The following is a 71,635-nucleotide window of genomic DNA, read 5'->3' on the forward strand; positions in this document are numbered from 1 at the left end:
ATGGTTCTTGTTGTTGAAACAGGAGACAGAACATATGGTTCTTTTTAAAATGATCTCATCTATTTGGAACTAAGAGAAGAAGGGAGAAAGTGAGAGGCCCCCTTCCTATGGACCTTTAAATTGAGGGGCTTTAAATTGAGGGCCCCCCCTGGTTCAAACATTCCTATCCCCTGCACAAACAGAGCACACAGAGACTCCTAGATACTTGGAATTTCAGACATCAGCTTATACTCAATGTTAAGAGTGTTTTTACCTTCTTCTATCAAAAGGTTCCTTTTTAAATATACTTCATAAGAAAAGTAAACTGACAGGAAAAATACACGTAGAAATAAATAAATACATTTTCCTAAGTTGTGGCTACTGCAGGGGCCATTTCTGAACATTTGGGCACTAAGAAGCACCCATAAGTGATGTATGTCTCATTTCTACTTTCTTAATTATTATTTTTATTTTTTTAAATTTTTTTTGCCAGTAGAGTCATGTTATCATAATATATAATGAATAGCCACAATGACAACAACAATCTGCATACTTGCAGGGACACTTGTAACAGACTTTAAACTTTTAAGACAAAATCTTGGCGGCGTGGCAGTGTGGCTAAAAATCCAGCATCAACATACTGACTGAGGACAGTGTGCTGAGATACTCACTGCTGCATGAACAAAGGACTAGTGGATCTACATATTTATAGAAATTAGTGGAGTAATACAATAATGTTTGTGTGTTTGCTTAGTTTCCAGAACATATGTGGACCTACAGTGTATGAAATCTAGCAGAAAAGTATGCTGACTGGCCACTTCATTAAGTACACCTTCACACTCATTGTACATTTATCAGCTTCACTTACCATATAGGTGCACTTTGTAGTTCTACAATTACGGACTTTAGTCCATCTGTTTCTCTGCTTACTTTGTTAGCCCCCTTTACCCTGTTCTTCAATGGTCAGGGCCCCCTTAGGACCACCACAGAGCAGGTATTATTTGGGTGGCGGATCATTCTCAGCACTGTAGTGACACTGACGTGGTGGTGGTGTGTCAGTGTGTACTGTGCTGGTGCGAGTGGATCAATCACAGCAGTGCTGCTGAGTTTTAAAACACCGTAGTGTCACTGCTGGACTGAAAATAGTCCACCAACCAAAAATATCCGACAGTGTCCTGAGGGCAACATCCTGTGACCACTGGTGAAGGACTGTTGCTGCGTGAAGGGGGTCAGAACGCACACTATGTTGCTGTGCATGCTGGGGACTGTTGTGCATCTGAGGGTGAAATGGGCTAATGAGAATAGAAAATTCAAATAATGTCATAGGCCGAATAGGACTGTGTCACGGGCCTGAAGAATGAAGAATCCAAACCCCAACCCAAACCAGGGAATTAGCCATATGTCTGGAGAATTGAAGTTTATTCTTGCACACAGGTACCAGACACCTAGCCAGGCCGTGAATCAATGGACTGACACAGTTTTATAGCTGGACTGATGCCAAGATTAGACCCAGCTTATATATGACAAATGACAGGTAGGAGTGGCTAATAGAGTGGACGGTAAGTAAGAGCAGCACTGCTGTGTGTGATCCACTCGCACCAGCCCAAAACACAGTTAAATATCACTCATTCTTGGTACCTAAAAATATTTTTTTCTCTTTAATTCACTATTAAAACATTCAGAGTGGTTTAATGTGAAAAGTATGATTCTAGAGAAGCTTACCAAGTCAAAATTGTTCACAGAGGTGGTGGTAAGAACCTGAGTTCTCATTGATTCAAGCATTTTAATGCCTCTAAAAGCTACCTCACGGAAAGCTAATACATAAAGCAGTTGCGAATAAGCTGCCTGGTTTCTGAGACATTGTTTTATGAAAGCTTTCGGCCTCATTTTATTTTTTTCAAAATAGCAAAAAATACTCAAAAAACACTATTGTGTTGTTGACATCTTAACTTCTGGTTCCTATCACTACAATGAAACATTTCACAGCAAACCACTTTGCTTACATTGCAACAATTACACTAAAATTTTGAAAAATTGGTGGATTTCTCCTTCAAAATTCTGTCTGTAAACACTGTATTCAAGCAGACAACTTCTAATGGCCACCATAGCTTAGATGCCCTCTGAGTTCTGGTGTCTCTTTCCACCTCATGATTTAACGTGCTACTGTTAGGGGTTAGTGTTAGTTTACCCTTTATGCTGATCTGAGACCAGCATTTCAGCCTTTTATATCATAATATCAGGTTTGTGTAGGGAGGCTTGTCTCCACACCTGCATGAAATGACAACCTCCACTGTATAATCTAAGGTCAGAGATTACTTTATTGGCTCGCTGTCTAATTCTTGTTTTTTGTCTTTTTAACTCTGCAGTTTTATTTTCAGCACATTTATACTCTGCCTTTTTTCTAATTAGCTTAAGAAAACCAGGTGAAAGTTTGAAATGTTTTTGAAACTTTTTGCCCAGTGAGAAAAAGTTTAAACAAATTGCTGAGCAGGCATTAAACATGAGACTGCATTTCCTCATAAACACAGACACAAACCATGGCTAAATATATATTACACCACATGCTTCTGTGGTTTAAGGATGCATGCTCTGTAGAGGAACTGTTTACCTTATTCTTAAGCACAATAACATCCTTCCTTAGATCTCATGACCTGAACTTTTACCCCTAATCTAGTGACTCACTGTGGTCGCATAATACTTTTTAAGGTCTGAGGTCTTTCTGTTTAACTGTGTAAGATCAAGTCTTGTTGTCCTGTATAGACTGTGCATCTGTCAAGGCCTGAGAGCATAAAAGACCAGATGCTCCAAAGGAGAGCGTTTGGTGAAGGGCTACACATTACCTCCTGTAATCAAATTTGCATCTTTTTAATATGGAAAGTCATTCAGAGTCATCTGATGTGAAAATGCTCCATTCAATAGAAACTTACCAAGTCAGAATTGTTTACAGCGGTGCAAATAGCTTTATAGCTTCTAAAGGCTGCCTCAAAGAAGATTATTAAAAAGTTTTTTTTTTTTTTAAAGCTGTTCATAATGCAATGGCTGGTGCAGTGGGTAGCGCTGTCGCCTCATAGCAAGAAGGGCCTGGGTTTGATTCCTGGCCAGGCTGGACAAGCAGGGTCCTTTCTGTGTGGTGTTTGCACGTTCTCCCCATGTCTGCGTCGGTTTCCTCCAATTGTCCAAAGACATGCAGTCAGGCCAATTGGACACACTAACGTGCACCTAGGTGTCAATGTATATGTCTGTCTGCCCTGCGACGGACTGGCGACCTGTCCATGGTGTTTCCTGCCTTCCGCCCGATGACCGCTGGGATAGGCTCCAGCACCCCTTGTGACCTGAAAGGATAAGTGGCTTAGAAGTGTGTGTGTGTGTGTGTATTCATAATGCAGAGATACATGCAGGGTGTTGTTGGCAAAATGGTCCCAAGAAGAAAACACGTTTTTAAGATACATCACTATTTCACCATTCTCAACAACATTACATCCACTCAGAAGACCTATGTTCACTGGTTGTTTTGGATAGCAAATTAAATGGCTGTCTACTGTAAAGTCAGTATGTTTTGCTACAATTGACCATTTCACATCAAAACAATCAGAATGACATTGTATAAAGAATTATGCAGAAATTCAAATTTAAATTATGTTTAACTGATTATTCTGTACTGCGATGGACTGGCGACCTGTCCAGGGTGTATCCTGCCTTCCGCCCAATGACAGCTGGGATAGGCTCCAGCACCCCACCATGACCCAGAAGGATAAGCGGTTTAGATGATGGATGGATGGATGGATGATTATTCTGTATTATTCCTTTAGTAATGCTGGGTTGTTTTATGGAGTTAATAACTGGGAAGGGGGCCTCAAGGGCAAACGTTTGAATACATCTATGACAAGATATAAAACATGTCACTAAGTATGTCTTCATTGTAAGTGCATGAACTTCCCAAGTGAACCTTGCTCTGAAAATGTGCTAAAAGCTTTCTTTTTCTAAACATGGCTCTGTGTAAGAGCTTCCTGGATGCTGTGGGTACAGTATACTGTCCCTCAGGACACGCTCAGCTCAGGCATACAGAATGGCCCACTTCCTCTAGATACATGACACAACACGTTTACTCCTACACAGATTTCAAGAGCCATACCAACATCACAAGCAAAACTCAGATCCATGCTGCATTACATACAGCTTATTTTATACGCTAACCGTCAGTTGTGTGCCCGTCAAAGCATAAAATAAAAGAAATATCTTAAGAACACTCTTATTAGAGGCAATGATCAACTTGTGTTATTGAACTGAAACATCACATCATCCCCCCACACCAACATGATTAAGCCCTTACTCGCTAGGTTTATTACACTATCATCTAATGTTCTTAAACATTATTATGTATAGTTATTTTTTATATGAATTATTCATTTTTAAGCTAATATGAAAGTTATGGGGGGAGGGGTGAATGTCTAGAGAAACTCATGGGACCTTGGAGTTAAAAATGTTCAAATTTTATATTATGTAACATCTGTTAGCAACAGACTGGTCTTTTTTCAGCACAATTACACAATTAGAAATCAAAAATTAGTCTTCAACACAGAGTACTCTCATCAACACCAGCAGCCAAAGAACCAGCTAAAGTCTAGAGTAGATCCAAGAAAAAGCACTAGAGTGTAAAATGAAAGGATCAATAATATTGAATGTCCACCTCAGCCATAACAAAGGCCACATAAATTACAGCTCACAATGAAATACTGACATTTCAACTATGCTGAAGAGCTACATCCTGTTCAGAGTGGCCAAGCTACTGCCTGTGTATTACGATCACAGATTTAGCCACAGCAAACACAACATTGCTACATCTCTCCTGGTGGAGTTTACTGGAATCAACACCGCAGATGCTTGAACTTCCAAAGTCCACTTTGTGTCAAGCTGTTCTGTTCTCTGTATCCCTCTATTTCCTCATTCTGTGGTGTTTTTCGTCATTAATAATGTGGGATTATGTGTCATGTCTTCTTCCCCAGACTGAAGAGACTCTTCAACATCTGGACAGGAGCAAAAGCAGTGCACTGGGCTGTGACATCATCACATAACTTCTTCCCTACATCAGCAAGCATGGGTCACCTGAGGTCAACTGCAGTCTGTGTGGCTGTGCTCAATGTCATTAAAACTCTCTTATCATAGCACACATGCCATCTATGCAATACAGATTTATTGCAGGGTGACATAATGCGTGCTGAAGCAGATCTGTGTTGTCGTCCAGTCTGACAAGTTTGGTGTGGCTTCAGGAACTTACAGTTTACACTGAAATTCTAGTCTTATCCTTTAGGAGGCCTAGTACATCAAGACTCCCAGTACAATAAAGAATAAGAGCTAAAGACCTGTTGAATTCAGCTGTGAGTGCACGTTTGACACCCAAAGATGAGTTTTGTTTTTTTTTGTTTTTTTTTTGGCTGGTCAAAGACTATTTCACACAGCTTTCACAGTTCTCACGTTACACCACAGTTCTCACTGAATGCTGCCAAGAGAATAGCAAGAGAGGAAAAACATGGAATGTGACACGCTCCAAATCTGTGTTTGGTCAGTCAGGGTTAACTATTATGGTGTGGCTCTGTCTAATAATATTGCTCTTGTGCTCAAATGAAAACAAATACGCTTGATATCGACAGGCAATGAAAAATAACCACTGTTTGGAATGCAGAATGAAGGTGAGTCAGCGTAGGTGACCTTTGGCTGTTCTAACATTATCTTGTCACTTGGCTCTGCGCTCGGTCTTCGCGACTGCATTTCCCATCAGCATAAAGTAACAAAAACATGCTGATTCAATCATACTCCTGCCCAAAATTGAAGTGCAGCATGTTTTACCACCTTCCCCTGAAATTTGCAGTGTTCAAACACCTTTAGCAGAGTGAAAGATTTTTTTTTTTTTTTTTGGTAGGAGCCCAAGTGGTCAAGGTCCAGGACAACTGAGTTTATTTTGATTTATTGCTATTCTTTATCTGGCACAAATGGTTATACATAGTTTCTTGGGGCAGAACAAGAGCCAACATCTTCTGAATGTCTGGATGGATAAAGGTTAGATATAAAGCATGAATGTTGACTATTCCTTTGTTGTTTAGGCTCCGTTCCAAGGCATCTATGATATCATCATCGTTATCATCAATCATCATAATCATTATCTTGGGATCTTTATGGGACATCAACACTAGTTCTGAGGAACTCAGTCAAGCATCAGTGCTCATGGAAAAATGGGCCACCCAGGGGGTGGGGGTGGGGGGTTAGTTAAGGGTACTGATTGGAAAGACCCTCACAAAGACCGTTCAAATTCAGAAAGAAACCCTGTACAGTAAAACAAAAAAAAGTTTCAGAACTTACCACTGTGTAATTATCAGAGATAGTCTACTAATACAGGCTTATTTACTATCGACAGAAAAAAAAACATAAACCTAAAGCATTTTGTTGTTCACGGGGTTATTCCTTCCCCAGATGTTGGCCCGTTTTAGTACCCCAGGAGCTCATGGAGGAGGTGTTTTGGCGCTGCATGTGTTAGCCCTGTAAAAGCCTAAGCGCACACCTACCGTCTCGTGTCCGATAGTAACCCCGGCTCCGCTAGCGGATGCGCGCGGCTCTCCTATAAAGCCTTCGAGGAACCGAGCAGATGCTCTTTTTCAATGAGAGACGCTCACGTTGTCTGACCGGTCCGGGTCTAAGTGACTGAGAGAGAAAGTTTAAACCGAGTTTACACGGAATACACTGAATGCTCAAGACCAAATCATCAGGTGTATCACTGGAAAAAAGGTAACAGCGTGTCATGTCTTCTTTTTTCCCCATTTTTTGTCTTTCTCGTAAGGTGTCGCGAGTGACTGACTACGTGAAGCGGCTTTGAGTCTTTTTGTGTAACTTAGTTTCTCTAGAAAAGTCGAGCTTATGGACACTGAACTAAAGAACCCTGTGAGATTTTACACTGAATCGAAACAATACGCTGTAAAACGAGAAGTGTGGCGTTTCATCGCGTCGTTCGCCTTGTATTCGAGAAAAACAAGTCAGTTTTATGGAGTTAGCTAGCGTGTAGCATTACTGTCAGAGAAAGCTTCTGATGGAATATACATAAGCTTCATTTCGACTAGCAGCCCATCATTTGCCATTCACTTCTTGTAGAAGCTCTGGAAAAACGAGTGCACTTTGACTAGCTACCCTCAGAGCAAAAGCAGTCAGCTCTTAACACTTACAAGTGCTAAACTGTGCTATACAGTTTTAAAATGTGAAATATGTAACCTGGAGCTACCAGTATCTTATAAGTTAATAGCCTATATAGGCTACTGATAACGCTAATGAGAGGTATTCACAGTAGGTTGAGAAGCAGGTGGGTAGGTTTGGTCTGTGATGATCTTTGTACACTCTTTTAAAAAAGATGGTTCTTCAAGGGTTCTTTAGTAAAGAGAATGGTTCTGTTTGGAGCCATGAGTTCTATATAGAACCTCTCATGCTTCTTTGCATGGTGAGATGGTTCTTCTGATGAAGAATGTATTGTACCTTTTTGAAAATGGTTCCTCTATTATTACAATGTCAAGCTTGTAACAATAGATAAAGCCCTTTTGGTGTTACATAGAACTATTTTCATTCTCCATCATTTCACCATTAGAAGAACCATTTAAGCATGAAATTCTACATTGAACTCATGGTTCTAAACAGAACCACTGCCTAAATGGTACTCTTTTTACGTGTTTACACATATGTGGTATAGATTACAGAAAAGTGGGAAAGTTCTGGAAATTAGAGGCATATCAAAGATCAGTGGTGAACACCGGTATCTGATCACGCTGTACTGGAGCCTGGTTCTGTTTCCTTCATTCAGCTTCTTCAGAACACAGAAGTATATAACAGTGAGACAGTGTTTACCAGGGCCAAACATCTTCACACTCATATGTTCTTGTTAATATATAAGGAACCATCAGGTCATTGTCATATAGACAGTGAAATATAAAACCATGAATAGCCTTTCATTAAGGTAATGATGAAAGATTGTGAAATAATGAAAGAGACATTGCGGTACACAGAGCTCACTAACACTGTGGTTGATTGCAAATGAAGAGAATTGTTGCCGCAGTAATTGTAAACATTACTGTTAATTTGACTCTCATCAATATTTATTATGGTTGATTTAAGTTGGAAAATGTTTTTGTTTTCACAAGATGGTTTTAGTATTAGATATTAGAGAACATCTAGTAATATGGCTCTGCGTGTTAAGTAGGTGGACAGAAATATATCACGATGATACTTAAAGACACTTTCACGATACACAGCGTGGATCATAATATTTTGTTTTTCTGAGATTTTCTAAGTTAGAACAGAAAAAGAAAGAAATAGTAGTGCTACATTTAGAAAGTGCTATTGAAAACTATCAAGATAATGTTTTCAAAGCTTCACATGCTGAATCTGAATCTAATTTAAACGGATTAATTAATCTTTCTTTGTAATTAAAACATGCAGTCGCTCAGTGTTCTTTAAGTCCTGATGATATCTATATGATCAGAAAAACATGTCATAATTTTGCCCACCCCTAATATTAGGTCATATAGAGCATGCATGTTGTATGCCCTGAAATATAAAGCTATTCTTTATTCCAATTTTCAACTAAATACTTTTTAATTTAATTAGCAGTATAATAGATATATGTACAGTATATCTTTCTGCTCATTTAGAAGGAATACACTACCAAAGATCGGCTAAAACCTGGAATAAACAAAGAGAGTTTTTAAAGTGTCCCCTGTAACCTGATGGCTTAGACTAGCCGAATCTAGTCTATGTTTTTATTAGTCTTGGTCCTTCAGTTTCCTTCTAATATACATCATTGTTGCCAGGAATCTTGGGAAGGCATGGATTTCATTCACTCATTTGAGCAATGATGGATTTAGCTGAAGATCACACACACACTCTCAGCCCAGATGAATGGTTCCATTAGCATAGAACAGTAGAACAGATTTGCTTACAGACTCCCGGTGAAGCACTTTGATCAAAAGCAGCCATTGCTGAAGCAGCTACCTGGAGCTGTGAAATTCCTTACAGAACAATTCCCCAACAACACTGAAGTCCTTTGTTACTAGGAATTCTGGGAAGGCATGAGTGGGTGTACTTAAAATGGGATGGGGCAGGACAGGACAGGACAGGACAGGAGAGGAGGACAGGGAAAACGTGAGCAGAAGGGTTTCAGATAGGCTCCTGCACTTTGTCCTGGACTTTTGAGCTGTTCTGTTGGTTGCACTTGAAAGTCTTCTTTTACTCAGCCTGCTCTCTCACCGTGTCTCATTGCAGTCCAGACAGCTGCAGAGAGCAGCGTGAGGAGGACCTGAGTGAAGATGTCTATCTCCACTCAGCTGGGCCTGCTGCTGTGGAAGAATTTCACCTACAGAAGACGACAAACGGTAACTATACTAGAATTATTTCTCTTTTTTCCCAACTTTATTCACTCAATGTTACACATGAAGGGACACTAACGTCTATGTGTAACATTTCTCTAGCTAAGTGAAGATTAGACTGCAGGGTACAGAACAAATTGACTATGAACTAGACACTCAGGCACAACTTAACATTTATTCATTGTGGAGTATCTCTTTATATTAGTATAGACCACTCTTATGACTGCATTTTTATTGTGGTCTCTAGTGCCGTTGTCAATTACAGATTAAACTACTGTGAAAAGTTGTTTGGCCAGCTTGACTGGGGGCACTAAAAGTCCATCACATTTTATAAGACAACAGAATCTTGCTGACTCAGGAGTTATCAGTCATTAGTTATAAGGAGTTCAGCCAGCAAGGGTCACTCAACAGCAGGGCTCCAGGAATGGCCGCTGCAGGACATATAAGGGACAGATGTCCGTGACAATGCTCTGTCCTCCAGTAATCTGCAGGGTTACCCAGAGAGTACTTCAGTTCAAGAAGAAACAGATTCTGACACATAGCACATTTTTTTACAGTTTTGTTGTTGTTACTTGTTAGATACATTAGCCTTGTGTCTTCATTGCTTATTCAATGAAGCAAACTTTAGACACCTAGCGCATCTTGCCTAGGTGTGTACTGGTTATGAATTTTATGGTTGATTATAATTTCTTTACAGAAGAATCAGATGATGCATTGGATTAAATGTAAGAGGCTAAGAAAAACAATGAGTTATATATAATTATGCCACAACATTTTGGTATAAGCGTAGAAGCAACATTCACATACGACACGAGTGCATTTACACTACATTACACTATGATTGTGTGGAGCAAAAAAACTGCTGATTCTGATCTTATCCCTTGTCTTGGCTGATTAACTACATATGAGATAAGAAAAAAACTGTACACGTTTGATTTTCCACCAGACTGTTCTTTTATAATGTAAAAACAGTTTTCATTCCTTCATGCTGCCGAGTGGTTACATTGTGTACGGTAGCTCTAATGCATGCAGCTGCTGACTTGTGAAAATCTGAGATGCATGCATTTGTGTGAAAACAAAGTTCATGCCCAAAAGGCCAGACTGAGAGATGCGGTCAGGTGATCAATGACCAGCACTGAACATAAGCTGACCTTTCTAGACATCTATACTCAGCCGTCACTCTGCATATGCACTTTCTATATCTGGAAATGGAGTATTGATGTATGACTGATGAGCTTGTCATGTATTAATAATGAGCAGTATTAATAAAAGCCGGCCAATGAGAACCTGGCGGTGGAACATCATTAGAGTGCTGCAGATGCTTTGTTTGTGGGAGTGAAGAAGTGTGCAGGCTAAAGCCTAGGTCTTCTTGGAAGATCTATTAGCATGGGCCAAGCACTCATCTTTAAGGGGGGTGGATGGGGGTCTTCACTTAAATGGAAATGCTGATTTTTTTCTCCTCTCTTTTCTCTCCTCACATGTTTGCATTGCATAGTTCCAGCTGCTGATTGAGATAGTCTGGCCTCTTTTCATCTTCTTCATCCTGATTGCTGTGAGATTGAACTACCCCCCATATGAACAGCATGAATGTAAGTAAACACTTTGCTACAGAAATACAGTCAGATGTTAGGTAGGTTGTAGTATGTTTAAAAGTGAAAATATTAGACATTGTCCTCCAAACTTTTGGCTAGTACGCTAGATTATTTATCCAGAGTGGTCATCCATTTTCTGTTTTCTCCCTGAATTCCTGAGGTGACAGTGGAAAACAAAATGGCTTCCATATGTTGCAGGCAAAAAGACCTCTGTAAACACATCAACAAGCTGTGTTGTCTAATTAGTGCTTCGTCCTGCAGAACTGTTCTGCAGTTAAAAAGACGACAAATTACATAATAATGAAAGAAAAGGTTCTCTGCGAGAGAAAAGTGCACATTTGACAGGATTTCTTCGGCCACTACTGCATTTATGGTGTACACTTATTGAGCATATCAGGCATTATCAGTGATAACAAAGTGTATTTTCCTTAGTAGCACTTTCTCTCGATCAGAGATTAGGATAGGGCTGGTGTTATCAAGGACAAGCTGTACCCACTGGCATATGTACAGTATTGCACCCATTGGGTAAAATGACAGTTGCTCTGCCATATCATATTGCCTGCTGCAGGTGTGATTACAGGTGACAGATGAGTAAGAAATATTAGAAGGTAACCTTTAATAAAGACATTGCAATGTTTATGGCTGTTAATTCTAAAGTTTGACTGTTAGGATACATAATACATTCTACTCTATATGCATCTAAAAAGTTCAGATTCACCGCTGGCCTCTGTTTGATTTAGGAGAGAAATCCAAAAATTGTGTCAGAATTAAAGACTCATCAGCTTCTTGATATTAGAGCCAGTAAATGTATGAGGTGTTAACTGCAGTTGTAATGTCAGTGAAGAACGATTTATTGCAGCATGCTTTTTTATGGGACCTTATTGCTCTTCTAATCTCCTTGTCAAAGTTCCATATTCCATGAATGTTGTTCAGGACTACTCAGACACACTTGGCACGTTATCTGTGGCACAGGCATAATAAATAGACTTATGAGATAGCACATACTCAGTGACCTGAACTGTGGCATTTGCATTATTACTGTCTTTTGGATATAAATAAAAGTAATAATGGATGTTCTTGTAGCACAGGGTTATAGAAGATCATGCTGAATAGCTGTCAGCTGCTTCCTCGTGCCCCTGGAAGTGCCATTCACTTCAATTTTAAGCCTCAGAACACACCATGAAACACCTGCAATACAATGTATATCATTAATTCCCTATAATGTTGTTAATTTTCTGCAATAATGTATTTTACAAAAATGTAATTTGTAAAGCGTGTGACTTCCTAATTTGTACAGTTTAACCTTTTAAAGCAGATGCAAAAATGTGGATATTTCTGCCATTTAATCTGTTGTTTTCAATTAACCACATGAGGTCTTAATGCTGTTGCTTTATAAAAATATTTATTTGATACGTATGGACACAATCTAACAAAGCCTCAGACTTGTAAATAATAAGAGCACACCGATCCGATCTGTGCTCTGAACGCATCCAGCAATAATTTAAGCCTTGTGCATCTTTTATACAGTGATAGAAAGCATAATAAAAAACAGAAACCTCAGGTTCTGCATACTGATACATTTTTCTGTGGCCAATGTGGACATGCACACGCCATAACTCATCTGGCAGCAAGTTTAAGGGGCCATCACCATATAATTTCTCGAAATTACCATATGTATCCTGGATTGAAACATCATATCCCACACTCAACACTCAAAAACAAAAACAACACAGTGTATGGCCGTCTATTAGCAGGTTTTATTATCTTATAGTGAGTGATCATACTAGGATCGAGATTACAGAGGGAGCTCCAGGTTTAATGAATTACAGAAGATCATGTTTTATAATGACTTGTAAAAACTAGAGATATTGCAGGTTAAAATCACTAATCTCATCTATAATCACAAAAATGTCAGCATCTTCACAAGCAAATCTAATCCTGCACTAAAATGATAAAATATATATAAAATCTCAATCAGGCTCCTTGTAGCCATCACCTACTAACTAGGCAGCAAACATCTATGTGTGCCCTCAAATAATGATTCCACTGAGATCAGTTTCAGTTCTTTGGTGTCTTGTTGTGTCAGACACGCCAGAGTGAAGGATGTCATATTGAAGGAGGAAGCATTTTCTGTGTTGTATTTCAGTTCTCCATAAAGCCTGAGTCTGAGTGATGAGAGCAGAATAGTTTTCCTGTGAATCATGCAGCATGTGAGTCCTAGCATGTTGCAACTGCTCTGAGGAACGATTGGTTAGACAAATTTCCCTTTGCGGAGCGACCCGTTACGTAGCAGTAATCAAGTTGAGAACTATAATAAACAAACAATCTAAACTGTCCACAATTCTGATTAAAACGATTAACGTTTAAGTTAATGACATTGTAAAGAGGTTAGTTGATGATGTATTTTCGGTCATTTAAATTGATTGAGTGCATACACCGCATTCATGGTTAATCGGGTTGCTCTCTACCTCTTCAGGTATTATCTTATCTTATGCTGTGCTTAGCGCTGGGCCAGTTGGCAGTCTTAAGGTTGACTGATAGCAGACCTACTTTTTTGACTTGTCACACAAATGAGTGTTATTCTGGGGGGTCAGTCTTAGGCCAAAGGTCCAGCATTGTGCTTAGGCAATCACTCTCCCTTCGATAAAGTCACTCTACAGAGCTGGCTTCCTTTGCAAGAAGATTCAAAGGCGCTGATGTTTGCTAGCTTCTGTCCTGGCTCCTAGATAAGATGATCACAGGGTGCACGGATACTATCTGAACCAAGTGTACTAGCGTGGAAACAACAAAAATCTCACTGTTGCGTTTTTTACATCATGTCTGGAGCTTACACTGTAGATTTAAGCCTGATAAAATGGCATCATGATCCATCTGAATTCCCTCTCGGTTTACTTTTGTAGCTAAACAAGAGAAGAGACCTGTAGAAGTTGAGAGTTATATTATTACATAGTAGTGGGTGGTATGGCCAAAAATTTGTATGAAGGTATAAGTACGATTTCAGCCTATATCACTGTATGGTGTATTAATATGTATTTTTTCCCCAAATAAAACTAGTGTCAAATTATTCTGGGATGTCCTTTCATTCCTTTTCAACTATTTTTACTGTAGTAAATCTATAATATTTAAATTAAGCAAAATAGTAAAAACAGAAGTGAACAATATGTAGACAGATGTAAAAATTACTTTCTTTCTTAAGAAGATAAAGACAAGTGCATGTAAATATGTCTCTGAGCATGGCGAAAATAGTGCTAAATATTGTTTTATGTTGAAATTTCTTAAATCATTTGTCAAACCAGACTAACTTACCTCACACTGCAACTCATGATATGGGAGTTATCTGTGCTTGTTTGTGGCGCACTGATTTATAATGATACTGATTAAAACATTCTGTATCAGTAGATCCAAGTCTGAAGTTCTGACTTTTTTTAAGACAAGAAATAACAGAAATATGGTAAAAATGTAAAAGAAGGTTTTTCATTCCTTAAAGCAAAAGTGTACAGACAACACTTTTTCATCAAATACCTCCCCTTCTACTTATGAACACAAATAGATTGAAAGTGTAGAATCCGTACTTTCAACAGAATTTCTCTGCCTGTTTCAATAACCTATTAGAAAGAAATAATTCACATCAAATTACATTATGCTTTTGTTGTCGCTGCAATTTCTGCAACATCTAAGGGTTAATAATCAAGTGAAAGTTGTTTCAAATATTTGTTTAAAGACTGAAACTGAGGATCAGAGTGACTGGTCTTTCTCTCCCCTTCATTTCAATCACCCGATAAAGCTACTTTTCTTTCCTTGTTCCCACTCTCGTTTCTCTCTCTAGTATTGTGGGAACTCTCTTTTCTTCAGTGAAGCAGTTAATTATGTCAAGCCCCTCTCTTTCTTTCTCCCTCTGCCTGTCTCAGGTCACTTTCCCAACAAAGCCATGCCCTCAGCGGGCACTCTGCCATGGATCCAGGGCATTGTCTGCAACGCCAACAACCCCTGCTTCCGCCACCCCACCCCTGGAGAATCCCCCGGAGTCGTCGGCAACTTCAATGATTCTATGTAAGTTTGAAAACACGAGTCAGCACATGGCAGCAGCCCAACAGAAGATTACAATAATGTTGTAAACTGAATTACAATCAATTACACATTAAAATAACTAGTATTCATGAAAATAAAAGACATATGCTTGTGTTAATGTGCTGCTTTTACTTTTTCAGAATCTCACGACTTTTTTCTGATGCCAAGAAAATCTTACTGTACAGTCAGAATGATAAAAGTCTGGATGGGTTTAAAGAGCTAATCCATGCAGTGAAAGCTCTGCAGAACAACACTTCAGGTAAGCAGACAGTGGGTGTAACTTTCAAAAGCTTGGAAAAGTTCACATTGTAATGAAAGTTTAGGGATTAATCTCCACCGCTTAGTACTGGCAATCTATTCCATTTGAATACTGGATAGATGCCTAACATTTAACATGTGAATCCATGTGGAGCTGTAATGAGCTGAAACGTTCCTTTTGTATGTAGTGAAAATTTCCACTAGGAAAGGATGTGGGCGAATGGCTCTGTGTTCAGATCTTTTGGGCGAGCTGTGGCAAGTCAGTTTGTGTGGGTGAGGACAGGCGGAAGACACACACATATGTGCACACACCCTTTCCATTCAGTCCTCACGCGACACCTTGCTTCCCCTTACCGCTTACTGAGCAGTCTGAAACCTCTCTTCCCAGTAACACTTAAAGCTGCTCTCGCACACACCAGCGAGTGGTCTATAATTGTGTTACGTTGTATAATGGAGGCTGAGTGTCAGTGATGGGATCCGATACAGTGATTCAACTTGCTATTTTTATAGCATGTGTAGTTGAGCATTGATGTGGCTACATTTCAGTGGACATTGATGCTTTTGGGCTGTCGGTGAATGGCAGAAAAGGTGTTGGCTAATGTACTTTATTAGTGTAAGTTGAGATGGCATAGATGTCATCAAGTCATTAATGATTGTGGAGGACATACACTACTGTGCTAAAGTCAAAGACCACCCTTCATTTATTGAACTCTCAGTCAAAATGGCCATTAAATACAAGTTATTCATTTTTTAGCATCAGGAAGAAACAGAAACTGTATACTTAAAAGAAAATTACACAGAAGCCTCAACAACTAAATTTAACATAAAAAGTTTCAGCATTTAGTGTCCACACTTTGCCTTTATTACAGATTCTATCATTTTTGTGTGGCTTGCTGTCAGTTTCTCAAAGACATCTATAGGAATATATTTTGCACCAGAGTTCAGTTTTATAAGTTGGTTGCAATTTCTGCTTCTCATGATCCATGTAATCTCAAACACATTCAATGATGTGGAGGTTTGGACTTGGAGGTGGTCAGTACATTGCTCTGAGAACACCAGCAACTTTTGAACTTTTCGAGTTGGCAGTTTTCTTCTTTTATCTGATGGTGAGGGTGTTGGTGGTCTATCAGGACTTGCATAGTTGTTAAAGTCCCATTTTCTCTTTATCTTTCAATCTCTCTTTTTAACCCCTTTGACTTTCTCATTCCTTGCGAAAGTGAATTATTTTACATCTAATCTCTTCAGAAATGTCTTCTGAAAGACTAATAACTTGTATTTAATGGCAGTGTTGACTGGAAATAAATGAAAGTTGGTGTCTGGCTAAGTGTTTGATTACTGATGCTTGTATTGGGTGCACAGTTCATTATAATACCTATGCTTGCGCACTGGAGTTGCAGCTTTCAACTACTGATAAAGTACTGCTCTCACTGGGATGCTACCCGCATGATCTTAACAGTTTATCTGCATTATCTTGTCTTATTTTTCATGGCCTTACATTTCAGCCCTGCTCCAAGTCACGTTAGGGGGTTTCAAAAATGTGCACGTGTTGCCATTAGTAAAGCTGCCTCCTTGCTGAATTTGGAATGAGAGTAGGCAAAGTAGAGGCAATGTGATATGAAAAATGCATAGGAAAAGAGCCTAACCCCCCACCCCCAATCAAACCACAGCTTCAGAAAGTGTGTCTCCGCCTCTTTACATAACAAAATGTAAGCTTTGAACCAGCTATGCAAGTATTGTGGAGCCTCTCCATGTTTCCTCATGCTGCGATTACATTCTTTTATGTCTATATTGTTTTCTCATGCATACAAACAGATGGCAGGGCACTTGAAAGCAGTGTGGGTCACCAAGTTTGTCATTATTGGCTTTAGCTGCTTAGCCAGTTCCGTTTAAACTCATTCACACCAGGATCACAGCTGTGAGGACTGTGGAATCTTTTCCGATTTATAAACAATGTACTGCTCGCCCTATTCTTACAAAGGTTTTTGATTTTTCATGAATATTCTTGGTTAGTGTTATTATTGTGAAACATATACGTCAGTATATTTGTTTAGCTTGCTTGAAGATTAAGCCTCCGCAAGCATGTTGGTATCATGCATAATTCAGTATCTGTTGTCTGAGTGATATATGTAGCTACATGTCTTACTATTGATTTTTCTTATCTTCTGGGACTGTAAACTTGAGTCTACGTTCTCGTTGAGCAGTTAGATATCTTCCATAACACTGCCGTTCTGCCCTATCTGAAGTGCAGTGGCCTATTACTAAAAGTCTACTGACATGCTGTTGTAAGCACTTAGCCATGCCAGAAACTCAGTAATTCTTCTCTGCTGTTCTCTACACTTCTTGATTGTGAGTTATTGAGGCCATATATTTTAAATAGTTGCCCCTACTCATAGTCTGCATGTTAGCTTTTTAGCTTTTTCTACTCCATGGCATTTTGGACCATTGCTGTTGATTCATTTGTCATGAAATGTTCACACAACAGAGAAGCTGACATTTCACCCTTGGTCTTTCGCATTGACTCCACAGTTTATTTGACTCTTCACCAGCATTACACCTTATTCTAGTTCTAGTAGGGTGGATTCAGTGGGGAAAGGCTTTAACAATTCAAGAATCTGTCGTCTCCTGGAGCCTTTGCCCCCCTCCCTAAGAATGGAGAGTGGATACACTTCCAGCCTTTGTTTCCTCGAGGAGGCAGACAGGGGAATGGGGGCATTCAAGACAGCGAGGCTACTCTGAGTAGAGTTTTTAGCAGGCTTTTGTAGGGAAAGGTGTGAATGGGCACACTTTACAAAATTCCATGAAAGCTCAGGTGTGATTTCTGGAGTCCCAGGTACTTTACACAACAAATGCAATTTATTTTTCAGAACGCTTAGAGAGGAATTCCACCAATTTTCTCCATAATTCAATCATTAAGGTGTAAACAAAGTCATCCAGAGTAGTTTAATATGAAATATTAAATAATTACTCATATGAATTCTAGATAAACTTACCAAACATCTGAAGCATTTGAGGGCACAGGGCATTGTTAGACATAATAGTACCCAAAGAAGAGGTGTTTTTTTCAGATTTATCACTGTTTTAGCATTCTCAACGTTACGTATAAAACTCAGTGCACATATGTAGGTTCACAGATGATTTTGAATATTAAATAAAATGTCTATATTTGCATTGTAGACATTGTGACTTCTGGTTTACTACCACTGTAAAGAGCTAATAATTTTCTCTATTTTATATCAAACCACTCTGAATGACTTTCTTTATATTTTGACCAATTGGGGGAATTTCTCTTTAAGGTCTTTGCACATAATATACAGTTTCTTTGTGTAATTATTCATTATTGTTTGGGTGGTTAAAGCATTATATTTGCTACTGATCAATGTTGTCTTTGGTACTGGCAAGATGACAAACAATATAACAGATTGGTTATGACCCACCAATCACATTTTTAGACAGATATCAAAAAGCATTAGTTTGCCTTCTGCTTGGTCATGTGTGGGGACAGAGGTGTGGGGATAAATATGGCAGTGAAATTCTCTGTCCTTTCACTTTTTCAAGTTAAGAGTTTGTTGTGGCGTCTATTTTTAGACATTTTACCACAAAGTGTTCATGTGGTCTTTAAATGTTACATAGTTTTTGAACTTTGAAAACCATTGTTGTTACCATAATATTAACAAATAATTATTACCAATTATTATTACCAAATCATTCACTTTATTTAACAGTAACTCTCGACTGATAACCATAATAAAACATTTTAAATGCTTAAAGTATTACAAACACACAGAAAAACTGTAGAATCTTGGACATTTCTAGACCATTCTTGAATGCCTGTCCCCACCAGAGTGCATGGCTGATACAGTGAACCTATGGCTCAGCCCACGTCTGTGGCATACCTCAGGGATCTGCTTGCTCAGGCATGCACTTGAACTTTAAAAGATAAATGAAACCTAATCCAGAAAGCAGGAGTGCACACAATGGTCCTACACCAGAATGAGTATCTGAACATTCAGCAAGTGAGCACATGTCAAAGGATTAGGGACATGGTAGGTATGCACACGAAGAGAAAATTGTAGAAAATGGGATAGCATTTTCCTGAATAAATCTCAAAATGAGTAGGTGGATCTGTTGAAAAATAATATTTGGTCAAGTTGCAGGAAATTGAACTAAAGCTATTACAAGGTGTTTTTTTCAAGGCACATGTTAAAACTGTATTTGTACTCTTCAGGTTTCAGGCTTAAAGATTTCCTGAATGACAACGAGACCCTGTCCACATTCCTCATACAAAATGCTTCCTTCTCTGAGAATACTGTCCAGGACATTCTGAAGGCAAATGTGAACCTGGAAAAGGTGAGCAGTGAAATAACAGGTTGACGTCTTGATCCAGTTCCTTATCTTCAGTGTGTGCCATTACAGCACAATAAATTCTTTGACCGGTATAGTTAAAAAAGTTTAACTCAAATAATGTATCTGTCTTATCAAGTGTGATGTAGTTTCTGTGGTCCATATGGTATTTAGGACATGCTTACTGTTTTTCTTGATCATGTTATTATTAGACTAGACAGTCGGGCAGTAATTGTCTCCCTAAGATCAGCTGTGAATGGCTGCTGGCAGACAGATACCATTTACAGTTATAACTGTATCCTGAATACTCATTAAAGGTAGAATGGTGTTTGACCAGTGTAGGATGGCTTTTAGTTCAATAACTTTTGGTTCAATCAAAGAAGAATGGCTGGTGTCTGATACCATTGGCATTTTTACAGAATAATTTTATGCTACATATTCAGACATTATGGGCCTTTGAGCAACTGCATGTTTCATTACAAAGAGAGCATAATTAGACTTTTTAAGTAGATTTAGAGCAGTGTAATGTGGAAGAGTAGAATAAAAATCACTGTGCCTCATTCATCAACATCTAAGTTTTGTCTTAAATTTGTTCTTGAGAAAGATCCTATGAAAAAGTCCACATCAGATTCATGATGTGTTTTTAAACTGCAGAACCTTTGTGCTCTTGAGTGTGTGTAGATTCTGTTCTGACATAAGAACAAATTCTATATTAAGAAAACACTGGTAAATGTCAGAATCTTTGTGAAAACTGCATAAGTGGATTTAAAGAAGAAATTTCTTATAAAGAACGGTTGGTGAATGAGGCCCATTGTGTTCATAGTTTTTGAGTACTTTTTAAAAGTGACACTACCAATGTAAGCTTCATAAAAATGAAAAATTGTGGTGCATATCATGTATCATGAAAATATCTAGAAATATTTTGAGGTTATAATTTTGCTAGACCCCTCACCACTATGTTCAGTTGAGAAGTAGCCTCATTGTTATCACAAAGACAGCTTATGTACCCTGTTCATCCTTTCACTCCATCAGAATCAGATATGCAGATTATCACCCTTGACTTTTTTTCCTCCTGTTTCTCTGGCCCGGCATGTCTCAGGTGCTAATGAAAGGCTTTGGGGTACATCTGAAGGACATGTGCAACACCTCCAGCTTGGAGGACTTTGTAAACATCACAGACAGGAAGGTGGCCAAGCTGACCCAGGACATCATCTGCAGCTCCTCACAAAACTGGCTGAACCAGGCCGAAAAACTCTTCATGACCAACCTAGACTTCTTCAAGCCTATAAGGGTAAGAGAGGAAAATCAGAAAAAAGATTGTACATAAAACATATTTTTGGTTCTGACAAAGCCCTTCTGAAGTGACAATATATACTATACATATTTTAAAGTTACAGTCTACTGTTATGTTTTAGTCTGTTTTAGTAGCTTTTAATATTTGTAAGAAAGTAATGTGAAAAAAACCCACATTGAAAGACAATAGGCCACGTTTCTATAATAGAATTAGTGCTTCTTGGTATTTGCTATTTTTTAAACTAATTATTTGAAAGACTATTTAATCAGATTATTACATACACCATTATCTCAACAACACCTTTGACATGGTGTTACATATGGTGTTGCACACTGTTCGGCAAAATACTTTGAAAAGTGGTGATAGCTGAATACTGAATACACTGTCCTAAATGTATTCAGTAATACATTTCTTTACAATACACAAAAAGTAACATATTCAGAATACATTTAGAATGCATTTACAATACATCTTGGAAAGGCAGATGAGATTTTTTTTAACTTAGTAAACACATTCTCGCTGTTACTGGTTGGCAGTTTTATTCATGTAATTATTCTGGCAGTACCTTTCATGAAAAAACTCCTTATCTTTTAAAAATCAGAACTTTTTTTCTCTCTCTCACCACCTGCTTCAGTCCACTGCTGCTCCCACAGTTCCCCGAGCAGAGATCCAGTACAACACTGATGCTAAACTTATCACTTGCAAACATGTCCACTACTGAGAAGATGATTAGTTTTATCATTCCTTGAAAATAACTCAGTAATACTGAGATTAATAACAGATAACCACATCGATTTATCCATCTACACATACTGCATTTACAAAATGTAACTTGGACCGAATACAGGTGATTATAATCGTTTTTGTATTCTGAATACATATTCCCATTGCTAGTAATCCATTACATCCCAACCCTGGTGTTACAGTACAGAGACCACTCTTCTTTAATTTTTCCAGTTAAAACAGCCATGAAGTTCAAATTGTTTGTTTGTCAAGAGACATTGCTGAGGACATCAGATATAAGATAATACACTTGCAAAGTCAAAGGAAAATAAGTGAAAAAAGCAGGAATTTCAGTGTGAAGTCATTGTTCATTTAAAATTTCTGAAAGCCCCTTGTTTTTGATGGGGCTTTCATTATAGGTAGACTCATAGTCAGTAACGAGGAACCTAGACAGGTGACATAAATTAACCAGATGCTTGAAGAAGTCAGTGACTTGTTGAAAGAAATTACTTTAAATGACATAGCAGGAAAGGATTTGTTGGATTTCTTTCCATTTGTGTGTCTGTGTGTTTATTTGTAAGGGGAAGAGCATTAAAACCATGACCACCCTGCTGTCCCTTCAGGGCTAGTGAATATAGCAGGGTGAAGAGGCCATCATCTTGTCTTATCAGGGAACTTTATACTCACACCTCTCTGACCACTGTTGTTTTTCTTCTCTGAGACATATACCAGGTGACTGACTCATTGATTTGCACTTTGCAGAGAAGCAAACAAACTCTAGGTTGAAAAGAAAGAGAGAGAGGCTAAAAGAGAGAGAGAGGGAGAGATGGAAGGCCTGTCTTGGCTTGTTCACGTACACTCCCATGTTAACATGTAGCCTGGAGATACGCTTGGGAATTACAGCACGTCACGGAAGCTTCTTAGTCTTCTTCTTTGTCTTCGTCTTGTGTTGGTTTATCAAAAACCCACGAACATCACGTTGTGTCGTACGGTGTGCTCATCAGCAAAATCTGACAATGTGTCAGTGCAGGGGTTATGGAATAATGGCTCACTCCCAGGAAAAGCAGATACATTAATAGAGAGTGACTTACAGATGGCCTACAGATAGTTGAATCACTGGCATGTGTTTCATATTTTACAGTAGGTTGTGTGATACAACATTTATGGTTTTATTTTTATTGTTTACTCCCATTCAGTGAATGAATGCGGTCATTTAGATATTAATCTAAGATCTGACTTCACAGCCTTGTAATTTAGATAATAAAAAATAAAATCATTCTGAAAACAGTCAGGGCACAATGACATTTTATGTAGCAGTGAAGAAACGAAAAATGAAACCTACAAAAAGACACAGAAGGCATATGACAATAATAACACTTTCCTATTCAACATGCTTCAGAGTTTAGCGCAGGGTTTGTGTTCAAATACTTTTCATTATTATTTCATTCTTTAAGGCACATTATTTAATGTAGCACATGCTGTACCAAAATCTTTGAGATTCAAGATTCTTTTATTTGTTTTGTACACGTTCACTACATAGGAAATCTTACTCATCAGTTACAGAGATAAATACAGGATTACTCACAGACAGTTCACATCAGTTACAATAACAATAGTGTGTAGGACCAGACAAGACAGTGCAGGACAGATTTAAGGCCTCTACAAGACAATTTTGTGCAAAAGAATCATAACACAAGGGACAAGGGACATAACACAGACACACTACAAGTATGAGCATATCTCAGCACAAAAATAAGCATTCAGTCCAGTCATTTAAAGGCATTGCAGGCAGTGAAACAGTGATAAAGTAAGAAACGGTAGTGCACGGGGTGGGGGGGGGTCGGGTGCAGTCACCTATGGAGAAGGTAGCCTGCTATAATTCTCAAAAAAGAAGCCCAGTAAAATGAGTTGTGCATTAAGTGTGCATTAAGTGTGCATTAAGTGTGCATAGAAAGGGTGTCAAGAATCGTTAAAGTAGATTTTTTCACATTTTCAATATCTAATGTTTGAGATGTGAGCAAAGTCATTAAGAGTGGTGGTGATAGGAACCAGGAACAGAAATATTAAATTTCGTTTATTATCCAAAACCTCCAGTGAACACACGTCTTCTCAGTTTATATATGTAATGTTGATCATTGTAAAATAGCAGTAAATTTGAAAAATAAGTTTTCTGCGGATGCTGTTTTGCCTTACAAGACCTGTTTTAGCGAAATACGTTTTGGGCCAAAATGTTACGTTATATAATATCTTTTTGTGATGTAGAGGCATTAAACACATTGGATAGTTCCTTTCACCACCCCTGTGAACAATCGTGGCTTTGTACGTTTCTCTAGAGTGAAGCATTTCAAACCAAACCACTCTGAATGACATCTTAATGAATTCATTATGCAGAGATTTTGAAAAAACAGTGAAATTCTGCTTTAAGCTGGCAAACTGCAGATGGATAGAAGTTGTTCCTGAACCTGGTCGTGTAGGCCCAGTACCTGTGGCCAGATCTCAGTTTAGACAAGAGGCTGTGACCAGTATGAGTTGGGTCATGCAGAATGGTGCAGTGGAGTCCTATTCCTACTGTTGTCAAAGTAAATGGTCTCTATTGCTTTTAGAAAGGTACCAGTGATGCATTATACAGTTAAACTCATACAGTTAAACTCTTTGCTCTTTCCTTGCAGTCGGACGTAAGTTCAGGAACCAGTGATGCCCGTCAGGTCGCCAAGGCCACAGAAAACCTTCTGGAAAGCCTGGGTTCTCTTGCTGTGGAGGTACGCCTAACATGATCTAATACCACTCTTAAAGCTCATGTTAAATTAGAAATCACTGGAAATCACTGTGGGGTTACTGCTACAAGTTGAGACACTTAGAAACATGCAGTATGTGCATTAGCTGTGCTGTTGGCTTGGAAACTCCACTTTAAAGTTCACTTTCAGACCCCATGCAAACAGCACCTTTGAATATGCAACTGTTCAAACTGTGGATCTAAGACTAAAAACACATTTACACTGATGACTAAGAGCAGTTTTGGGATATGAAGAGCCTAATGATCTAAATGATGAAGAATCCAAGTGTGTGAATATGTGTGTGAAGGTGTATGTGTCTCTGCCACACCCACTGTTGGGATCTGGTGAACAGTCTGAACTTGACAAAGGTTCACTTTCCTCAACCTGACTGAAAACAATAAGTTGTTTTGGTCTCAGGCTTAAAGCAAGACAGTGTCCAATGTATGGTTTTCCTGCCTTTGCTAGTGGCCCCACCAAGATTTTTTCCATAGAAGCATCCAGAATGCACTCTTTTCATTCTCATCTTCTTCCCTTTGATGTTGCATAGTCAGCTGTACCTCTATGAACCTATAAAAAGCCCCAACCTGACATTGTTTAAACCTTCAGATCTGCTTAACTAACATCTACATGCCTACAGTTTTGTAGCTTGATTTTACCCCTAAATTTCCCCTTGTGACAAATTTTCTCAGTCGGAAGTAAAGTTCCTGGTCAGGAAACAAATCAGTCTTTAGCTGGATCTGGATCTGAGCTTGAAGGGACTGAAAAAAGTGCACGCTGATATGTATACATGGCAATAGAGGAGCTGCTTGTTGAATACTGGCAAATGTGTGAGTGCCTCTATAATTTCAGTGCCTTTATAACCAGAACTTCAAGGCACTCACTTTGCAATTTTAGGTCAGCTTTCCAACCCCATATTTATCCACATTTTGCATTTTCTTGTCTTCTTGTCTATGCAGTTTTTGCCATGGATAATGGTGAGATTTGGGATTTTGAGTGCTTATTCATAGATAAATCTTGTTATGTGTGCAGTACCCTTTTTGCCTAATGTGTTTTGCCTACACTTCTTTTAGGATTTTATAAGTCATGCCCTGCATCGGGTCTTTTTACTGGATTTTTTTATTGATCAGTTAGAGCATTTGAAAGTGCGAGTTACTCCAGTGACGACAGCAACTGCTGGGCTGCTGGAAGCAGCAGTAAAAGTGTCACATTTTGCCTGGATGAGGCTGTAACTCATGCTGTGGTTTTTGTGTGAAGGGGGTGGGGGGTGGTAGAGGGGAAAGTTGTTTCAACTCTCAGCTGGACAGAGCTACGACCAGGCACAGCTGAACAAGCACAAAAAGGGACACTGAGTGAGTGAACAAGGTTGTTCTCTGAGACAAGGTTGCAAATGGTCAGCATTTGCAGAGCGTACATGCTTCAGACATTCGATTCACACAGTTTAGTTGTAAGTCTGTGATCTCTATGCTCGGACAAAAGCTTCTCTGTCTTCTCCCCGTCCTGGAGCAGTAGGGAAATCCTCAAACCACAAAATACAAGCACTTCCTTCTGGGTCAAAATGGATCCATTGGACTTACCCATGAACTCTAATAACCTTTTTAACGTGTCTTTGTGCTGCCTGGCTTGGTGCAGATATTTACCAGAACTCTGTATTCGAGACCTTTTGGAAGAATTCAAAACAATCCTGTGAGCTTGACCTTTCTGCTAAAGGAATAATTCAGCTGAATCTGTGAGTAGGGTGGCCTGGTTTTGGAATGGACAGTCCTGTACTCCAAGGTCCAGTTGGTACCAGAATCGACTGGACATTTCAGTGTCCAGTTGAGTCTAATTCTTAATGCATTCCATTTGTGGAGGTAGGTAAAGAGCCATTCTAGCCCTGCAGATTGAGACATATGCCAAATTAGGCTATATGGTATTAAAAAGATAATCCGACCAGGTTTTTCTCAATTACAGCTATTTTAAAAAGTAATTGAATATGAATCTTAATTGTTTAATGCAGAGAAGATAGTGAATAACACATCCCATGGTTTTACAAATATAACATTTATTTATACGTTTATTTATACAACACAGAGTTTAACCTCCAATGTCCATTATAGAAAATATGATGAAAAATGTTAAAAACAACCAAATAAATCAAAGAAAATAACCAAACTGTTTCAAAACACATGATACAAACTTGTGGTCTACTTGTTAGCTACATTAGCTTTGTAGCTCCCATGCAAAACTGAAGAAGCAAACATCAGACACCAAACATGCTTTGGCTGATGTTTAAATTTAAGATAAGGACGTGTCCATTTGATTTTTCACCAAATTACTCCTCTAAGTCCAGCACTTGCTCAGTACACTTGACAGATAACTGCCTAAGGACACATCTCACTTTATGCTATTTTCTCTACATCTGTATTTGTTTGTGTTCGGTGTTATCTGTGTTGTCCTGGGACAGTGCAACAGCTGTTTCTCCAAAACGCCCTCCCTCTCCTCTCTCTCTCTCTGCTTGCATGCCCTCTTCTGTTGGTGCACTGTTAGACGAAATTGGAAGCATGTGACAATTTGGCTTGCTGATGTGGCTGAGTGAGTCAGATGGGAGCTAACAATTTTCCTCAAGCATATCAGCAGTGCTAAAGCTGCCTGTGTCATGTCCCACACCTCTGTGCCCTCAGCTTTAAAGGGAATGACCGACAGTAACTTTTCACTCCTCTCCTGTTTGTCCCTGCTCACAACTCATGTTCTCGTTGACTCAGGACTTTGCAGGGAAAACACAGGAACAGGAAACGAAGGAGTGTTCGCAGCTAGGTCAAAGTGTGTCTGCTTCTCTTTCCTCTCAGTCGGTCATTTGCATCTTTTTTTAGTCATAATTCTTTTGATTGTCTTTTGTTTCATATAAGAGCACATCCTGCTTATGTTTGCAAAAATATCATATAGAAGAACAAGCTTATCAAGGTGCTGTGTTTACTTGACTGGAGAGTGTTCAGTTTGGCAGGCCCTTAGGGCTGTCACTCCCTCTTTCAAATCATGGTGAATAGAACATAAAACATGAGTCAAACAACAGCACGAGAACAGTGGAGACCTGAACAAATACATTGCTCACTGGTGTACACAAGCTTAACAATCCATCTCACCTGGCCACCTGCTAAAAAGGACTTTCATTTTGATGTAGACACACAGATACTATAGGTCAAAAGTTTAATTTTCTAACCTTGTAAAATAAACATAAAATTTTCATTTTTTCAAGAGATAACAGCCAATAATATATATATATACATATATATATATATATATATATATATATATATATATATGTGTGTGTGTGTGTGTGTGTGTGTGTGTGTGTGTAAGGGATCTATTTTGGTTCGTTTTATGAGCCAAAATTTTTAAAGCATCAGCCAACAAATACAATAACATCTATGTGCTCTTTACCCAAAGCTTGCACTTTGCAAATAACTGAAAAAAAAATAGCCAAATTAGACTGTGTTTCCACCTGCTCTGTACAAGACAATACAACTCACTATGATCTACATGATCTTTTATTTGAAGACTGAGACCAATTTATTAAACAAGAAGAGTCAGATGTGCTCTGGCTTGTTTAAAATGAAAACTTTCAGCCACAACAGGCCCTTTTGAGGATAAGACTGAACACCCTGGTCGAAAATCACTACTGTTTACTTCTTTGATAAGATAAGGCCACATTTTCATTTCTTCAGTAGTCCACTGGTACCTGCTACCTTCTACCTAGCAATGGCCAGGCAAGAACAGGTTCACCTGATCAGTCACATGGCTTTATTTTATTCTCATTTACATTATTTATTCAGCAAGCGTGCCTCTTTCGTAATTTATTGCTTTTCTTTTTCTATCAGCAAAATGTGTCTGTACAAAGTGAGTGTGCAAACGTCTGTGTGAATTTTGGCATTTCCCATCCAATTAACTTTTATTTGATATATCAGAGTATATGTGTGAACATAAGTGGATGGAAACCCAGCTACTAGTGGATAGGCCTTACACATGCAAAGATGTGGGCTCACAGTAGGCAGATGCAGTTATCTTCATTATTATACATTTACATTAGTTCACATCATAAAATCATAACACAGATCAGCCAAATTAAGAGTAAATCAAGCAAATCTCGGCCTGATTCTCACATTCAGATGCTCCTGAAGGATTAAACTATGTTAGTAAACATTTTTTTGTTGTGTTGTGGTAATTGTTGGCAGATTGATTCAATTATATTCCTTATTACATTCCAAATATTCCTTACTTGCTTCCATACTTTTAGCATGTAGTACAAAGAACGTCTCTGGGCCAGTGAAGACCAATATTCTGATCACAGTATCTGGCACGCTGTGATCTGTGAAAGTTCTCGCAAAGTGATTAATTTCTCTGTGCTACAGAGTTACAGAGCTACAGTGCTTTTGGTCTGATACGTTTCTTCTCAGGCCTCTAACCTCTGTAATGTTCCTACAGCTGGCCAGCATGCGGAGCTGGAGTGACCTGCGAAATGAGATCCTCTTCCTCACCCAGAATGCTACCGGTTCACCCAGTCAGATGTACCAAGCTGTATCCCGAATAGTGTGTGGACACCCCGAAGGTGGCGGGCTCAAAATCAAGTCACTTAACTGGTATGAGGACAGCAACTACAAAGCCCTGTTTGGAAACTATAACAGCAGTGATGAGGAGCCGGTCTCAGTCTATGACAACACAACCAGTAAGCACTCTCCAGTGTCCTGTTAGTTTATCCCTAAAACTGAAGTTATTAATCTTACTTCAGTACCTATTCAGGAATCACTCTAAATTATGCAGCATCATCTATGTTCTCTTTCTTTTTCTATTTTAAGTCTGTTTAAAAGAATTTGTAGCTGGAAGCCATGCTGAAAGGGGCCATGCTGTTCAAAGGCTCTGAATATGTTAAGATTATGAATATTTTATACTTTATGTTTTCTGAGACTGTCAGAAATACCTGTTCCATTATGTGATTGCAGCTCCCTACTGTAACAACCTAATGAAGCACATGGAGACCAGCCCCATCTCTCGCATGATCTGGAGGGCTCTGAAGCCACTCCTAATGGGAAAGATCTTGTACACCCCTCATACACCTGCCACACAGAAGATTATCCATGAAGTAAGCAGCCTTAGCTTACCGAGCCCCCAGCCTACTGTTAATGCTTGCAGAAGAATTATTTATTGTGATTAGTATTAATAACAAAAGAGTTTTTTATGTCAGTAAACTGAAATCATGTATGTCATCTCATGGCTAATTATTTTAATCATTGTTATCATTAATATTAGGAGAACAAAGTGATTTTACTTCTTTAGCAAGTAAAGCATTTCTCTTCTTCTAGGTGAACATGACATTTCAGGAGTTGGGTGTCCTCAGAGATCTGGGCGGAATGTGGGAGGAGACCAGGCCCAAGGTCTGGAACTTCATGGAGAACAGCAAGGAGATGAACCTAGTGCGGGTAAGTTCTGCATTTTACTCATCACTGCCCCCCTGTGGCAGGCACAACATCAGTGCATCTCTGAGCTGAGCTGACAGACACAATTGCTGGTGTTTAATCTACGTAATGAGCTTTAACCTTGCTTTTTTGTACACAGACATTACTGCAGAACAATGCCACAGCCACTTTCTTCAGCACTCAGCTGACTGGAACTCAGTGGAGTGTCCAGGATGTTATCAGTTTCCTGTCCAAACAGTCGGAGGACACACGCTCACATGGGACAGCGTTCACATGGAGAGACGTCTTCAACGAGACTGACCAGGCCATTATGAGCATATCCCGCTTCATGGAGGTCAGTTTTTGTCCCTTTTCTTCACTTTTCCTGCTTAACCTACCGTCATAAATCCCTCCATGTCACAACAAGCAGTCTTTGTGTCTGTCAATTTTAAATGCAAAAAGAATGTTGTTTATTTGATCTAAATATACTTACAGTTTTACTACATTCTTCTAACTACTTTCCTGCAAGTGGTTGACTTTGATATAAACCAGTTACATGAACTCATGACACAGAAGAAAAGAAGAAGTGAAAGCAAAGTAGCAAGCAGAAATCTTTTATGCAGACCAAACAGCAAAATTGACATCATTCCATTTGGAAACTAATGGTTTAAATCTGTCAAACCAAACTACATGAAGATCATTTTTAATGATTGTGTTGACTCTCATTACAAAGTAATTAAGTCAATGAGTGAGAACCACTACAACAAAAGGAATATACTGAATGAGTGTCATAGTGAGAACCCCTAACTAAATAAATGTCTCAAATGTGATAATGTGTGTAAATATATTGTTTAAAAAAATAAGCTAAAGGAGTGTCTGGCACTGGTATATAATGTTAACATTAGCACACATATAAACCTTTTCAATCTGTGTGGCTATTTCTAAGCCCTCTAAGTTCTCAACACAAACTCTTAAATAAATAATGTTTAGTAAATATATTGAAATAGCAGCTAGTAAATAGGAAACCACTGTGTGTTTGTTCCTACAGTGTGTAAATCTAGATAAACTGGAGCCTGTGAGTACGGAGGAGAAGTTAGTCAACGAGTCTCTGGGTCTCCTGGACAACAGGAAGTTTTGGGCTGGAATTGTGTTCCCCGACATCGACTCAAACAGCTCAGAGCTCCCACCCCATGTAAACTACAAGATCCGCATGGACATCGATAATGTGGAGCGCACCAACAAAATCAAGGATGCGTAAGTCAATACCTCCCTGTTTACTTTATCCTTTAAAAGTCAAGCTATATTATTATCATTTTGTATTAATGAAGTACTGTAATATTATAGTAATTTCAAATCCTTGTCATTCATGTCCTCTTCTACAATAAATATGGTGTCAATTAAAAGGCTAGAATTCACATTTTTAACAGAATTTCTCCACTTCTTTTGATGATCTATGAGTGAGATATTATTAATATCGAATTACACCATGCTGTTATTATTGATCATGAAAACCGTGACCTCAATGGCCTAATGTTATTAAACCAGGTTAGCGGTGTAGCATTAATTTAATGTTAATTGTAATTTCTTTCCACTACTTCAGGTACTGGGACCCTGGCCCCAGAGCTGACCCATTTGAGGACCTGCGATATGTCTGGGGTGGATTCTCTTACCTGCAAGATGTTATAGAGCAAAGTATTATCAGAGCAGTAACAGGGACCAAAGAGAAGACTGGAGTCTACATCCAGCAGATGCCTTACCCATGCTATGTTGATGATATGTAAGTTTCTCTTAGTTTCCTGTTTTTCTAGATAGTCCTTGATCATTGGCTTTGTCTTTGTTTGCTTGTATTGTAGAAGTGGCTAAAATATTTGTAGACTGAATCTTTAAGGCATCATTTTTGTCTCCTTTCTATCTGTAGTTTCTTGCGTGTGATGAGTCGTTCCATGCCACTCTTCATGACCCTCGCCTGGATGTACTCTGTGGCCATCATTATAAAGAGCGTGGTGTATGAGAAAGAGGCCCGCCTCAAGGAAACCATGAGGATTATGGGATTGGACAACGGGATCCTGTGGTTCAGCTGGTTCATCAGCAGCCTAATTCCTCTGCTCATGAGCGCTGGACTACTAGTGCTTCTGCTCAAGGTAGCATTACTGCATGGATTTCACCACTCATCAGTTTCTTCCATGTAATTAGACCAATATAGTGTCCATGATTAAAAGAAGAAGATACGTGTGAAAGTTTAGTTCATACAGTCCTTATCAACAACTTAGCTAGTTTGCATTGTAGGCCATGTAATTACTGAATAATAAGACCCAGTATGTCATAAGCCTGGGATTTTAAAGGGGTTAAAGAAAAACCAATAGCCAACATGTGTCACTGTGCTATCTTGCTGTTTCTTAAACTCTTTAATTCATAACCCCTATGCTTATTGCTTTCGAAGGACTATTATTCGATAATTAAATGGAAATCAATGCAGACGGGTAAAATTATTCTTAAGTTATAGGAATGATAAATAGAATCATGGGTCTGTCAGCAGCTCCTGACTATTTATGGAGTTAATCCACTTCTGAGTCATATCCAGTCGAGCTCTTCTGCTGATTTTTTCTAGTGTATGTTAAATACAGTTGTGGTTTGTAGTGAATCCAGCTTAATTCCGCTGAATACAAGAATAATTGCATAGAAGACTTTTCTCAGTAACAATGACAGCATACTACAGAAGTTAAAATCCTACTACTTGCTTGAGGTTTCATAAAATTGCTTATAGAAATATAGATCAATGGTAAATACTTGAGTAATATGATCCCTATAATTGTTTGTAATTATAATTGTGGTAATGGATATTTACCTCTTTTTACAAAATATAGTAGTATTATAAACGTACTGTGTTGGATATTATTACTCTGCAGCTGTAGACAGACAGACAGATGACTGAAGGGTGTTGATTATTTATTAGTTCCAATTCTCTTTGCAGCACTTTCCAGATGAGGTACACTTTTGTTAGGGAACTGAGCAGAGAGTAAATCTGAATGACTGCAGCCAACCTAAATTCTGAATCCAAAATCTTGTTTTTTGATTCAGAGGATGATTAACTTGCATTTGAAACACATTTAAGTTAATCATCCTACAAGGACTTGCCCCATTTTCTAAATGATAAATAGATAATTATTGAACTTATTAGTCATGACTGTGTTTTTCTTTTCTTTCTGCAGATGGGGAACCTGCTCCCTTACAGTGACCCTGGTGTGGTCTTCCTCTTCCTGGGCTCCTTTGCTGTGGTCACCATCATGCAGTGTTTCCTCATCAGCACAGTATTTGCTAGGGCCAACCTGGCTGCTGCCTGTGGAGGAATCATCTACTTCACCCTCTACCTGCCCTACGTGCTGTGTGTGGCCTGGCAAGATTACATCGGCCTTCCCGCCAAAGTCATCGCTGTGAGTTTACAATCACCACTGCATGAGCCAGCAGTACTCCTGTAGCAAAGTGCAGTTGTGTATATGACCTCATAAGATTTCCAAGAGTGACTGTGCTGGTTTATCTAAGATTACACAAGCATACTGCCCCAAACTGCTCTGTTTATCTACAAGAGATGTCACTGCTCTTGTACCTGTGCAGTAAATGATAGAGGGTGCCAAGTCTAATTCTAGAGTAAAGAGACATTTTTGTATCATTATAACATTATTACTACATGTTTACTAATTCTATGTGACCAGCTTCTTATCATGTAACAGGGAATGAAAGGGGTTGGTGCCTTATTAGTCTTAAGTAAATTGCTCTTCTAATGGTAATTCCTCTGCTCTAGCTTTTCAACATTAACATTTAAGGACATCAGCATCATTGAGTGCAGTTTTCCTTTTAAAGAAGAGATTGAACTATATTCAAATATATGACAATAACAGAAATTTAACAGTACAACGTGTCATATTGTATTGTGTTGTATCACTATATCGTGGCTAGCATGCTAGCTTGTTGCTGGAGCATTAGTTCAGTACACTGTGAAGCACATCTTTCGTTTTTCATATATTCTACATTTATAATGTTGAATGCTCTAATAAACTAAAAATTAACGTATTAAAATATTAAAGTAAGGCACACTTTCAGCCATGCCTTATTTTGGCTGTATCAAATAATGTATTGAGACACCACTGTATCATATTGAATCAAGCTATGAATTACATCCCTACATATTAACTAAAATTAATATTAAATAAAATAGGAAGAATTGAAAATAATTATAAAAAGGGCTTATAAGGATGACTGTGTGAATATGTGACACTGTGTAACACTCAGTCCTGTAGCTCCAGCACTGACTGTCTTTGTCTTTGTTGTCTGCAGAGCCTGCTGTCTCCGGTGGCATTTGGTTTTGGCTGTGAATACTTTGCTCTGTTTGAGGAGCAGGGAGTGGGCATCCAGTGGAACAACCTCATCTCCAGCCCAATGGAGGAAGATGACTACAGCCTCACCACCTCCATTATCTTAATGTACTTTGACTCATTTCTCTACGGTGTCATGACATGGTATATAGAGGCTGTGTTCCCTGGTCAGTATGGCATCCCCAGACCATGGTATTTCCCTTTTACCAAGTCTTACTGGTTTGGAGAAGGAGACCAAAAACTGACACCCACTATACAGGGGAAGAAAGCAAATGCAGGAGGTAAGAACATTACGCCTGCTTGTGTGTTTTATGACATATGGTGTTGCAGGACTGTAAACATAGTAGGAATAAAATAATCCTTATGTAGCTGTAAATTTAGTGCTCCTCCCAACAGTATCCATGACTTAGTCTTTATGTTTATTTCTAGCTGTGTGCACTGAGGAAGAGCCTACTCACCTGGACATGGGAGTGTACATTGAGAACTTGGTGAAGGTCTATCACCACGGCAAGAAGTTGGCAGTGGATGGCCTGACGCTGGGCTTCTATGAAGGACAGATTACCTCCTTCCTGGGTCATAACGGAGCAGGAAAAACCACCACCATGTAAGTAGCTGACAAATAAGTGTTAAACCGTTGCATTTTAGAAAAACCTCATATAGTTAGCTAGTTAGCCATGGCCTTAATTGATTGGGCATACTTCAAGCACCAAACGTTAACCAAGACCTGATAAAAGAGCCTGACAGATGATGTTCATTCAATGTTTTAGGTCTATTCTGACTGGTCTGTTTCCACCAACCTCTGGCACGGCATACATCATGGGCAAAGACATCCGATCAGAGCTGAGTGCCATCCGGCAAAGTTTGGGTGTGTGCCCTCAGCACAACGTCCTTTTCAGCATGTAAGAGCTCTTCATATTTCAGATTTTTCTTTTGCATTAGCTGCACTCGATCATACCAGGCTGCATTTTAACAGATAAAGTGCTTATCAAAGTTCTTTCTTTTATTGCTGTCCAGTGCATTCTTAGAAAAAGAAAGGTCTTTGAAGACCTCCTCAGTTTCTGTCATTGAAACTGTTCTTCAACCTAAAGTTTGGTGTCAGTGTGGTTCTGTTTAGACTGAATCACTGGTCTCATAGATGTATGCTGTCTGTACAGGCTGACAGTAGAGGAGCATGTTTGGTTCTATGCGCGCCTCAAAGGCCTGCCTGAAGATGCAGTGAGAGCCGAGATAGATCAGATCCTGTATGACACTGGACTGCCACACAAACGCAAGTCCAGGACAAGTGAGCTCTCTGGTGAGTGGAATGGATCATACAGTGGATAAAACTGACAGGTTTGATGTCAGCCTAAATGTTGAGTGCTAATGATTGTTTTGTTAAAGGTGGCATGCAGAGGAAGCTTTCAGTGGCCCTTGCTTTTGTTGGAGGGTCAAAGGTCGTCATTCTGGATGAACCGACTGCTGGTGTGGACCCTTATGCACGTAGGGGCATCTGGGACCTCCTGCTGAAGTATCGTGCAGGTATGAGCTTCAACTCTTACTGTTATTAACCCTTAAAACTACAGTCTTATTATTCAGTTATTAATCTTGAAACTTACAAAGTGCTATAAAAGTTTTCAGTAACTACTGTAAAGCTATGGAGTTATGAGAGTGAGGAACTGAAACAACTCTATGGGTCAAACTATAAAACTATAGATTTTACACAGATTCCCAAAGGGTTTGTCTATATTGAATTAATGTTGTAACAAATAGTAACAAGTAGTAACAAATCTTTTATGAATTAGCTAGTCAAAACACATTACTCAGTGCAGTGCTGTATGTCTTCCTGCAGGCCGCACGATCATCCTCTCCACTCATCACATGGATGAAGCAGACATCTTGGGTGACCGTATTGCCATCATCTCCCACGGAAAACTGTGCTGTGTGGGTTCCTCTCTCTTCCTGAAGACCCATCTGGGAACTGGATACTACCTCACTTTAGTAAAGAAAGAACCAGAAGCTTCTCTCAGCTCCTGCAGAAACTCAAGCAGCACTGTCTCTTATGTCAAGAAGGTGAGATGTGCCTCCTGATATTGGAAACCTGGTTTGTTTTTACATATTATTCTTGTGTTCTTGAAGGATATGTGTAAAGATTTAAATTGTAACATTGAATGACATGTCTCTCTCAGGATGATGAAGCCTCAGAGAGCAGCTCAGATGCTGGTTTAGGTAGTGATCATGAGAGTGATGCTGTCACAGCTATTGGTAAGCTTTCAATCTGTGCTTCTAAGTTTTTCTGCTTTTTCAATTTTCAATATAAAAAAATCACAAAAACATGGGAAAAGTGTATTTATTTCATTGAGTTCAAATCATTATAAAACATCTCCTGTTCCACACACACATATAAATGTGGCTTTAAAAGTTTAAAATCTGCATTTTGAACAATGAGCTAAGAAAGAGAATAAATGAGACTAACATCTAACATTTGCACATTTAATTCTGTTATTAATCTCACTACTAACCCAATGTGTGCCTGGTTCTGAATGTACCTGCAGGCTCTTCATGGACTGACTCACCTATTGTTCCCGCAGACATCTCTCTCATCTCAGGTCTGATCATTAAGCACGTCCCCAACGCACGCATGGTGGAGGATTTGGGACATGAGATCACTTATATCATGCCCTATGAATCCGCCAAAGACGGTGCCTTCGTTGAACTCTTCCATGACTTGGATGATCACCTCGCTGATCTGGGCATCTCTAGCTATGGTGTTTCTGACACCACCCTTGAAGAGGTACAACACTGGTTTAACTGTGTCAATTGTGTTAAATTGCAGCAGAAGTCAAGATTTCCAAGGTAATTGTCCTTTCTCTTTACATGACTGTCTTGGTTTTTATGTTGTTTTTTTAGATTTTCCTGAAAGTGGCAGAGGACAGCGGAGTTGATACTGAAATGTTGTCAGGTAGGACTCTCATCCGTAAATTCACCGCAATAATTCAAGAGCAAAGACGAATGCAGTGAGGAACACACTGTGGAGGGGAGAATAGCTTGACTAATGCATGTGTTTCTATCTGCACAGATGGTACCCTTCCCGTACGTCGACGCAGGCGACATGCTTTCGGAGCTGACCACCAGAGCTGCCTTAAACCGTTGACTGAGGACGACAGATTTGATGGCAATGAATCAGAAGCTGACCCCGGTAAATCTTTTACCAATAAACCAGTTCACTATTAGATCAGTGCAAGAAATATTCAAGTTATTAAGTCTTTACAGCAAACATGTTCATGTCCAGTTAATTGTTATAAATTGTGTTTAACAGATCTTTTCCCAATTCTTCTGTACATTTTTGTTTCCTAGATTCCAGAGAGACTGATTATTTGAGTGGTTCAGATGGTAAGGGCTCGTACCAAATCCAGGGCTGGAGCCTGAAGAGACAGCAGTTTGTGGCTTTGCTATGGAAGAGATTTCTGTATGCTCGTCGTTCCAGGAAAGGCTTCTTTGCACAGGTGTGAAGTGAATAAAGTGTTCTCTCAGCAAAGAGTTTTAACACGCCACTGACCTCAGGCGTGATTCTCTGACAGAATTATGCTGAACACTTTGTACATATATATGTATATATATATGTATATATATATTATATATATATATATATATATATATATATATATATATCATGTATATACATCTCTGAATGCATATACAATCAATAATGTAACAGTTTATAGGCATACTCACTGAGATGTTTTAGAGGCATACTCACTGATTTATTTTTGTTCTGTTTTACAGATTGTTCTGCCTGCTGTGTTTGTGTGCATTGCTTTGGTCTTCAGTCTTATTGTTCCCCCATTTGGAAAATACCCCAGTCTTGCCCTGCACCCTTGGATGTATGAGGATCAAGTCATTTTCATCAGGTACCTATTTACCAACTTTGTATACACCTAGTCCAAGTGTAATCTTGAAGTAGTGTTAAATTAGCAAACACTTTTATGCATTATAATTTACAAACTAAGTACATTTTTCCTCACTTTTTCTAACAGTGACGATGCTCCTGAGGATGCCAGCACACAAAAATTACTTGGTGCTCTAATGGAAGGCCCTGGCTTTGGAACACGCTGCATGGAAGGAGAACCAGTACCGTGAGTAAATCATGATGTCAAGTTAATGAAACCCAGTTATCCACACTTACCCAGGAATAGTATGCTAACCTTGCCCTCTGACACCATGCTTGCAGAGATGCTACTTGCACTATGGGTGATGAGGACTGGTCTGTACCGGAGGTTCCAGAGAGTGTGCTAGAGGTGTTCAGGATGCAAAACTGGACCATGGAGAATCCCTCCCCAGCTTGTGAGTGCAGCTGTGATGGCAAGAAGAAGATGCTGCCAGAATGCCCTGTCAGCGCTGGAGGACTGCCACCTCCACAGATGAAGATCAGTGAGAGGGATACCCTCCAAAACCTAACTGGAAGAAACATCTCAGATTACCTTGTGAAGACTTATGCTCAGATCATTGGCAAAAGGTAATATTTAATTTGAACTGAATAAAACTAACTGGAGTGACTCATTGACTCCATAAATGTCTAATCTGTAATTATTTTTATACAAAGCATTAATGTAGCTGCACTACATTTTTCTTTTGCACAGTTTGAAGAACAAAGTCTGGGTGAATGAGTTCAGATATGGAGGTTTCTCATTGGGTGCTAGAAGCACTCAGTTACTTCCACCTGCTGAGGAGATAGATGATGCCATTTCTCGAGTGAGGGAAATATTTAACTTGGAAAAAGTAAGTTTATTTTTATTACTTGACATAATTATTATTATTCTCTCAACAATTAGTAACGTTGTGAATTACCATTTTTTTCCCTTGTATCTCCAGAACTCAGGGACAGCAGCTGACCGCTTCTTAAAGAGTCTCTCTGCCTTCATTAATGGCCTGGACACCAAAAATAATGTGAAGGTGGGCTTATGCAGCATTAAAACATTTTGACTATTTTTTCCTATTTATTGTGTCCTACACTAAAGTAGTAGGTGAATAATTAATTTAATCAATTAATTAAAGTTAATAAAGTTATTAATTCACACTAACGTTTTTTTCCAGATCTGGTTCAATAACAAGGGTTGGCATAGTATTGGAGCTTTCCTCAACGTGATGAACAACGGTATTCTACGTGCCAATCTGCCCCCAGAGAAGGACCCGAGTAAATATGGCATAACAGCCTTCAACCACCCTCTAAACCTGACCAAAGAGCAGCTCTCCCAAGTGGCACTGTAAGTGCAATATAACACTGATTGCTTTATATGACTATCAAATACAATTGCTCTAATCAGATGTTTAAGTTTCCACCTAATCATTAACAACTGGAATGTTATGTTTTATTTATCTTTAATAATTTGCTCCTATATTTTAAACTTTAATTATTTCAGGGTGACAACCTCAGTGGATGTGCTGGTGTCCATCTGTGTGATCTTCGCCATGTCCTTCGTCCCTGCCAGCTTTGTAGTCTTCCTCATCCAAGAACGTGTGAACAAAGCCAAACATATGCAGTTCATCAGTGGTGTACAGCCATACCTGTACTGGCTGGCCAACTTCATCTGGGATATGGTATATGTCTGACTTTTTAGGTCACAATTTGAAAAATTCTTTGACATGTCATTTGTGTGTCCCTGTTTGATCTTTTTTAATATGTACGGAATACATGCTTCCCTTCTGTGTTACAGTGCAACTATGTTGTACCAGCAACCCTGGTCATCATCATCTTTGTGTGCTTCCAACAAAAAGCCTATGTCTCCTCTACCAACCTGCCTGTGCTGGCCCTGTTGTTGCTTCTGTATGGGTAAGTGGGTCCAACTCAAGCTCTCCTGCAATGGCTACCGGTTGTTTTGTACAAAGCAGCACAGTTGAAGTAAACAGGCATGTAATGATAATCTCTCTTTCCCTCCCTCTCTGTCTCTTTGTCCCTGTCTCTTTAGGTGGTCCATCACACCTCTGATGTATCCAGCCTCCTTCTTATTTAAAATACCCAGTACGGCTTATGTCGTCCTCACTAGCGTCAACATCCTTATTGGCATCAACGGCAGTGTGTCAACTTTTGTATTGGAGTTGTTTGGCAACAATGTAAGTTTTTTCACCATTGTTTTCAACATTGTCACATCAGTGAAGTCTGAAAGACAAAGTAGTTTTACTCAAAAAGTGTAGTGTAGTCTGGTAGTACGCTGGAAAGTCTCAGATCACAACAATGATCGAATAACAGATATGCTTGTGTGCCCGCAGTCAAATTACATGTTTTGTTGACTTTCTAAGTAAAAATAAGTTAAAACATCCTCCACAGGTAACACATTTTAGTGCACAATTTCAGTGTATTTTCTGACTTTAACATAAAATATAAAATATGCCATAACCTTTACACAAGCCACTTGGATGTTTTATTTTATCCAGTATGTTAAATTCAGCATATAAACAGTAATTGTGCATCAAAATGTGCAGAAGCAAGTTCTCTATAGAGAATGTGTTAACTTCTTTTCACTGCAAAATCAGCAAAACATGTCATTTGTGTAATGATGTTGGGTTAAACATGTTCTGCAAGTTATGTGATTCAATCAAAGAAAGTAACAAACATACTGTCACATCTGAGTCAACAGATTATCTATTGTCTGATAATCTTAAATAAGAAATGACCTTATGCATGTCTTACTCACCTCTTCTTGTTCCCCCTCTTCAGGAGGTTGGTGGCATCAATGACATTCTGAAGAACGTACTTTTGATCTTCCCTCACTTCTGTCTGGGGCGAGGTCTGATCGATATGGTGAAAAACCAGGCCATGGCTGATGCTCTGGAGCGCTTTGGTAAGAATAGCTGCTTAATTTCTGAGGATGTAAATCTCTGAGGATGTGAGAATGTGTGTTTTACTTATAACACAGTGCCAGTATTTTCAGGATTAATCATAAGAACTTGAGAGTTCAGAAAAAGAATGTAAGAGAGCTTACATTAATATGTTGAATTTACTTTATGTGTATATGACGTTCACATTAATAAAATATCAACATAACACAGTTTTGTCTCTCAGTTTACTTCTGGCAATAATTGTGAGGCTGTAATATATTTTATTCATGTGGATATGATGTGCACATTTGAATAAAGTCTATTAACTGAGCGTGTGCACATGTTAAAGGGGCTTCTTTTTGCTTTACATATCTCTAACAGTTTGGTCCTTTTGATTGAATACAGGTGAGAACCGTTTCCGTTCTCCTCTGGCGTGGGACATGGTGGGTAAGAATCTCTTTGCCATGGCAGTGGAGGGAGTGATCTTCTTCATCATCACTGTCCTCATCCAGTACCGCTTCTTCTTCAAACCTACGTAAGCAGCTTCATCCACAAACACACTCAAATATTAGCATCTTGGTAAGGAAAAGTTCATTGATCATTGGATTTTTTGATTGACTTTGTGGATGGTGGTGGCTGTGCAGGTCTCTGAGTGCTAAAGCTGAGTCCAATTGGAGAGGAGGATGAAGATGTTGCCCGGGAGAGGCAGAGGATTGTTAGTGGAGCAGGACAAGGAGACATCCTGGAACTCCGAGAGCTCACCAAGGTCTGAACAATTTCTTTTCAAGTTTCTCTCCGTAGCCCTTAGAGGATGTTATTGTCACTTTGTCAATGCAATAATTCTGTATGCTGTAGCATTATGTCTGCACTTCTGACCATTCCATTGTTTTCATGTCCAAAATAACAAAAAGTACACTTTTTTAAATATATTTTTTAGATATTAAGATTTTCTGCAAAAAAATCTGTACACACAATAGCGACTTCTTATCAAATCTAATTTCTAACAAAACATCACTTCTAGTACTTTGTAGTGTGGTTTTGATTGAAAGTTTAGAATTTTGACAGAATTTATTCTGCTTTGTACAGTGAACTATGAATGAGAAATGAATTCAAATTATGAATTCACACTTTTATTATTTCCAGATATAACTACGACTTTAAGAGGTAACTTTACTGCTTACTTGAAGGGAGCTCTAATCATAGTGTTTTGTTGTGCCACAGGTGTATAAGAGGAAACAGAAGCCTGCTGTGGATCGACTTTGTGTGGGCATTCCTCCAGGCGAGGTGAGACATTGCTCACATACACACACTGCTCACTTCAAACATGTCCAAACAAAACAGACTAGAGGTTTGACCTTTGTCTCTTCCTTACCCCAGTGCTTTGGTCTACTTGGTGTGAATGGAGCTGGAAAGACAAGCACATTCAAGATGCTGACAGGAGATTCTGTAGTCACCAGTGGCGAAGCCTTCTTAGCTAGGAAAAGGTAAGGCAACATAAGCAGAACCCTTCAACAGTTTAATTACATTTACATTTACATATAAGGTGTACGATTTTTGGTTGATACATTACAGGTCAATACATTGTTGTCTTATGACTGTCATAAAATCAAGCTATAATCAAACTAATCACAAATCAATCTTTTTGGATCTGTTGTTCTTAGTATACTCAGGGAAATAGACCAGGTACATCAGAACATGGGCTACTGCCCTCAGTTTGATGCCATCAATGACCTGCTGACGGGCAGAGAGCATCTGGAGTTTTACGCCATCCTGCGCGGAGTCCCTGAGAGGGAAGTGTGTGAGGTGAGTACACTTTCTTCAGGGAACAAGGACATACAGTGTCATTGATGCAAAGCACCACTCTTACATAGCATTTGTTTTTCTTCTATGGTCATCTCCACTGTCTAGCTGAAATATTGTTACTCTGAGTGAATGGTTCCCATATCAGTAATCATACTGCAATCATAGCAACTTCAAATGAGTGTTTGCATTTATGTAGGAAGTCTTTTACTTTGTACACACACAATATGTGGCAGTAAACATACTAACATTAGTTATTAATAAATGAGTGAATGAGTTAAAAGATAGGTCCATGAGAGGATTTGTATCTAAAAACACCTTGAAAAGAAAACAGATGAGGTTAATGAAACATTGTGATTTAGTTATAATCCTGCATGGATTTAATGTGTGTCTCTGGCAGGTGGCTGAGTGGGGCATCCGCAAACTGGGCCTGGTAAGGTATGCTGACAAAGCCGCCGGAAGCTACAGTGGGGGCAATATGCGCAAACTCTCCACCGCTATGGCGCTTATAGGAGGCCCACCCGTGGTGTTTCTGGTATGCACACACACACACATTTCCCTCATTGCTTACACAATCAGCTCATGCTATTTTCTCACTCTGGGAGATCATGTGCTCTGTGCAGCACCTGACAACAAAAACACAGTGGGCCCGATTCCTGTGACTGTTGTTTTATTTGTTCTCCCAACAGGGATCGCAGTGCTGTTGTATAAGAGAAGTTAAATTAAAACACTCAGCCAACCACAGCCTCAATTCTCTGACAGAATTAGGCTGAATGCTTTGTACAGTTGCACATTTGTTTCTAGTTCTTTTAATACATGGACTAGTTTGGAAACTGTTTTCAAAGTGCAATAAGTACATTTAATCCACAACCCTAATCTAAACCTCACTTACTCTAACCCTAACCTAAACCTCAGTATAACACCTAGTTACATAACACGGTGTTTCTGAGTTTAACCAGATAGTTTGCTAACAATTTCAGATGTTACAGATATAGTGGCACAAAAATCAAAATAAATTGTGACCAGGACTTTAGTGCACGCCATGGTAAAGAATTGGTAGATTTGCCACTAATCCTGGCAAAAACATACCGATTTGTGACTTTTCGGTTAAATCTGTTGACTGACCTGCGGATGGTTATGCTGTTTGTCACAGGATGAGCCCACTACTGGTATGGACCCCAAGGCCCGCCGTGCTCTGTGGAACTGCATCCACAGTGTCATCAAAGAGGGTCGCTCTATCGTGCTCACCTCACACAGGTATGATCTACTGCACTCATTCAGTCTAAGCTGTATTCATTATATGCATAACTCTTATTGCTTTTCTTATTATATGCTATGCTATTATATGCTATGTTGACCATGTTGAGGAGGATGGGTTCCCTGTGAAAAATGTATATATATTCCAAATGTATTTATCAAATATATTTTTGCAATGTCTGAAAATGACCAAAAAATGTTTTTGTTAAATGTGTATATTTTAAAATTTAAAATTTATTATGCACTCATTCAGTCTAAGCTGTATTTATTATGTGCGTAACTCTTATTGCTTTTCTTATTATATGCTATCTGGTGTTGACCGCCCCCCCCCCCATGAAAAAAATCTGTGTGTAATATTTTTCCATACATTTTAAAATAAATGTATTTTAAAATGTATTTGGTTAATATGACAATATATTCTAAAATGTGCTTTTGTGTTTGTTATGTATTTCGGCATAGATGACAATGCATTTGAAATGTATTTTAAATATATAAAAATATATGTCAATATATTTTTTCTGTATGGGCCTTTTGAGCCTTAGTTCTTCTCAGATATCTGTAAAGCTACTTTGCAAAAATGATAGTATTATAAAGCACTATACAAATCAATTTGGATTGAATTTATTTGAAAAAATAATGCTGAGTGAGGAAAGGTGAAAGTTAAGACCACCACTGGCTCTTTGTTTAGCCCCCATGAAGAAATAATGCCTTTGTTGCCTGCTAGGTAATTTTTAACATAAAGATTTTGTGAAATTCATCTGAAATATCCCTGCTATGACCCTCAGCAGTTTACCAGTAAAAACATGTAGCTGTTACGCCAAAAGAATGGGCTACATACAGTATATTCATTGTTGAAGATCATGCCCACATGCTTATATTCCATTTTACCACTAGAGAGCAGAAATTCCCCATGTCTCTCATGTGAATCTCTGTATTTTGCTCCTTTTGGCTTGTGTGCTAACCTTTGCTCTGTTGTTCCACAGCATGGAGGAGTGTGAGGCCCTGTGCACCAGGATGGCCATCATGGTAAATGGCAGATTCCGCTGTCTGGGCAGCGTCCAGCACCTGAAAAACAGGTGAGATAACTTTACAGCTCTCAAACTGCACTCAAATCACATTCAGTTTTGCACTAAATCAAGTACGTTCATATCATGGCAAGGATTTTTAGTGCTTTCTCAGGATTTGTAGAGATTATAGAGTTGTAGAGAATATAATCTGGTTTTCTGTACTTTTTTTGTTGATCTAACCTTTTTCCTTCACTGGTATCTCACTCTTTCTTGGTATGTGTTCCTCATTGTGTAGGTTTGGTGATGGGTACACCATCATCCTGAGGGTAGCAGGCCCCTGAACCAGACCTGCAGCCTGTGATGAAGTTCATCGAGAGCGAGCTGCCTGGTAGCACGCTGAAAGAGAAGCACAGGAACATGCTGCAGTATCAGCTCCCCTCATCCCTCTGCTCCCTTGCTCATATCTTCAGCATTCTTGCCAAGCACAAAGACATCCTCAGAATAGAGGACTACTCTGTTTCCCAAACTACACTGGACCAGGTGAGAACAATTAGCATCAACCTAATTTAACACAATGGCTAAAGGTGTGACATGCAGTATTTGTATAGTTTAGCACTGCGTTAAAAAATATATATATTCAAATGGCCCATATCCTACATTTCTCTGATATTAGAGGTTTTATGTAGCAAAAACTGTCTAAATTCATTTTTACATGACCATTTTTCCAACCTCTCTTCATCCCTCTGAACTAAACAGACTGTTTTTATTCCTGTACCTTTAAGACTGATATATGTAAGTGGTCTCTGTTTCGATTGTTAGCCTTGTATTGTACCTCATACAAGAAGCAGTTATTTTCAAACTTGGACTATATGGACTGGAGACTTTTGAAACTTAAGCAGTGTTTACATACTTCATCAACTCCTTTACCTAAAAATATCAGGATGATGTGGAGAATGGGAGGTAGTCTAGCACAATCTGGAATTTAGGCTGCCATTTGCTAATATAGCTTGGTTTGAACATGCCTGAACTTGACAGGTATGATTCTGGCAAGTGTGTTGAAGTTCAGTATGAGCTTATTTGCATAGTGGTCTGACTGTTATGTATTGGAAACTAATGCTTTATGCTCTAGTCTTCACCCATACAGACCATCATATCTGTGTTGTCTCTGAAACACGTTTGACAAAATCATCACTCTGAATATGTGCTGACTGATTCTCCCTGTCTTCTAGGTGTTTGTTAACTTTGCCAAGGACCAAAGTGACGATCACTCTGACCACTCGATACGGCGTAAAGAGCATAAAGAGGCAGTGGTGGACATTCCTCTGCTCAGCTTGCCAGTTCCTTTAACGAGAAAGGAGAAACCCAAGGAGAGCTTTGTTTGACCAAAAGACTTTTACTACACTAGGAGTAAAACTGGAGCCAGTGAAATTCACTTATTTCACATTGTCGTTCTTGGTTTTCGGCTGCAGTCTGCTAATTCATTCGCTCAGTCAGCCATATCAGGGCTGCAGGAATATGCAGGTGCAGACACAGTAGCTGAGAAACTCAATGCAAGTCAATGCAAAAAGATAAAGTGTCCACTCGGGATGTGCTGTGGAGTCCGGATCACCATGCTAATCCCAGATGAGAGTGTGGAAGTGAAACTTGAATAACTGCCATAATTTCGTTCTCATGCGGACTGTTCAGACAATTTGAGTCTTTGTGCAGTTTTTGTATTTGTAGTTGACAGATCTTTTAAGTATGTTGTGTAATTTTGGATTGGTAACTGCGATTGACGGGAAAATTCAGGGTCAGTTTCTTTTTGTTTGTACTAGAAATGACATGATGAAGAATCACAATCTTTTTTTTTTTTTGAGCCGCCAAGGGCTAAAACTGCAGTACAAATGCTGTTAAATTGATTATGTGCCTTTATTTATGAACAAACAATTGTTTTACAATTTTTTGAAAAGTCCAGTGGGGACATTATTTCGTACAATATTTTTTCAAGCAGTGCCTGACTTTTAATATTGCAATCTAAGAGAAGCAGGAGAAGTGTTCACTGTTGGAACGTGAGCTAGAAACGTACTGTACAGAGAAAAATGCTGATTATTTTTAAGAGATTTATTTAGGAGGAGTTGCCTCCCAGTCACAAAATGTAACATATACCTCAGTAGATACAGGAGCCCTGACATTTCAGCATTTTGAAGGACATTTGAGTAGTAGATTGGAAGAAGAATCTTCTTACGTAGGAGACTGACTTTAGGTGAAAGGGTGTCCTTGGGGGGGTGTTATGAATCAGTGTACTGTGCTCGTTCAGCAAAGCACAGCCACTTCCTTCTAGACTACATAACGCCATGATCCGTCAGTATTCTGGAACAGAGCTTTTCACTGGTCTCAGAGAAAGGATGGCCATGGGGTCTGTCCTTTCAGTCCTAGCACTTTATTGGCTGTGTTAATTGGAAATGTATTAATTGAAAATCTGTTTACCCGTTTGCACTGGATTTTCCACAGAAAGAAATCATTCCACATTTATTTTTTGTTGTACCTCCTCGTTTTCCAACATGAAATGAAAATTCTTGCCTTAGTGATGTTTCTTATTTAATACCTGTTTACATTTCAGATGAAAGGCTGTGGAACATCTGTTACTCACCTTGTACAATACTTACACAATAAAACATGACAAACGTACAACACAAATTGTATGTTTTTCATTATGTTGTCACCCAAATAATACTTTGTTTGCAATCATTTTGCATATTTTTATCAGTATCTTTACACAGAATCAAATGCTATGAATGTTCTTTAAAGTCAACCTGAAATCAAAATGACATTGAAATGAAAAAAATTGGTATTGTTTATGACTTGTTAATTTGCGTCCATATCATATTAAGCATGATTCGTTTTCCCCTCATCTTCTACCGAAATGTAATGACTGTTACCCATCTCTAAAATGCCTTCTGGTTTATTTATTATTACATTACTGTGCACCAGTGGGCAGGAAAACAATATTAACTAGTAATATCATGTTTCACCTCACTGTCCCATCAACCCCACCTATCACAAGAGAAAATGCTCAGCTAGCTCAGAGGCCCTTCCTAATACTGCATTTTACTCTCATACTCATACATTAAGGTATGGAAGGAAAATGTGTTATGATCTCCAGTTCATGTTGCTGTAGTTCAATTCCAGATTTTGCACTGGTAGGAAGAACAAGCTGGTAATTATTGTTCTGTTTCCTGTTATTAAATATGAGTATCTTTTCCTGTGTGTAATTAGTACTTGAACAGAACAGTTTCAGTGTTCAGGGACATTCTTTACTCTCACATCTTAAGACTGACAATTTTTTAAAAAATAAATCAGTCGATTTATTTTTATATAATTACATTTTTATTTTTTAATCAATACACCTTTAAACCTGACAAATGCATTAGAGCATTGTTACATGAAAGAAATGGCTACAGCTATTTGTAAACATGCCTGCTAAAGTAAGGCTTGAGGTAAGTGTTGAAGGAGTAACACAAATACCAATATTACTGCCCAAGTGCAATTAGTGAATAGAACAGGTGCATAGCTGGTTAAAGGTAGCACAGTGACAGTACTCAGGACCTATAATGCTATTAAATGCCACAAAGATTTTTTAAAGAAATCTGCAAAGAACATATTGGTAAAAAGTGTAACATATTGGTACAAGATATTAGACGCCAAATACATCCTTCACCACTAAAGACAAGCTTCACTCAGACATAAGCAAACTAGTCATTGAAGTAAAATATGTCTTAGTCCAGGCCACACCTCAGAGTAAGCTGTCCAGCATACACATTCATTTTAAAATGAAAGAGCTTTTTGTTGATCAGCATACGCCCGGATTAAGTTTGTCCAATGTTCTACATACAATTCTACCCATTTACTGTAGGGGTGAGAAGGAGCAAGGAAACATGAGCTTGTTTTTCTGAGATTCCAGGTACGCAACGCTCTGCCGCACTGTAGAGATAACACAAGAACACGGTTATGAGAACAAATAACAACATCTTATTCAGAATCTTTATCTATGCAGTCATATGCAAAAGTTTGGGCGCTTGGGCATTTTGTTGTTGAAGTGAAAATAAGTTAACATATCCTCTATGGAGAGCAAACATCTGCACATTTTAATGACCAACTACTGTTTGCTGAATTTAACATATTGTGGGTTCTAGAAAAGTTGTTTTATTTTTTCTGATATGTTGAACTTGGCAAATAAATAGAAATTGCGCACTCAAGTTTGTGGAAAATGCCACATTTAAGTTTGTTCCCAGTAGAGGAACTTAATCAATCTTCAATCCTGTTCAGTCTTTTTCAAACGACTGCGTAACATTTAACTTTAGTTAGACATTTTCAAAACACTCTAGACTGGAAGATAATCGAAACATTGAAAAGATAAAACTCTAAGGTTTAAATGAAATAACAGCACAATAAAATAACAGAAAAGGAAGAGAAAAGGTTCTCTTTGAAATCCACTTTTATGCTTTTTGGTAATTGATGTTTTTACGTTTATTAGGTTTATTTAGGTTTACAAGTTTTTCTTTCCTTTTTAACTAAAAATGTGTCAGCTAAGAGCAATATGTTATGTGAGTTTTTAGTCATTTAGCAGTAATTTCATTTATGGCATTTATGCATTGGGCAGATGGTCTTATCCACAGGGAACATAACTCTCCCAAGGTTATAGCATTGTGTGTTTGTCTGGGCAGGAACTCAAACCCTGGTCTGCCACATGAAGGGTAGCAGTGTTTTCCAATATGGTAGAACAGATGTGATGAAGAGAGGTTTTACCTGCAGCCACTACCCTGGCATCAGTATGAGCTCTGTGTCTTATAGCTGCGCGAAGGTCTGCACTCTCATACCACCACAGAACATGCACTGCAGCACACAAAAGATATATTTTTTGTTTACTGTATTTACTGTACATTCTTGTACAGATAATAAATAGAATGAAGTAAATAAAAATAGTCCCACCCCAAAAAATGACATTTGCAAATTTATCACTATTTTACTATTATCAACGTTACACACATAAATTCACGTGTAGGTTCTGTGGCAGTTTCAGATAGTAATAAAATGGCTATATTTGTGCTGACATCACATACCAATTCTACTGCAATATACTGCAGTTTCTCAACCCTATGTGACACCTACCTCTATTGAGTTGTCCGAACTCAGAGTGGAAGACACCCACTGGGTAGGCGTACCCTGGTGCTGCATGGGTGTTGACTGAAGCGTGAAAGGCCTCGCCCCACACGGCTGGACCACCAGGCTTCATCTGGAACGACACCAGCTCATAGACACCTGGGGAAATCCATACAGTGCTTTAGTTAGTGGAGACTGAACCAGTTTCAGATTCTGAATAGGTCAGTTGAGTTTTTGATGAAAAAGTATTTCCCACATATTTCTGCCCTCTCAGTCAGAGACAGTGACAATCTGCTGGATCTGATAGTCTAGCGTTTATTTCTGTCAGTATGACACGGCATGAAACTCTCTATGCAGCACACTATAGCGCCCAGCTCGAACACTGCTGACCCCATTCCAGTGTGGGGTCACAGTACACACAAACACCACCAATGCAGACAAGCAGACTGTTTACGAGACTAACCCTAATCCCACCCATTCATACTCTCCATGAAAAGCTCTGATTCACTGACCAGACACCCAAACATTCTCTTTCTCATTTTATCCTCTCCATATATATATATATATATATTAGGGGTGCAGGAGAGAGAGAGAGAGAGAGAGAGAAGAAAACCTTGTATCTCCATTTCTGTTGTTTTTCAGTTTTTGAGATAATTTAAAAATGCCCTTTGCCCTTTACATTGTGTGTACATTTCATGATGAATGGACCAAAAGAAATGACCCAAAATGACTTGTCTGGTTACACTGACTTACATTAAAAAAGTAAAGTATGTTTTTTTGTTACCATTTTGGAGATTTGGAGTTCAGAACGGCAGTGTTTGTGGCTTTTTCATATATAGACTGTATGGACTGGGGAATGAATGTTTACACATTGTTACTTCAAAAGACATCAATGTTGAAATAATATGTAAAACTATCAATAAAGTAAGGAAAATTTGCTATTCCATGATATGGGCTCTTTAAGTCTTAAGATTCATAACTGAATAATAAGACTGTGGTCTAAGGAGTTAAAGAATGCTCACCTATTACTTGTCTTATTACAAAGAGAGCATAATTAGTCCTGTTTAACTGGATTTAGGGCAGTGCAGAATGTAAAACTTCTAAAAATCACTGCATTCAGAATTTTAGACAGTATTGTTTAAAACGAAGCACTACTGGTTCTTGTTTTATCTGTTCAAACTTATTAAACTTCAGAAAAACTAAATATCATGATGCACTTTATATATAGCACACAATTGAAATGCGATGATGTCATTTTTGTCATATGGCACACCTCTATTAACAACTAAAGATGGGAGATGTGACAAAGCATACTTAAATACCTTTTCACAACACATATCAAAATGTCACATTTTTAGAGGTTTGTGAAGCTGAAACTGACAAATTTCAGCAGCAAAACCAAAAAGTGCCACTTTTTAAAAAAATATAAAAAAAAACCTATAACTAGAATTTTTTATTCTATGTTTGCAAAAATAATCTATTTAAGCAACATGAGAAACAAATCAACTAATTGGAACAAATAAACAAATACATAATGATACTGGCATAATGGACTGCTACCAGATCAGCAACTTGTTACTATACAGTTTATGTAGTTACTGTACACCGATTCTTCTTGTTGTTGTTTACAGGCTCTCTATAAATGGAGATGGTATGGCCCTGAATGGTAGAGATACCACTTTTTCTTTGCTGATACCGAGACGTGTACTGATACCCAGACTGATATTAAGACCTGAAAGTATCGGCCAATATAAATCCATATTTCTTCACTGGAAAAATACTTTAAACTTTGAAAGGCTTTAAAGTGCTTTAAAATAAAAATCTTTTTTTGTTGGAGTGTTTCAATTAAAATGAGCATTTAAAAGTAGGCTATCATGCTCAAACTACTCAATCACTTTACTACCCCACAGGAAGAACTACACAGCTAACAACATCACATCACACAGTGTGAATGTGTACTATTTCATCATTGTCCAAAAAAGACAAGCATCTCCAAAATGGTGACTTACAGGAGAGAAAGCGCGCAAAAATGTTCTGTGTGTTTACAAACATTAATGTAACAAATAATTTTGGAGCATTTCTACTTCATTATTCAAAAAATGTTACATATATATATATATATATATATATATATATATATATATATATATATATATATATGTGTTACATATATAAAAAACTGCTGCTGTGTTCAAATTATGTAGAAAAATAAAGTTAACTTACACAACTGCACTGAATTCATCCTTTTTTAGAATCAGTAGAACATGGTCTCTGGTAAATCTAAAAAAGGACTAAATTTCTCAGGACTAAATCTGTCTTTAAAGGTCAGATGCAGTTGTTCAGAGTTCTTGAAGGAAAGAACATGATGGCATAATTTAGCACAACAACAGTAACGTATCATCATATCTCACCTCCCTCTTTAGGTGGTTTTTTGACTGTGCTCCACGGCACCAGGTATGTGACCTCATTGTCCTGAGAGCTCAGCATTGGCATGGCTTTAGAGATGTACTGCTCCATCCAGTCGGGGTCCTCAGCCAGGGCTGCTCGCACTGCTGCCCGCTGATCATAGCTGTCTAAAAAAGCAAGAAGAATAATTGACAAAGACTGACTTTGATTCTCTCCACATTAAAATTAAAAGAATAATTATTGGAAATTGCCATAATGAAATAATTGAAAATATGAATGCCACAGACATTGTAACGCAATGCATTTAAGCAAAACTAATGTTATTCAAAGTATTATATAACTATATTATATACTTATTATATACATTATAAAAGGCATAAACTATACAGTGCTGCTTCACTGTTCGTGAACCTTCCAGCATTATGTAAATTTCTATGTAAATATGACCCAAAATATAATTAGGTCTTCATTTAACTCAGAACAATAAATAAAGAGAACCCAGAAACACAAATAATGCAAACAACTATTCAGTTTTTCATTAATTTACTAAACAAAGTGAATCAACAATAAATGTTTTTGTTGCAAAAGTATGTGAACCTCTGCTTTCAGTAATCAGTGTGCCCCTATGAGCAGCACTGACTTTAACCAAATAGTTCCTGTAACAGCCCGGCACACTGACTTGGAGGAATCATTTCCTTCAGAATTGCTTTAACTCTTATGTTAGTGGGCTTTCTTGCATGAAAGGTCCTGCCACAACATTTCTATTGGATTGAGGTCTGGACTTTCTTTTTCAACCATTCTTTGCAGACTAACTGGTGTTTTTAGAGCCGTTTTCTTTGTGCAGGACCCACCTTTTGTTGAGGTACAGTTCAATGATGGATGCCTTTACATTCTCCTGAACAATTTCTTAATACAATCCAGAATTTATAGCTTCATCATATGATGGCAAGCTGTCCTGGTTCAATAGCAGAAAAACAGCTCCAAACCATGATACTGCCACCACTGTGTTTCAAAGCTGGGAGGAGGTTCTTATGCTGGAATGCAGTATTGTTTTTTTTTAAACAAAACATTTCTGATTTAAAATTTAATATTTAAAATTTAATTTAAAAAAATCTAATTAAAATTTTTCTTATCACCTCATCCAGGCAGTCTTTTGGAAACTAAACAGGCAGCAATGTTCTTTCTGGAGAGTAGTGGATTTCTCCATGTTATTATTGATAGATACTATTCTCGGTCAGCGTTTGCCTGAGTGTGGACTCATGAACACTGACATTAGCCAGCGTGGGAGAGGCCTGCAGATCCTAAGATGTTACCCTGGGGTTCTTTGTGATCTCCCAGAATATTATATGCCTTACTCTTGGAGTGATTTCATGTTAGATGACCACTCCTGGGAAGGGAAACAATGGTGGTGAACTTCCTCCATCTGTACACTATCTGACAGTGGATTGGTGAAGTCCATACTCTTTAGAAATTGTTTTGGAACCTCTTTTAGCCTAGCAAATGTTTTTTCTGAGGTCCTCAGTTATGTCATTTGACTGAAACATGACATATGTTAACAAATGTGTGTGGTAAAAAACAGACTTTGATAGTGAAGACTCAGGTTAATGTTTTTAAATAGGGTGTCATCCAATTCTTCGAATCTCCGGACACAATTATCACTTATACCAAACTGATCATTCTAGAGGTTCACATACTGGCAGCCAAAATACATAATGCTTGTGCTTTTTGTTTTATTGGGTTGTGTTTATCTATTATTATGACTTAAATGAAGATCTAATTTAATTTTAGGTAAAACCTCTGCAGACTTTCACATAATGATATAGGGTTTACAAACTATCAATCAGCACTGTGTGTCCAAAGGTTTGTGTTCATGCAACCTGCTCCTCACTCATCATTCACATTCAATGTTTCTTCTGCAATCAAGAAACATTTAATGTTACTTTGAATATTATTAGGACGTTCCCCCTCCTTCTGCTGCATCAACAGTTTCTACTCTTCTGGAACGACTTTACATTAGATGTTGGAACATTGCCGTTAGGATCTGATTGCATTCAGCCACAAAAGCATTAGAGGATTATTGAGGTCAGGTACTGATGTTGGATGATTATTTCTGGATCACAAACATTACTATAACTCATGCAAAAGGTGCTGGATGGAGCTCCATCACTTCATGGAACCCAGTTCCATTGCTCCACACCCCAACGCTGGGGGCTTTATACTCCTCTAGCTGACACTTGGCATTGGGTATGGTGACCTTAAGCTCATGTGCTGCTACTCCAGAGCGTCCCATTCTATCGACAAAGCTTTTCTTTAAAGATTATACAAGCTGTATATTCACAACTGAACAAGTGTGTCAGCCATCGCTCCACCTTAAAGTAGCAGAATTCACTAATTAGAATGGGGTGTCTGGATACTTTTGGACCTACAGTAGCCACGTTTACATGCAGCCTGATAATCCGTTAATAATCCGACTAATAGCTCAATCGGAATAGAACACGTCCATGTAAACACCTCAATCGGAATAGACTAGTCCGATTGAGGCCATTCGGAATACAATTTCTATCCGATTGAACGAGGTGGGTAAACTTCTAAATAATCCGTTAAATAGAAGAATAATAGCCATGTAAACGCCTGAATCCGATTACATTCCAATCGGAACGTGTAAGTATGTTCTGCGCATGTGCGTCGCGTCATGGCGAAAGTTTATACCGTTCAGCATGGCGGAGCAGAAACGGGTCTGCAGAGGAGACGAAGTTTATGCTCTGATCTTTAAAAGACGGCGGTGGAACGGACGTCCAGCTTATGAGTCTCAGAACACGACGTCTTCCTCTCGCCGCTTACTTTATAAGCACATGTGAAGCACGTTTTCCTGAGTCTGACATCATTTTAAAGCAATTAAAACACAAGCGCGCCAACTGGAAACTCATTTCACGCGGACTGGACCTCACGTGATGTTCGCTGTCATGGTAACGTTTACTCTAAACGCTACTCCACGCATGCGCGTCATTTTGCATCGGATTACTTGTAGTGAGCATGTAAACGAAGATTTTCCATCAAATCGTTGAATAGAGTGTGCATATAAACACCTCAGTCTGAATCTGTAATCGGATTGTATTCAATCGGATTGGCAAAAATCTTTGCATGTAAACATAGCCAGTGTAGCTTTTTACAGTCTCTAATTTACAACAACACAATAAAAGGATGTTCTGGTGGAGTGCGCAGGGAAATTTTACTCTCAAGCCTTCATTTAAAATTCCATAAATTCTGCTACACAAAAAACTCTCACCATACTTCCAGATGTGGAAGACCTGATTGAGACCTCCATACTCCACACTCCAGTACCCCAGCAGCTCAGAGTGTGCAGTGCGCAGGTTGATCTTCTCACTGGTCAGTTTGAGGAACGCAGAGTTCAGGTGCGGATGGATGCAGTAGGTGCGGAACTCATAGAACTTTCCACTCTGCTGCTGCGGCCCAGACGACATGAAGGCCTTGGGTTGCTGGAGAGAAAAAAGAAGAACATCACTGACACCAAGGGGTGAGCACTGGAGTTACACAGCTTATGTCTACTGCCAATGTTTATTTAACTTGCTGCAGGGTTATTCCCTCATGAAGAAATTCCATGCTATTCGAGACCTTTTATTCCAGTAATTGTTTTTTTTTCCTTTTCGGGACTTTCAGTGCTCAGTTTTCTTGTTATCTGTGAAAATTATTGACTGTACTACAGCAAGAGACAACATGGAATGTGATATGTGAAAAGGAGACTGCGGCAGAGCAGAGAATTAGAGAATATTTACATATTTTATTATTTGAATTTTCCCTTTAAGATTTAGAATTTAGGTATGTTGAGTCTGTATTACAGTCGCATGAACACATTTGAACACACCTGGTCAAATTACATGTTTTGTTGACTTTCTAAGTGAAAATAAGTTGACACATCTTCTATAGTGAACTTAAATATGATATTTTTCTGCAAACTTTAATGCACAATTTCTATTTATTAGCAGAGTTTAAAATAGTAACAAATAAACAAACATATGGCTGTTGTCAAATGAAAACCTCGTATCTCCATTTTTGACATTTTTCAGTTTTTGACATAATTTGAAAATACTTGTTACCCTTTACATTGTATGTAAATTTTATGGTGAATGGACTAAAGGAAATGAGCCAAAATGACCTGGAAAAAGTCTGGTTCCATTGACTTACATTAAAGTATGCTTTTTTTCCTTCACCTGTAAAGTTATTTTGGAGAGGTTTTCTTCCGACAACAGCGATATGTAAAATATAAAATGTGTCATAAATTTTGCACTGACACATTTTTATTATTTTTTTCTTATATGTTAAATTCAGCAAATGCACACTAATTGTGTATTAAAATGTGCACACACGTGTTCTGTGTAGAGGATGTATTAACTTACTTTCACTCAGAAAATCAACAAAATGCAATTTGACCAGGTGTGCATAAACTTTTGCACACAACTCTTTGATTACTGAACATTCATATTTCTACAAAAACCTTTCTGGAGCTTCTCTACTCTTCCCAGTGTGGAAAAAGTGCTTCTTAAATTACATTTTTTCTTGACTTTCCAGACCTGCAGAAGAATATGGCCTTGTATCAATAACATGAAAACATTAACGACACTAATATAATATAATTAGCTATTAACTGACTGACTGACGAATTAATTGATCATTTATGAACGGACTAACATAAAGTAAGAAAAAACACCTTGGGTGAAGAACAAAAGGACATGTTTAGTTAACTTTGTCCTTGAGTCTTGAGTGAAGTACACTTGGACTGGGCACCACATATCAAAGCCCTGAACGTGCAGGCTCATGTTAATTATAAACCACAGCAGCTCTCTGTCTCTCTGGACCCTGGACACTGAAATAAGACAGGCCTTCTGGCATTGCTCCACAGCTGTACAAAGATCAAACTGATGTAGCCTGCGATTAGTGCAGAAACATTTATCAAAACTCTAATATTTAAAATCATTATATATGTAAATATGTAAAATACTTCGGGAATATGTCAGAAATGCTTTCAGAAAACTCTATCATAAGCTCAGGGAATGATTTACTAAACGCAGAGCTGTAACTAGATGATGCACTCCAGCGTGGTGTGCTGTTGTTGTTATGGCCAAAGCCCCCCACAGCCCTAATAGGTTAACAATGGGGGCGAACTGCACCCCACCCTCCCTCACCAACGCGTCTGTTTGGGCTTTTACCCATGAAAAGTTTCGCCGTGGTGCACTAAAAGGCCATTTTTGGACAGAAGAGCGCTCATATGAAAGCAGGCAGGCAGGAGTCTGTCTGCGCGCTGCCTGTTGTTTTCATCCTGAAGTGCCTTACAGCCAAAGCTCGTTCAGATCTAAACCACCTCTCTGCTCATCAGAACTGACCTTTTGAGCACTCCTCGCACAGACGATGTTGTGAGTGTGGAGTGTGGCTCTCCGGAGCGCCTGTCGGATCTGAATCATGACTGCTTTAGTCCACTCTGTCAGTCCAGCAGCTGATCTGAAGGCTACGTGCTCTTAGCCAGGTTTGACATGCTGCTATTTTCCTCACAGCGCGATGCCCTACGGAAGCCGAGAAGGCTCTGGCTGCGTCCACAACCTCATACACTGACACACTTAATAATATTCAGTACTACAGCACAGAGTGAATACTAGTACACTAGTATGTGATACTGGACACAGCCTCTGTCATTCAACCACACAACATTACAGGAAGGCCAGGTAGATAGATAGATAAATAGATAGATAGATAGATAGATAGATAGATAGATAGATAGATAGATAGATAGACAAAAGTGTGCAAATGTTTTGGTGAAAGTACGTTTTGATTTTGTAAGAGAAAATAAGTTAACACATCCTCTACAGAGGTTGCATATTTTAATATATATATATATATATATATATATATATATATATATATATATATATATTTGTAGACATAATGTTTTTTTCCCAATAAGTTCAACTCAAAAATCCTAAAACAAATAGAAATTGTGCACTTGTGCAACATTTGAAGAAAATGTTTGTTCTCTGTAGAGGATGTGTTTACTTATTTTCACTTACAAAATCAATAAAACATGTCTAATTTAACCAAGAGTTCAAACTTTTGCATATATGACTATGCACATATATGTATATGAGTTACATATTTATATGTATATTCACATATTGACATATTTAAGTAGTATATTGGTAATTCCGATGTATGCACACATGTATGCACTTTCCAAACAGAGTTCTTTTTTTATATCTTACATTTAGAACAAATATATCTTCATATATCATGTATGGATTTATTTTTTTTATTTTTACATCAGCATTCAATTTTATACAACAAACAGTCAATAAACAGTGGCAGGAATGCAGAGATCAGTCGCCTAAGCCCACACTATTTTTAGGGTTATTATGTAGCCCACTGTGTTTTGGATTGTGGTCAGCAATTTTTGGGGCAGACGGAATGTTTATCCCTTAATAAAGAGAGGGACAATAGGGAGGCTCTGTTGTAACTGTTGCTGGCAAGGGGTGCCAGGTAGGTGGGGCGGACCGGCTTCAAAATATCAGCACCTCTCTCACTTCACATGCAAACAATTTGCTGTAGGTGGTCAAACTCATAACACCAGCTTCACACACTGCCTCACATTGGGAGCGTACTGCAAGCGAAACATAGACACAACAAGAGCAAAGAAGCAGTGGAAGAACTTCATCATCAGAGCTTCAGATATTTAAATCTCCTGCTTTCACTTTTTGGCAATATGACAGGGACAGCTGTGATACTGATGTGCCTACTCCTCATCTTTTCTGTGGGTAAGTCTATACTGGGTCCAGATGAATGCTAGGCTAGTATCAACTACCCTAAATCAAATGCTAGTATTCTTTAGGATATGAGGGAGGAAAGTGGTTGTGCATACTCAAATAAATTTGAGACACAAATATAAGCATAAATCTGTCTGTAAGTCTATTTACTTATAGATTGGTATTGATTAGCTTATGGTTTCTCAGGGCATTAGTTTTGATGCTGTGATTTAATTATTAAAATATATGTTTCTGTAAACATTTTTGAAAATTTTTCCTTCAGATGCAGAAGACAAGTCAAGGCTGTACCGAAGGGTAAAAGATGTCTGCTAATATTACTAACACTGCTCTGCAGCCAATACTGATTCTATACTTCTGTGATCTATACTGGTACCGTTCCGCTACATTGTAACCAATACTGATATTATAGGCTACTAGTAATATGTGATCAATACTGATATACTACTACTCTGTAAGCAATTTTGATACTATACTACTTTGTTACCAGTATTACTACTACATTACAACTCCATAACAAATATTGACACTAATCGACAGCTTTGGAACCAATACCATTATTGTATTACTATGCTGTAACTAATAATGATACTATAGTTCTACTCTGTATTTTGATACAGATACTATATAACTACAGCTTTGGAACCAATATTATTACTGTTCTATTACTTTGTAATAGCATTGTAGTAATATTATTTACAAAGTAGTACTATAGTATCAGTAAACAATATTACTACTACTCTATGTATACCATTCTATGTATTACTACTATTCTTTGTAACCAATACTGATACTATCCTACTACTCTGTAATCAACATTACTACTATACTATTACCCTGTACCAAATACCACCACTACAGTATTACTCCATAGCCAATACTGATAGAATACTACTACTCTGTGATCAATATTACTGCTATACTTTTTACTTTTTGTAACCAATACTGATATTACTACTTTTGAAACAGTAATGAGACTATACTACTACTGCAACCAATACTACTACATTACTACTCCGTAATCAACTACTGTACTATTACTCTGTAACCAATACTGATACTATACTAATGCCATGTAATCAATACGATACTATACTATTACTTTATAATCAATACTGATTGTATACTACTACTCATGAGACTATATATTACTACTCTGCAATCAACACTACTACACTGCTACTCTGTATGCAACAATACTACTCTACCACCACTTTGTACCCAATGTCCTAAAGCAACAAACAAATGTTATTATGCCTCATTGGGATCTATAATGGGCTGTGTTTGAATTCAACAGCCTGCATGTGGGGACATGAGTCTGACTCATGCATGCCCCCTCAATTACTCTCCGGTCTGTGGAAATGATGGCATCACTTACCCCAATGAATGTGCCCTGTGTGTGCACAGACTGTAAGTATAGTCATACATGTCAATATAAGAGCACATTCTAAATAAGATAAGATTTGCTCTATTTGTGTCAAATGAAATTCTGTCCTTGTTTACTATTGTGTCTGTTCTTAGGAAATGTCAAAATAATGCTGAAGCATTTCTTTACTGATCGACTGTCTGCCCACAGGCAAACCAACACTGACATCCTGATTGTGAAAGAAGGGAGTTGCTGAGAAGGACAGGAAACTCCTCTTTCACACGATCATCACTTCTGCGTTCGTTGTTTGTGCTTGTTAGGGTGCATTTTTCTACTCATATTTATACAGTGCTTAGAGCATGTTATCGTTTTCTTATACTCATGTAGATGTGAGCACTATTGCTTAAGTTTGAACTTCGCTATTAAAGATTAATTTCATGTATTATAAAATGTGTGTGGCCTAATCATTTCTAGTACAAGCTAAAACACAACGCTATTTATATTTACCATCAGTTTGTCTATTGGAAACAGTGAGTGTTTAGCATTTTCCACACCAATTCAGAATACATTACTAACAAGACAGATGTGTTTTGTATAAACAGACATAAAATTCAACTTATTTTGTGCAAACTTATGATTTACTAATAACTAATATGCATGTAGAATAAGCTGATGTCACAAATGTTCATTTTAGGTACATACTCCAGGAATTGCGATGTCTACAACACAAAAGTAGACATTTTATTTACTATCCAAAACCACTGTAAATCTACATGTCTCTATATGTAAAGTTAATCATGAGAAAATAGTTATAAATAAAAAAGAAAAATCTTTGGGACAATTGTTGCTTAGAACCCTGTTCTCCACCTCTCCACAGTTAATCCATTTAAAAATATAAAAATAAAACATTTTACACCAAAAGCTTATCTCAAAACTATTGTAAAACAATGTCTCAGGCATTAAGCATGTAAGAATTTTCACTGAGAGAGCTGTTAGGGAGCTTTTATATGCATTAAACATCCTGCTGCAGCATTCTCTTCAGCTGCCCACGTCAGATTTAAAACCCTGATGCTTGCCTACAAAGCCAAAAATGGACCTGCCCTCATTCTCTGATGGCAGTAGTTAAAACTAGACATCTCCCTAGAGGCCTTCAAGTTTCAAGTACAGCTCAGTTTGACCCGCCATCCTTCAGGATGCATGGAAGACAAGCATCAAGATCCTTCTCCGTCCTGGCACTCAGGGGATAAACCAACTTCCGATGGCTGTTCCCACACTGTCTTCAAATGGCAACTAAAGACCCATCTCTTAGTGAAGCACTTACGTGAACAACGTACTACTGTACTAGTATTTATGCTATGTCTTAATTTTGTATTTTTCTTTCTAGGTATCATCACTATTTTTCGTTTGTGGCAGTGTCTGAGCGCAAGGGTAGTTTGGATTGAACATATTTGTATTTGAGTTGACAACAAAGCAGTTTTGTAAGTCAATCTGGAAAAGAAGGTCAGCTAAATCTAAACATCAATAAACACCTAAGATGTCTGGTTCCTATCACCATTGCTGTGGACAATTCTGGCTCTAGAACGATTTTACATCAAACCACTCTGCATGATTTTGTTTATATTTTAACCATTTAATTATGCAGAAAATTTGAAAAAGCAGTGGAGTTCACCTTTAACTGCAGTAAAAATAATACAGTCAGAGGCAGCTTCTGTCTTGAAGCAGCCCTGCCTGCACAGTTCAGTGATTCCCTTATATCAAAGTCATGATTCATTATTTGCTCATTCAATCTTTCATTGATCTATTTAAATATTTAATGGTTTTTAGGGTTGAATTTCCTACTGTGTTAAATCAGAGAGATACTAATCTGTGCGGGTCAGACCAACAGGAGCGGGAATGTGAAGAATACAGAGCGGAACTATTGTTTTACAGCCGTGTTTTGCACGATGCACGTTGACGGACAGATACAATGACGAGACTCCCACGTGTGTTTTGGGTCAGTGCTGGACAGATTTCACGGCTGTTCAATCCTTAAAGAAGGATGAAGTACTGACATGTGTTTGTGATACAAGTTCACGAGATGTCTCCAAGCGAGTAAAGACTGTGAGGAAGTGTGTTTTAGAGACAGCAGGCCGGCTAGCACAAGGTTAGCTGTGTTAGCTGTCCATCTCTGCGGGTCAGCATCTCCCCAGATCCTCCAGACCGAACAGTAAAGCCTCATGTAGTTTCTCCTCGGTGTGTTAACTCTATGTTGAGACCAGTTTCTGCGTTGTTTGGAAATCTATCGAAGAGTAAGCGCCACTGCACTCTGCCCAGCACGAGTGGTGTTAGCGTCATGGCTAAAAGCAAGTACGAGTACGTGCGGGATTTCGAGACGGATGACACGTGTTTGCGAAACTGCTATATTGTCGTGCGGCTGGATGGGCGAAATTTCCACAAGTAAGTAGCTAGTACATTTGTTAAAGATGAGCCACCTAGGCGTGTCCTGTGGGCTGTTAAGTGCTCCCAAACGGCCTTAGCTTTCTTATCGTAGCTGTGCTGTACTTACGAGGCTGAGGTTGGCTTAGTATTCGCCAGTTTTTGGTAGAATCTCCCCGTTCCACCTTAACTGGTGCAGCTGTTACTTTGAATGTAACGTTATTGAATGTAACTGCTGCACCATTTAAGGTGGAAGGGAAAATCTGAATAATAAGCTGACTTCAGCTTCGCCTGTGCTTTGCTACTACTTAGCTGTACCTGAACTGCACTACTGATACTTACACTGCATAAACTGAAATAAGTAGTGGTTTAATTCTGTTGTTTTTGCAAAGCTGTGACTGAAGGGTTCACGCATGAACGCGTTGTCAGTGGGAGGCAAGCTTTTCCTGAGTTCCTGACAGTAATGACACTCTTGTCATTGACGTGGGCGTGGAAACAGCACTTCACAAACACTTTGTTTTTAGGATAAAAAAAAGTATTTCCTAAAAATAAGCACCATCAGGCCTCCACATCTGCAGGACAAAATTTGATGGAGTATATGATAAGAGTGAGTGTAGCAGCTTTGCAGAACTTGAGAATATCACATTTGATGCATTATGGTTTTTTTTTGTTGTTTGTTTTTTTTTGTCATTGTTGCAGGTTTGCTGACCAGCACAACTTTACCAAGCCCAATGATGATAGGGCTTTAGGCCTGATGTCACGCAGTGCCCGCTCAGTCATGGAGGAACTGGAGGACATTGCTATAGCATATGGCCAGAGTGATGAGTTCAGCTTCGTCTTCAAAAGATCCACCAACTGGTTCAGAAGAAGAGCAAGGTAAACTCGAACCCAAATCACTTTAGCTAAAGCTGTTCAGTTTTCAACCTAAAAATGTCACAGACTGGTAATAGAGCCGTTACAACGTTAAAGTCGACATGAAGTCAAACTTGAACTTGTTAGTTATTGTTCCTGGTCATATTAAGCACGGTCATGTCATAAAAAATATTTCCCTATAATCTCCCATCAAAGCTGTAATGGCTTTTGCCAGCCTCTAAAATATCTTCTGATTTTTATCATGTCACCATGCACCAGCAGGTGGGGAAAAAAATAATATTAACCAATATTGCTGTGTTTAGACTTCTACTCCTACCACTCCTGCATAGTTGAGTGAAAATGCTCTCCAAGCTCCCTGATACCATGTTTCACTTGGAAATAGTTATAGCAGTCAAGGTTTGTGTAGATGCTTTGAACCAGTAGATGTGCCACTGTTTTGTCATTTCTCTACTAACTGCATTGTATAATTAGAAGAGGTGGACTGATCCCTATTCCTGAAGTGTGTGTCTTGCATTCCATATGTGTCCAATGTTTTGAAGCAGTCAGAGAACAAAGTGAGACTATTCTTTTCTCTGCCTCTGTCCCCCCAGCAAGTTAATGACCCATGTGGCATCTCAGTTCTCCTCCAGCTATGTGTTTTATTGGAAGGAGTATTTTGGAGAGCAGCCGCTGCTCTACCCTCCCGGATTTGATGGCAGGGTGGTCTTATATCCTAGTAACCGCAACCTCAGAGACTACTTAAGCTGGAGACAAGCAGACTGTAAGTGAAGTTTTTGTTTTTTTTTCCTGTAAGGATGTGTGTGAAGTGGCATGCTTATATGTGATGTGTTTTGGCATTTTTTTCCACCAGGCAGTGCAGTACAGTTACAAATCCATGATCATACATTTTGTTGTCATTTCCACTGCCAATTGAATTGTAACATACCTGTGCTAAAATTGATTACCCCTTTCGCTGGATTACCAAGCACGCTGAGCTGAAACATGTGGATGGAGTTAGTAATGGGTGCAAACTATCATTTTCATAATCAGTTAATTGGTGTATTAAGGTTTCGATTAATCGGTTAGTCAGGAAAAGACACAGTGCAGCCAGTAATCTGTCAATATGACTAAATATTTCATGTCATACACAATATTTCTTTCAAGAAATTAAAAATACAAGGATTAATCACCCTTTTGTACGGTACTCTTTCAAACAAACAACTCCTACACTATCTTCTATCAAGAGCAGCAATGCCACAATAATCCTTCTACATTGCCCTTAAACTGCTATTTTATGCAGTGTCAAAGGTGCAGAAACAGTAAAGAAACAACACATGAGCAAATCCTACATGGCGGTCTAAGTACTATTATGGAGGTAATTTGATTCTGCAAGAACTTCACATGGCTATTCAAATTATTTCTTCTTGGCCTCTGACAAGCCATAATAGTAATAAATGTTATAAAAATTAGTAAAGCTTTAGTCACATTGAATGCATCGTTTTTAGTTTGGGTGTTCCTTACATTTGTTTTCAGTGATTCTAATTATTTTTATTGTAAGTATAACTTCTCTGATGTCTGTTCATCTACAGGTCACATCAACAACTTGTACAACACAGCTTTTTGGACACTTGTACAGAAGGGTGCACTCTCTAAAACGCAGGCAGAGGAGAGGCTAAATGTAAGATTGCATGACAAGTTTTTTGTTTTTGGCAGGATTGTTTTTGCATCTTATGTACTTTCATTAGTTGCCACTCTAACATCTTTTCATATTTCTGACCTTATATTCTTTCAGGGCACTTTGTCTGCAGATAAGAATGAGATTTTGTTTTCTGAGTTTAATATCAATTACAACAGTGAATCTCCACTACACAGAAAAGGCACTACTTTAATCTGGGAAAAGGTAAGCAGTGGTGCAACACTTGATTAAGGTAAATTAATTAAATCTCATTCATTCAGTAATAGTTATTTACATGGACATCCTGCAGGTTGATGAAACGTCAACAAAAAAGATCACGGTGCCCAAAGAGGGTGAGAAAGAGATCACTTTTACACGGAGCAGACGAAAAGTTACGGCTCATTATTCCGACATAATTGGAGATTCATTCTGGAATGAGCATCCAGACATTCTAGAAGAGGACAGTTAAAGGAAAGACTGTAGCTGAAACACACACACACCTTTAGATTTTCAGCAAACAAATGTGGACTTTTTTTTGTAAATAAAGGCTTTTACATACATACGTTTTTATGTTTGGTGGATTTATTTTTGCTGGTCTGAATTAATGACAAATAGTGCATGTAGTGTGCCTACATTAAGGTCGTATTATTGTCAACAGTTCATCTGTTTGCTATTCAGTGTGAAAGAAAGTCCCCTGAAAAACATAGATTAAAGATTCAGGAGTTTATTGTTATTCACAGAGAAACAGATAATTGCACTGTACAATGAAATTCTTACACTACATCTTGGACTACAACTATACAAACACTGTATAAATACAAATTACTTAGTAAATGAAGCACAAAAAATAAGAATTACATCAATTGTTACATCAATTAAGATTCTGTGTTTCCTAATATATCCAGTATTAGTCACATATTGAACTAATAATTATCAGATGAAAAGGTGAAGCGTAATAACCTAGACTGTTGTACCTCAAGCCTGTAACCACAAGGTGGCAGTCTTCCTCTTTATACGTCACTGTCCATTGACCATGGTATGGAAGGCTAGGTTCACAGTACAAGCCTTATTGGGATTTTTGTCTTAGATGTGGGGGCAGACTCACAAAAGTGTCTTGAGAAAGAAAATTTTAAACGTCTACATTCTTACAAAAGCTGGAAATCTTACAGAGAGACTTTGATGATGTACACTACTCAGAAATGTTAACATTAGCATTCTGTGTTTTTGCTGTATCAAGAAATTAAAGCAAGACACCAAATTTTGTAAATCCTTACACCGCTACGCAATGTAAACACTTTTAGTACATTTTTTTAGTAATGCTCTTAAATGTCAAGGCTCTTTGATTCTTTCACATGCAGTGGTATTATGGTTATATGGAACTTCATTTATAACGTTCATTAGGCACGATGATCAGTGGTGCTGAGTTTTTACCTTCCTCATTAAGACAGGATGAAGTATGAATAGAGATTCTCAGTGAAAGACTGACCAGTGAAAGAGCAGATATGAGATCTGGCCTCCACGTCGTGGAAGGAGATCAGGCCCTCCTCATAACCTACACACACTTCAGGGGAGCCTGTTCAAGAAAAGGCGCTCAGAGGGAGATTTCAGAGCCTCTCATTTTTTCAGACACAAAGACCAGTATCCATTCTCAGGGCTGACTTTAATCTCTCCCTTCCTGTTAATGGACTCTCTGACCACTACACACTCCAGGTCAGTCTTTCTTCTGACCTGAACCTCATAATAAAATCTGAGGAGATCCCCTTTTCCCAGCACACAGATACAACTATCACAACTCTTTGAGCTGTCAAGGACGTTCTGTTTCGTGTCTCCTTCTCTCACTTGTTTCCCATCATCAGACAGAATGAGATCAGGATGAGCTGCATCAGGATCCAGAGTCACATCCACTGAGAGAAAGAGACACAACCGAAACCATACAGACCACGAAAGTGAATACATAAATAATTCAGACACCTTCATACTGTTGAATTCTCTTCATTTCTGTTTGGAAAAGGAAAATAAATAATATCAGTTGCTGTTAGAATTCAAATTTGCTTAATTAAATGCCACATATAAACCACAATGCAGTCAGCTCCATTATTATTGCTGCCCATGGTAAAGATGGGTAAAAGAGGTTGAGAAAAATGTCTTTGTGGAAAGTTGGCTCAGTATCACACTGAAAAAAACTAATATTTAAACAAAGTAAATTTAGTCTCAGAAAACAAAAATAATCATTTTTTCTCTAACAAAACCGTATGTCACAGTTATTGGCACCCTTGCATATAGTACCTCATGAGCTTTCCTTTGTCAACATAACAGCAATGTGTTCTTCAATAATGCTTGATAAGTTTGTAGAAAATGGACCAAGCAACCTCAAACCACTCCTCAATACAGAATCTCTCTAGATCCTCCAGAGTCTTGGATCATCTCTTTTTTCTTCAGTTTTTTTCTCCAAAACCACTTCACATTTTGGTGGCCTCAAAATCTTATGAAAATACAAAACCATGATCCTCATCATCCTCACTATTCATGAGAGTAAGATAAACACGCACCCTCTACAAGGCAGGTTTACTACAGCTCCAGTTGTTTTAAACTTCTTAATAGTTGCCCTAACAGTAAATATGGGCATTACCTTCAGTGTAGCTATGAGTTTATGTTCTTTGACATATGTGAAGGTCGGGACATGGTTATCTCATTTTATTTGTGGGCTTTCTAATCTTCCCCACATTGATTAATCTCTAAGGTAATTTGGCCACTGTGTCGCCTCATATCTATACCCCAGTGAAACATTACATTCTGGAGGACTTCCTGAGTCCACTTAGGTGGACATAAAAAAAAAAAAAGTCAAATATAAATGAGAATTTCTAGTGATGTCAATAATTGTGACACATGGCTTTGTTCAAAAATTACTTCAATTTAAGGTTAGGTTTTTTTTATATTTAAGTATGAGATTGCAATAGTTTATCACAAACAGATTGTGTACAGTCAAATCTGCTCGTAAAATGAGCATATGCAAATTTCACCGACAGTGAAATCATCAGTTTCATCTTGTGCATCTGTAAGATCAAACTCACAGCTGGTAAGAGTGTGTGTAAATTTGAGTGTAAACAGCCTGAATGCCTGTTTAACATGACTGATTTGCAATTATCTAACTAAAACTATTATCAGTGTCATCTGTAATACTACTAGTGGGAATAAAAACTAGAAAATAACAGTAATACTAATAATTTGCGCACAAGGAATTCTAGTACAAAACTGGATGCGCTTATTCTACATGCACCTTGGTGTAAACAAATGCTGCAACTATTTCATGTTCCATTTAAACACAAATTTCAGTGTGGTTTTGTTTTACACTGTTAACACTGCCCAAAAATAAAAAATATAATAATAATAATAATAATTGCAGAAACATCTCATTAACTGGAATAATACAGCTTTTAAATGTTATTTTAGGAAAATAATCACCCTACACAATCACATCATTCTACAGGCTTAATAAAACGCTAAGATGTTTTGCTCGTTTCACATTTTTTCCTTTCATTTTATTCTTTTGTAAATTTATCACTATAAAGTTTGGTCAGTCGGGGGGAGAAGTGCACTCGGTGACCTCAGTCTCCGCCTAGGAGCAGAGCTATTGCCTCACGAGCCACTAAATGCTGACCTTTTGTTTGTTCCCTACCAAACATTTGCATACATTAGGGCATGTTTTATGTAAATGAACTACAGGTAGGTAGGGGCTTGATTTCACGTTCTGAGGCTGATTCATCATTTGCACTCAAATCTCGCTTGTTTTCATATGGAGCAAAAGTTTCATAAATCAGACACAGAATAGTTCATACGTCCCTGTAAGTGATCAAATCTGCGCTCTTTTTATGCAACTTTGAGGAATAAGAGTCAATTTTTCATGACCTTTTTTACCCACCTTTACCATGGGTGCCAATAATTGTGGATCTGACTGTGCATTATTGGTGCAAGGATCTTAATGACTTTCTAAGATGACATTTTCTTCTAAAAAAGGCCAGCCATACTGGTCAGTATATACTTACTGATTGCAACAAAATTCTCCGTCTCCTCATTGAGTGAATTCTGTAGCTGAGTCATTGCTCACTTCAGAGTCTCCACACTCAGATGAGTGCTAATGCTCAAATTAGGCCAATTCTTGCTGTGTGGAGGGCTGCAGAGGGATAGGTATGTCTACAGTCCAGCAGGAGAGAGGAGAAAACCCTCAGAATGCAGAGTCCCGGACTGCCATGTGTACTGCTTGACTATTGAGAAACAGAAGGACTCTGTCCTGTAGGAAGTGGAGATGGTTCTCAGTGTGTAAAAGCTGCTTTAGCTTAGTGTCTCTCCTTATTAGCTCAGTGATTTTCTGCTCCAGCTCTTTAATGAACTTTTCAGGCTGCTTTTCTGCTGCTTTCTGCTTCTTCTCCGTAACCTCAAGCAGCTCAATCTGGCTTCTCTCAGTGCAGCACACCAAAACATCTGTGTTTTTCTGCCACGAGACAGTTCACAGACAGTCTTTTTAATGAATGTTTGTATTTTGATCAATTGAACGACAAAACCTATATTATAATGAATAGAAAATAGAGACTGCAAGTCACTGTTGAGTTACGACTTACTTTATTGAGTTCTACATAGTGTTTGATTCCTTTAGTCTTCTTCAGTCGCTCCTGGATCATCTGCTGAACTTCTGCCTTTGTTCTCTGGCAGCTCAGTCTATAAAGAAAGCACAAATCATCACAACACTGCACTCATAAATAATTCCTGGTCTGGGCGTATGGTTCTTGGAAGTGCCTTTACATTATGTGGAGGTTCTGTAAACTTAAAAAGCTTCTTCACACTTCTACATTTCATTTACAAACATGGGTCTTTAAAGAATTATCCAGTGCAAGGTTCTTCAGATCATCTTGGTAAAAAAAAAATCATATCAGGTCCATTTAGGTACTTCGATGTCACCAAGCACCCTGCAATTAAGTTGAATCTGTACTGAGATACATGCAGATGCACATGCAACATGTATCTAAATTTGAGTTCAGGGTTAAAGGAACCCATTTGAACTGAAAACACTTTTGTAATGAAAGTGTTTGATGTACTATTTAAGCACTGGCAAAGTTTCAAAATACATCATTCACTCCCCAATCCATACAGTCCATAGGTGAAATTTAAGCCACAAAAACAACCCATTTTTAATTAGCCGTTTCTGTCTTCTCATGTATACATTCTAATTTACACATATTTACTTATTCAGCCTACAGCAGTTTAGCTCTGCCCATCCATACTGAAGTAATAAGGAGTGTTTTAGCCTAGACTGATTTTTGAATGAGACACAGGGCAGCCAGTCGGAAAAGAGCTCATTTACATATATCAGTCTTAAAGGCACAGTAACAAAAATGGCCTGTTTAATAATTAAGATTAAAGAGAGGTTAAAATGGTCATGCATAAAGGAATTATGACTGTTTTATTACATATTATTTTTACTTTTTATTACCTCATACATATTATAGAAGGACCCTAGGGAATAACAATAAAATAGAAGAAAATTGTAAAATATGAATCCTTTAGTGTGTTTGATATTTTAATCTGAACCCTTTCAATGCCGTCTCTGCAATTCTTTCTCCACTAGATGGTAGTATTGCCCACACAGTGATTAAGCATAAGCCAAAGTCAGTTTTCAATGCTTTTTTTTACATTTACTCTGATACAATAAAAGTGATTTACAATCCATGATAAATAGGCCCATGAATAACAAAGCCCTGTTGGGATTCTGCTTTGGGAGGTTTCATTGAAACAAAGAAACAGAGAGTCTGTGCTAAAAAAAAAAAGTAGAAAATGACCAGCAACACTTTTAAAAGAATATATAAATAATGGTGAATCACTTTCTATAA

At 38.3% G+C, this 71,635-nt stretch overlaps 4 protein-coding genes across 7 annotated transcripts; 3 read left to right on the forward strand and 1 right to left on the reverse strand.

Moving 5' to 3' along the window:
- The first annotated feature begins 6,583 nt into the window (after positions 1-6,583).
- abca1b (ATP-binding cassette, sub-family A (ABC1), member 1B) lies at positions 6,584-42,296 on the forward strand. 3 transcript variants are annotated; one of them, XM_036575752.1, is made up of 40 exons: positions 6,588-6,756; positions 9,271-9,380; positions 10,870-10,963; positions 14,875-15,016; positions 15,175-15,293; positions 19,518-19,639; positions 20,733-20,924; positions 24,320-24,409; positions 28,883-29,123; positions 29,398-29,537; positions 29,758-29,874; positions 30,011-30,205; positions 30,899-31,104; positions 31,451-31,627; positions 31,769-31,991; positions 33,060-33,281; positions 34,183-34,501; positions 34,650-34,824; positions 34,988-35,119; positions 35,375-35,514; positions 35,601-35,738; positions 36,049-36,269; positions 36,386-36,461; positions 36,752-36,990; positions 37,107-37,158; positions 37,276-37,395; positions 37,554-37,702; positions 37,983-38,107; positions 38,234-38,332; positions 38,428-38,712; positions 38,837-38,975; positions 39,069-39,149; positions 39,291-39,460; positions 39,617-39,794; positions 39,911-40,026; positions 40,163-40,307; positions 40,912-41,035; positions 41,418-41,547; positions 41,657-41,778; positions 42,234-42,296. In XM_036575752.1, exons 2-39 carry the CDS (start codon positions 9,315-9,317, stop codon positions 41,697-41,699), a joined length of 5,742 nt encoding a protein of 1,913 aa, XP_036431645.1. In that variant the 5' UTR covers positions 6,588-6,756; positions 9,271-9,314; the 3' UTR covers positions 41,700-41,778; positions 42,234-42,296. The 3 variants fall into 3 exon arrangements, with proteins under 3 accessions (XP_036431648.1, XP_036431645.1, XP_036431646.1); XM_036575753.1 differs by having other exon boundaries at positions 36,788-36,990; XM_036575755.1 differs by lacking the exons at positions 39,911-40,026; positions 40,163-40,307; positions 40,912-41,035; ... (1 more) ...; positions 41,657-41,778; positions 42,234-42,296 and having other exon boundaries at positions 6,584-6,756; positions 39,617-39,821.
- Positions 42,297-46,916: 4,620 nt separating this feature from the next.
- On the reverse strand, positions 46,917-58,216 carry nipsnap3a (nipsnap homolog 3A (C. elegans)). Its single transcript, XM_036575757.1, has 6 exons — positions 58,021-58,216; positions 55,908-56,118; positions 52,627-52,788; positions 50,225-50,374; positions 49,862-49,948; positions 46,917-49,036 (listed from the first exon to the last, which is right to left on the reverse strand). Exons 1-6 carry the CDS (start codon positions 58,096-58,098, stop codon positions 48,960-48,962), a joined length of 765 nt encoding a protein of 254 aa, XP_036431650.1. The 5' UTR covers positions 58,099-58,216; the 3' UTR covers positions 46,917-48,959.
- Positions 55,998-61,226, forward strand: LOC118811520 (probable pancreatic secretory proteinase inhibitor). 2 transcript variants are annotated; one of them, XM_036575758.1, is made up of 4 exons: positions 55,998-56,156; positions 59,711-59,742; positions 60,743-60,855; positions 61,022-61,226. In XM_036575758.1, exons 1-4 carry the CDS (start codon positions 56,102-56,104, stop codon positions 61,065-61,067), a joined length of 246 nt encoding a protein of 81 aa, XP_036431651.1. In that variant the 5' UTR covers positions 55,998-56,101; the 3' UTR covers positions 61,068-61,226. The 2 variants fall into 2 exon arrangements, with proteins under 2 accessions (XP_036431651.1, XP_036431652.1); XM_036575759.1 differs by lacking the exon at positions 55,998-56,156 and adding an exon at positions 59,127-59,439.
- Positions 61,227-63,056: 1,830 nt separating this feature from the next.
- Positions 63,057-66,302, forward strand: thg1l (tRNA-histidine guanylyltransferase 1-like). Its single transcript, XM_036575756.1, has 6 exons — positions 63,057-63,247; positions 63,926-64,102; positions 64,690-64,859; positions 65,668-65,756; positions 65,871-65,978; positions 66,064-66,302. Exons 1-6 carry the CDS (start codon positions 63,057-63,059, stop codon positions 66,220-66,222), a joined length of 894 nt encoding a protein of 297 aa, XP_036431649.1. The 3' UTR covers positions 66,223-66,302.
- Positions 66,303-71,635: the final 5,333 nt, after the last annotated feature.

The sequence above is a fragment of the Colossoma macropomum genome, unplaced genomic scaffold (assembly GCF_904425465.1).
Source record: "Colossoma macropomum unplaced genomic scaffold, Colossoma_macropomum, whole genome shotgun sequence".
NCBI lineage: Eukaryota > Metazoa > Chordata > Actinopteri > Characiformes > Serrasalmidae > Colossoma > Colossoma macropomum.

Coding starts and splice junctions, on each gene's coding strand:
- abca1b (XM_036575752.1), top strand. CDS start 9,315: ATGTCTATCTCCACTCAGCTGGGCCTGCTGCTGTGGAAGAATTTCACC. Junction 10,964..14,874: donor CCCATATGAACAGCATGAAT/GTAAGTAAACAC, acceptor TGCCTGTCTCAG/GTCACTTTCCCAACAAAGCC. Junction 31,992..33,059: donor TACTAGTGCTTCTGCTCAAG/GTAGCATTACTG, acceptor TTCTTTCTGCAG/ATGGGGAACCTGCTCCCTTA.
- LOC118811520 (XM_036575758.1), top strand. CDS start 56,102: ATGAAGGCCTTGGGTTGCTGGAGAGAAAAAAGAAGAACATCACTGACA. Junction 56,157..59,710: donor AACATCACTGACACCAAGGG/GTGAGCACTGGA, acceptor TTTTTCCTTCAG/ATGCAGAAGACAAGTCAAGG. Junction 60,856..61,021: donor GCCCTGTGTGTGCACAGACT/GTAAGTATAGTC, acceptor GTCTGCCCACAG/GCAAACCAACACTGACATCC.
- nipsnap3a (XM_036575757.1), bottom strand. CDS start 58,098: ATGATTCAGATCCGACAGGCGCTCCGGAGAGCCACACTCCACACTCAC. Junction 52,789..55,907: donor CTTCCACATCTGGAAGTATG/GTGAGAGTTTTT, acceptor TTGCTTTTTTAG/ACAGCTATGATCAGCGGGCA. Junction 49,949..50,224: donor GTTCGGACAACTCAATAGAG/GTAGGTGTCACA, acceptor TGTGTGCTGCAG/TGCATGTTCTGTGGTGGTAT.
- thg1l (XM_036575756.1), top strand. CDS start 63,057: ATGTTGAGACCAGTTTCTGCGTTGTTTGGAAATCTATCGAAGAGTAAG. Junction 63,248..63,925: donor GATGGGCGAAATTTCCACAA/GTAAGTAGCTAG, acceptor TCATTGTTGCAG/GTTTGCTGACCAGCACAACT. Junction 65,757..65,870: donor AGGCAGAGGAGAGGCTAAAT/GTAAGATTGCAT, acceptor ATATTCTTTCAG/GGCACTTTGTCTGCAGATAA.